A 61,488-nucleotide genomic window follows, 5' to 3' on the forward strand; every position below is an offset into this window, starting at 1 on the left:
GTCTCCCAAGCAGCAACATACAGGTTGGATGAAACAACCCTGAGGTCATCTCTAATTCTACCCATAGAATAAAGAATTAGGAGGCAAAACAACATTCCAGAAACAAAATCTAACCACACAAGAGGTCTGTACCTCAAGAGAAATAGTAATGGCAAAGGTATTTGTGAGTGAACAAACACTTTAAGCATATGATAACAGAGAGGGGAAATATAAGACACATAGAGGGAAAAACCTTACCTGAAGCCATGTAATCAATGACACCAGGAAGTGCTAGAGAGTGAGGGGGGCAGATCAGGAGTCTGGAGCCCTATGTCCTTGGAAAACAAACTTCATCACCAAGGGAGGGCTGCTCTAGTCAGTCAGTTGGGTCTGCAATGGATGTCAGTGAATCTCCATCTCCTTAGAAGGAAATGGGACTGAAATGGAAAAAGGACATTCTCTTAGAGGAGCAAAGTTTCAAAAAAATAAAGACTTGTGTGGTCAGAACTCCTCCAGAATCTCTCCCATCCTGTGAAAATGGGAGTTGACCGAGGTGCTTGGGGCACTTCCCTTATACAGGCAGGAGATACCAGGTGCCTTCCATAAGGGCTGTGGAAAGGTTTTGAAGAAATGCATTAAGATTGGTTAAAATGGAAAGAAAATGGGCTCTGAAAGGAGGAACATACACACACAAAACCTAGGAGTTAGCCTCATGCTAAAGCCCTGGCAGAATCTTCAGGGGATGAGAAAAAGCTGTCCAGAAACAACAGTTGTAGCACAGAGAGATCATATATATTTTCTCCAAAAGGAAGGCTATGTGCCAGTGAACTGGACCAGGAGAAGAGAGGCTCTTGCTGGGATTCAGAAAAGAACCTCTTACCTGTGGATGAAACCCCTCATTTGGCCAGGATGAACATCTCACGCGAGATATTTTATTCTCTCACTCCTCCATGCTACCCATTGTTCTATTCCTCTGCTGGGACTAAGGAAAGTTGCTTCTATATTCACAAATCCTTGGAGACCCCTCCTCTGCCACATCTCTGTCCCCAGTCTCTGGCAATTAAATTCCCAGGGAAAGGAGCCTCCTGCAAAGTTCTCTGCTCATCTCAGCTATACCAACAAACAAACTCTTTCCCAGGAGAAGGAAGAGAAGAGGGGTGCTTGGGTGGCTCAGTCATTAAGCATTTGTCTTTGGCTCAGGTCATGATCCCAGGGTCCTGGGATTAAGCCCCGAATCAGGCTCCCTGCTCAGCAGGAAGCCTGCTTTCCTCTCCCACTCCCCCTGCTTGTGTTCCCTCTCTCACTGTCTCTCTGTCAAATAAATAAATAAAATCTTTTTTAAAAAAATAAGGAGGAGAAGAAAATGAGGATTTCTATGGGTCAACCTGGGAAGAATTGGCTCTCTCTCTATTCCAAAAGGAAATGGGAAATATTGGCTTTTGTTCTGTGTTGTGGCCCACCTTGAGAATGTCCACTAAATACTGTACGTAAACAAAGGGCATCTTTCAGTGACTTCCAGACCATCACCCCTCTGTACCTTTCTGCCTCCTCCTAGGACCTTGGCCTAATAAGGAGGCAACCATCCAAGATCACACTGACCCTTTTGATCTCAGAGCTCAACTCCACTGAAATTCAAAGCAGTCTCTAAGAGGTTAAGGATTGAACAAACTACTATGACCAAGAGTTCATCTGTCTCTGGCACTTACCACCTCCTCCCATTCTCCTGTCAGCTCCCACCCACTTCACTTTCTCTCATATTAGAAATTCACACAAACAAAGGTAGCATAGCACAGACACTTGACCTTGAAGTCAGACAGAGCTGGGTGGGAATCTTATGTAGATGTGGCCTTGGGCAAGGGACTAATCTGAACCCCAGTTTCCTCATGTGTAAAATGAGAATGAGGATGTTCATTACAAATATATGTTGTGAGAATTAAATGGAATAAAATGTCTAAAGTGATCTCCCTGTTATAGGTTCTAAGAATTGTAGTTACTAGTGTCACTGCCCTCCCATCTCTCTAAAGCTAGAAAGCAGAGATTAAAAATACAGACATCACAAAAATAGATAGAACTCATAAACAAATAACTAAATCCTAAAGATTAATTGATTGATTTATTAACTATAGAAATAAATAAATCGGGGCACCTGGGTGGCTCAGTCTGCCTTCAGCTCAGGTCATGATCCCAGGGTCCTGGGATTGAGCCACTCATCGGGCTCCCTGCTTGGCAGAAAGCCTGCTTCTCCCTCTCCCACTCCCCCTGCTTGCATTCCCTTTCTTGCTGTGTCTCTCTCTGTCAAATAAATAAATAAAATATTTTTAAAAAGAAAGAAATCAATAAGATGAATCCTAAGAAGGGAAATACTTGATTTATAGGGTTACCACATAATACTCAAAATGTTCAGGACTGTATGAAAAATTACAAAGCATGAAAAGGAATAAAAAAGTATAAAAAAAATGTCAACTTAATGATAGGTCAATTCAGATTATCAGGTATAAGGCACAGAACGAAAAAAAGAAGTATAAGGAACAGAACCTAAGATCTCTGTGGGACACCATCAAACATAGCAACATAGGTATTTGAAAATTTAAGAAAGAGTGAAGAAAAGGTGCAATAGGATATTAAAGAAATAATTGTTGAAAGCTGTTCAAACTTGAAAAAAAGATATGAATCAATTCATTGAAGAAGTTCAGTGAACTCCAAGATGCAAAAAGATCCATACAGAGACCATTTTATTCAAATTGTTGGAATCCAAGGACAAAGAGAGTCTTGAAAGCTGCAAGAGAGAAACAAATCATCAGGTACATGGGAACAATAAGATTAACATCAGATTTATCATCAGAAACTATGGAGACCAGAAAAGAGTAGGCTGACCATTATAAACCACTGAAAGAAAAAAAAAACTATCAACTAAGATTTCTCTATCATGATAAACTATCCTTCACAGTGAAGAAAACGTTTTGCTATTCTGAACCAAACAAATACAGAGTTAGTTCATTGTAGAAATTCTCTACAAGAAATGCTAACAGGAGTCATTCAGGCTGAAATGAAAGGATACTAGACAGTAACTTGAAGCCCTATGAAGAAATAAAGAGAAAACTCTGGTAAAGTAACAAGTAAATATAAAAGCCATTAATATTGGACTATAGGTTTGTAACTTTTTTTCCTAAAGATTTTATTAATTTATTTGACACAGAAAGAGATAGCAAGAATAGGAACACAAGCAGAGGGAGTGGCAGAGGGAAAAGCAGGCTTCCCGCCAAGCAGGGAGCCTGATGCAGGGCTCGATCCCAGGACCCTGGGAACATGACCTGAGCCGAAGTCACAAGCTTAACAGCTGAGCCACCCAGGAGCCCCAGTTTGTAACTTTTTATTTATGTGTTATAAAATTTATACTTTGGAGGAGGAGCAAGATGGTGGAGGAGTAGGAGACCTAATTTCTTCTGGTCCCAAGAATTCAGTTAGATAGGGATCAAACCATTCTGAACACCTACGAACTCAACAGGAGATCAAAGAAAAGAATAGCAGCAACTCTCTGAACAGAAAAGCGACGACTTTCTGGAAGGTAGGATGTGCGGAGAAGTGAATCTGAGGAGATATTCGGGAGGATAGACGATGGGGAGGGGCCTCCGTCAGCCGCTTCTGGCAAGTGATAGAGCCGCGGAGCACAAAATCGGAACTTTTAGAGTCAGCTCCGCTGAGGGACGTCGCTCCAGTGGCTAAGCGGGGGGGGGGGGGGGGGGGTGGAACCCTCGGGGGACAGTGTGGTCTCAGGACCCTCGGGGTCACAGAAAGACCGGGGGTGCCTGAGTACGGCAGAGCTCCCAGGTATCAGAGCAGGGAAGCCAGCTGCAGAGACGGAGCCCAGGCGCGGGCTTTCAGCTCCGGGTTGTCATAAACCGTGATCCGCAGCACAGTTGGGCCACTGCTCCTCCAGCAGGGACCCAACAAGCGGCAGATCCGGGGAGACTCCCCTTCCTCCCACAGGAGGAGCAGCGCGGGAGCGCACCGCAGGGATCTGCTGGGTTTGGAGACTCCACACTGGGTCGGGTGCCAGAGATAGAAACGTGCGGTCACAGGCCGGGTGAGCACGGAGTGTGCCCAGAGACTGGGGAGACGGGAGTGACTGACTGCTTTTCTCTGGGGGCGCACTGAGAAGCGGGGCCCTGAGTTCTCGGCTCCTCCGGGGCGGAGACTGGGAGGCCGCCATTTTCACTCTCCGCCTCCAAAGCTGTACGGAAAGCTTGCAGGGAACAAAAGCTCCCGAGAACAAACCCGAGCAGATTACTTAGCCTGGACCAGGAAAGGGCGGGGCAATTCCGCCTCCGGCAAAGACATTTGGGAACCACGGCAACAGGCCCCTCCCCCAGAAGATCAGCGAGAACAGCCAGCCAAGACCAAGTTTACCGATCAGTGAGAACGGCAGAACTCCAGCACTAGGAGAATATAGCACATAGAATTCATGGCTTTTTTCCCCATGATTCTTTAGTCTTTCAAAGTTAATTTTTTTCATTTTCTTTTTCTACTTTTTTTTGAATTTTTCTTTTTCCCTTTTCAACCAACATCTTATCAATCCCTTTTTAAAAAATCTTTTTTATTTTTCATTTTTAGAGTCACATTCTCTCTCTTCACTGTAGTTAACCTTATTTTTAGTGTATATATATATAACTTGTTCTCTCTTTAAAATTTTGGGATACAGTTTCTTCTTAACAGACCAAAATATACCCTAAATCTCTAGTGTATGGCTTTGTTCTAGTCTCCTGCCTGATCACATTCTCTCCCTTTTTTCTTTAAATTTCTCTTCTTTCTTTTTTCAACCAAGTTCTTATCAATTCTTTTTATAAAATCTTTTATAATTTTCATCTTTACAGCCATATTCCATCCCTTCATTCTATTTACCCTTATTTTTGTACCTATATAAGCTTTTCTTCGTTTAAAATTTTGGGAGGCAGTTTCTTATAACAGACCAAAATATGCCCAAAATCTAGTGTGTGGCACTGATCTATTCACCAGCCTGATGAGGTTTGATCATATTCTTTTTTTTCTTTTTATCTTTTTTTTTTTTTTTTCTTTCTTTCCCTTTCTTTTCCCCGAGTTTCAGGTCTCTTCTGATTTGTTTAGTGTATATTTTTCTGGGGCCATGGCTACCCTGTTAGCATTTTGTTCTCTCATTCATCTATTCTCCTCTGGACAAAATGACAAGATGGAAAAAATCACCTCAAAAAAAAAGAACAAGAGGCAGTACCGACTGCTAGGGACCTAATCAATACAGACATTAGTAAGTTGTCAGAACTAGAGTTCAGAATGACGATTATAAAGATACTACCTGGGTTTGAAAAAAGCATGGAAGATATTAGATAAATCCTTTCTAGAGAAATAAAAGAACTAAAATCTAACCAAGTTGAAATCAAAAAGACTATTAAGGAGGTGCAATAAGAAATGGAGGCTCTAACTGCTAGGATAAATAAGGCAGATGAGAGAATTAGTGATATAGAAGACCAAATGATGGAGAATAAAGAAGCTGAGAAAAGGAGAGATAAAGCACTACTGGATCATGAGGGCAGAATTCAAGAGATAAGTGATACCATAAGATGAAACAATATTAGAATAATTGGGATCCCAGAAGAAGAAGAAAGAGACAGAGGGGCAGAAGGTATATTGGAGCAAATTATAGCAGAGAACTTCCCTAATTTGGGGAAGGAAACAGGCATCAAAATCCAAGAGGCACAGAGAGCCCCCTCAAAATCAATAAAAGTAGGTCAACACCCTGACATCTAATAGTAAAACGTATGAGTCTCAGAGACAAAGAGAAGATCCTGAAAGAAGCTCAGGACAAGAGATCTGTAACCTACAAGGGTAGAAACATCAGATTGGCAACAAACCTATCCACAGAGACCTGGCAGGCCAGAAAGGACTGGCAGGATATATTCAAAGCACTAAATGAGAAAAATATGCAGCCAAGAATACTATATCCAGCAAGGCTGTCATTGAAAATAGAAGGAGAGATAAAAAGCTTCCAGGACAAACAAAAACTAAAGGAATTTGCAAACACAAAACCAGCCTTACACGAAGTATTGAAAGGGGTCCTCTAAGCAAAGAGAGAGCCCGAAAGTAACATAGACCAGAAAGGAACACAGACAATATATAATAACAGTTACCTTACAGGCAGTAAAATGGCACTAAATTTATATCTCTCAATAGTTACCCTGAATGTAAATGGGCTAAATGTCCCATTCAAAAGACACAGGCTATCAGATTGGATTAAAAAACAAGACCCATCGATATGCTGTCTGCAAGACATTCATTTTAGACCCAAAGACAACTCCAGATTGAATGTGAGGGGGTGAAAAATATTTACCACGCTAATGGACACCAAAAGAAAGCTGGGATGGCAATCCTTATATCAGACAAATTAGATTTTAAAGCAAAGACTAAGAGAAGAGGAAGGACACTATATCCTACTTAAAGGGTCTATCCAACAAGAAGATCTAACAATTGTAAATATCTATGCCCCTAACATGGGAGCAGCGAATTATATTAATCAATTAATAACAAAATCAAAGAAACATATCAACAATACAGTGATAGTAGGGGACTTTAACAACCCCCTCACTGAAATGGACAGATCATCTAAGCAAAAGACCAACAAGGAAATAAAGACTTTAAATGACACACTGGACCAAATGGACTTTACAGATATATTCAGAACATTCCATCCCAAAGCAACAGAATACACATTCTTCTCTACTGCCCTCTTTGACAAAGCAGGAAAGAATGTCCAATGGAAAAAAGACAGTCTCTTCAACAAATGGTGCTGGGAAAATTGGGCAGCCACATGCAGAAGAAGGAAACTGGACCATTTCCTTACACCACACACAAGAATAGACTCAAAATAGTTGAAAAATCTAAATGTGAGACAGGAGTCCATCAAAATCCTAAAGGAGAACACAGGCAGCAACCTTTTCGACCTCAGCCACAGCAACTTCTTCCTAGAAACATCACCAAAGGCAAGGGAAGCAAGGGCAAAAATGAACTATTGGGACTTCATCAAGATAAAAAGCTTCTGCACAGCAAAAGAAACAGTCAACAAAACGAAAGACAACCGACAGAATGGGAGAAGGTATTTACAAATGACATATCAGATAAAGGGCTAGTATCTAAAATCTATAAAGAACTTATCAAACTCAACAGTCAAAGAACAAATAATCCAATCAAGATATGGGCAGAAGACATGAACAGACATTTTTCCAAAGAAGACATCCAAATGGCCAACAGACACATGAAAAAGTGCTCAGCATCGCTCGGCATCGGGGAAATCCAAATCAAAACCTCAAGGAGATACCACCTCACCCCAGTCAGAATGGCTAAAATTAACAAGTCAGGAAACGACAGATATTGGTGAGGATATGGAGAAAGGGGAACCCTCCTACACTGTTGGTGGGAATGCAGCCACTCTGGAAAACAGTATGGAGGTTCCTCAAAAAGTTGAAAATAGAGCTACCATATGACCCAGCAATTGCACTACTGGGTATTTACCCCAAAGTTAAAAATGTAGGGATCCAAAGGGGTACGTGCACCCCAATGTTTACAGCAGCAACGTCCACAATAGACAAACTATGGAAAGAGTCAAGATGTCCATCAACAGATGAATGGATAAAGAACAAGTGGTATATATATACAATGGAATATTATGCAGCCATCAAAAAAAACCCCAGAATCTTGCCATTTGCAATGACGTGGATGGAACTAGAGGGTATTATGCTAAGCGAAATAAGTCAATCAGAGAAAGACATGTAACATATGATCTCACTGATATGAGGAATTCTTAATCTCAGGAAACAAACTTAGGGTTGCTGGAGTGGTGTGTGGTGGGAGGGATGGGGTGGCTTGGTGATAGATATTGGGGAAGGTATATGCTATGGTGAGCGCTGTGAATTGTGTAAGACTGTTGAATCACAGACCTGTACCTCTGAAACAAATAATACATTATATGTTAAAAAAAGAAGAAGAAGAAGATAGTAGGAATGGAAAAATGAAGGGGGGAAATTGGAGGGGGAGATCAACCATGAGAGACTATGGACTCTGAGAAACAAATTGAGGGTTCTAGAGGGGAGGGGGGTGGAGGGATGGGTTAGCCTCGTGATGGGTATTAAAGACGGCACATATTGAATGGAACACTGGGTGTATATGCAAACAATGAATCATGGAACACTACATCAAAAACTAATGATGTAATGTGTGGTGATTAACATAACATAATAAAATAAAATTTTAAAAAAAGAAAGATTTATACTTTTTTTAAAAGGTTTTATTTATTTATTTGACAGAGAGAGAGAGAGAGACAACGAGAGAGGGAACAGAAGCAGGGGGAGTGGAAGCAGGAGAAGCAGGCTCCCCAAGGAGTAGTGAGCCCAATGTGGGGCTTGATCCCAGGACCCAGGAATCATGACCTGGGCCAAAGGCAGATGCTTAACAACTGAGCCATGCAGGCGCCCCTATGTGTTATAAGATTTAAAAGATACATGCATTAAACAATAATTACAAACCTATGTTAATTGGTATACAATGTAGAAAGATGTTTATTTTTTAAATTTAATTTAATTTTATTATGTTATGTTAGTCACCATAGAATACATCATTAGTTTTTGATGTAGTGATCCACGATTCATTGTTTTCATATAACACCCAGTGCTCCATGCAGTACATGCCCTCCTTCATACCAATTACCAGGCTAATCCATCCCCTCACCCCCTCCCCCCTAAAACCCTTAGTTTGTTTCTCGGTGTCCATAGTCTCTCATGGTTCGTATCCCCCTCCGATTTAACCCCCTTTATTTTTCCTTTCCTTCTCCTAATGTCCTCCATGCTATTCCTTATGTTCCACAAATAAGTGAAACCATACGATAATTGACTTTCTCTACTTGACTTCTTTCACTTAGGGTAATCTCCTCCAGTCCCATCCCTGTTTATGTAAAAGTTGGGTATTCATCCTTTCTGATGGCTGAGTAATATCCCATTGTATATATGGACCACATCTTCTTTATCTATTCATCTGTTGAAGGGCAACTCAGCTCTTTCCACAGTTCAGCTATTGCAGACATTGTTGCTAAGAACACTGGGGTGTATATGGCCCTTCTTTTCACTACATCTGTGTCTTTGGGGTAAATACCCAGTAGTGCAATTGCTGAGTCATAGGGTAGCTCTATTTTTAATTTTTTGAGGCACCTCCACACTCTTTTCCAAATTGGCTGTACCGACTTGCATTCCCACCAATAAGAGGGTTCCACTTTCTCTACAACCACTCCTACATTTGTTGTTTCCTGGCTTGTCAATTTTTGCCATTCTATCTGGTGTAAGGTGATATCTCAATGTGGTTTTTATTAAAATTTCCCTGATGGCTAATGATGATGAACATTTTTTCATGTGTCTGTTAGCCATTTGTATGTCTTCTTTGGAGAAGTGTCTGTTCATGTCTTCTGCCCACTTTTTGACTTGATTCTTTGTTTTTTGGGTGTTGAGTTTGAGAAGTTCTTTATAGATCTTGGATACCAGCCCTTTATCTGTAGTGTCATTTGCAAATATCTTCTCCTATTCTGTGGGTTGACTCTTTGTTTTGTTGACTGTTTCTTTTGCTTTGCAGAAGTTTTTATCTTGATGAAGTCCCAAAAGTTCATTTTTGCTTTTGTTTCTCTCCCTTTGGAGATGTATCTTGAAAGAAGTTGCTGTGGCCGATGTCAAAGAGGTTACTGCCTATGTTCTCCTCTAGGATTTTGATGGATTCTTGTCTCACATTGAGGTCTTTCATCCACTTTGAGTTTATCTTTGTGAATGGTGTTAGAGAATGGTCGAGTTTCATTCTTCTGCATGTGGCTGTCCAATTTTCCCAGCATCATTTATTGAAGAGACTGTCTTTTTTCCATTGCATGTTTTTTACTATTACATGCCAGGGTGTTGGCCTGTTTTCCTTGATCTTGGGAGGGGTCCTCTCTGCCTCTAGGACATGAATGTTTGTTTCATTCCCCAGATTAGGGAAGTTTTCAGCTACAATTTGCTCAAATACATCTTCTAGTCCTCTCTCTCTCCACTCCCTCCGGGATTCCAATTATTCTGACATTGGAATGCTTCATGGTGTCCCTTATTTCTCTGATTCTATTTTCATGGATTCTGAGTTGTTTTTCCCTGGTCTCCTCTTTTCCCTTTTGATCTATTATATTGTCTTCCACGTCACATTCATTCTTCTGCCTCATTACCCTAGCTGTTAGATTATCTAGATTGGATTGGATCTCATTGATAGCATTTTTAAGTTCTGCCAGTTCCGCCTTCATTTCTGCCCTTAAAGACTCTATGTTGCCATTAATTGATTTCTGCATTCTAGCTATTGTCTTCACAATTGCTAGCCTGAATTCCATCTCCGACATCTTGGTTATATCTGCATCCATTTGTAAATCTGCAGCATAAGTCATAATCTCTGAGTCTTTTCTATTTTGGGGGTTCCTCCTTCTAGTCATTCTGTTGATCAGTGTTTGAGGGAATGTACAGAGTCCAAATTATTGACCAGAACCCAAGCAAGATGCACCTGTTTTCTTCGGACCTTAAGGTTGCTGGCCTCTTGTTTTCCCAGCCTGTCTTCTGGGGGAGGGGCCTGCCGCGCTGTTACTCAGGCAACCCTGTTTGGGCAGAGTTGCCCTGCCCCCCTGTGGTGGGGGATGGACTCAGTGGGAACCAGTGTTTGGGGACTTTTGTTCTCTGCTGTCTTTCCCTGGTGACTTTCCGCGTCTCTTCCAAGAGTCAGAGCAGAAGAGACTATTTCCAACCCTCTGCCTCAGAGCAGAGAGATCGCAGTCTGTTCTTCAGTGAGCTCTCCAGGCCACACTGTCTCCGTTTCTGTCTGTGCTGCTATAAACTACAGCGGCCTGGGTTGTGCGCCCCTCCGCAGCGCTCCCAGTCCTGCCTCCAGGTCGGGGCGTGTCTCTGCCCTTTGTGCTTCTAAAACCACCAGCACCTCCTAGTCTGCATGCGCGACCCCACCGCTCTGGGTTTCTGCCCCAGGGGTTGCCCTAAAGTCCTTTCCCCACCGCTAGGGGTCTGCGAGTCTGTGCCCAGTTCCCAGTGCACAAAGCTGTCACTCACCAGCGGTGTAGGATCCCCACGGACAGGCTCCCTTCCGCTGCCCTTTATCCTCCAATATCTGCCCCCAGAATCAGGGCTCCCCACTTCGTACCTCAAAACCAACCACCTGCAATATTATGTTTGTAGAGATCCAGATCTTCTTACATCTCAGGCTGGTTTCGTGGGTGCTCAGAGTGGTCTGGTAGATATCCAGCTCAATTCCGGAGACCAATTGAAATAGGGTCCCTTACTCCTCCACCATCTTTCCTTCTCCTCTGGATGGCATAGACATTTTAACAACATTTATTCTTCTAACCCATGAGCATGGACTGTCTTTCCATCTCTTTGTGTCTTCCTCAATTTCTTTCATTAAGTGTTCTGTAGTTTCTAGAGTACAGATCCTTTACCTCTTTGGTTAGGTTTATTCCTAGGTATCTTGTGGTTTTTTTGGTGCAATTATAAATGGGATCGATTCCTTAATTTCTCTTTCTTCAGTCACATTGTTAGTGTATAGAAATGCAACTGATTTCTGTGCATTGATTTTGTATCCTGCCACTTTGGTGAATTGCTGTATGAGTTCTGGTAATTTTGGGGTGGAATCTTTTGGGTTTTCCATGTAAAGTATCCATGTCATCTGCGAAGAGTGAGAGTTGGACTTCTTCTTTGCCAATTTAAATGTCTTTTATTTCTTTTTGTTGACTGATTGCTGAGGCTAGGACTTCTACTGTTACGTTGAACAATAATGGCAAGAGTGGGCATCCCTGTCATGTCCTGACCTTATGGGAAAAGCTCTCAGTTTTTCCACATTGACAGTGACATTCACTGTCCACACGCTGATTGGAGCCCAATCTTATGACCCTGAGATCATGACCTGAGCGAAAATCAAGAATTGGACATTTAACCAACTGAGCCACCAAGGTGCCTCAATAGACTTTTTTAGAGAAGATTTAGGTTTACAGAAAATTGAGCAGAAAGTATAGAGTGCTCCTATATACCACTTCTCTCAAACCCTCCTGCCACCCATCACAGTTTCCCATATGATTAGCATCTTGTATTTGTGTGGTACATCTGTTACAACTGACAAACACATATTGATACTATGTTATTAACCAAAGTCCATAGTTTACATTGAGGTTCATCCTTGGTGGTGCATATTCTATGTGTTTTGCCAAATGAATAATATGTATCCACCATCACCTTATTGTACAGAATAGTATCACTGTCATAAAAATCTCCCTGTTCCAGCTACTCTTCCCTCCCTATCTCCCTCCAGAACCCTTTCACTAATGATCTTTTTACTGAGTTGTTATGTTTCTTCCAGGATGTCATATAGTTGGAATCATACAGCCTTTTAGACTGGCTTCTTTCACTTAGTAATATGCATCTAAGGTGTTTTCATCTTTTTATGGCTTAATAGATCATTTCTTTTATTGCTGTAAATAAGTTTACATTTTATAAATGTACCACAGTCTGTTTATGTGCTAACCTTTGGAAGGACATCTTGTTGCTTCCAGTTTTTGGTAATCATGAATAAAGCTGCTATAAATATCCATATTCAGGTTTTAATGTGGATGTAAGTTTTCAAATCATTTAGGTAAATGCCTAGAAGTGTGATTTCCTGATCGTATGTTAAGACCGGATCATATATGACTGTTCCATGGTCATAGGATTGTTTGGCTGTGTAAGAAATTGCCAAACCGTCTTTCAAGATGACTATATCATTTTGCATTTCCAACCAGCAATGAATGAAAGGTCCTGTTGTCCCATATCCTTGTTAATCTTTGTGTTCATCAGTGTTTTGGATTTTAGCCATTCTAATAAGTGTGTAGTGATATTGCACTGTTTCAATTTGCAGTTCTCAAATGGAATATGATGTTTAGCATATTTTTTTCTTTTTAAAAATATTTTATTTTTTTATCTTGACAATTCTCTTTTTTATTATTATGTTCAATTAACCAACATATAGTACATCATTACTTTTTGATGTGTTCAATGATTCATTAGTTGTGTATAACACCCAGTTCTCATCACATCATGTGCCCTCCTTAATGCTCATCACCTAGTTACCCCAACCCTCCACCCACCTCCCCCTCCACAACCCTCAGTTTATTTCCCAGAGTCAAGAGTCTCTAAAGGTTTGTCTCCCTTTCTGATTTCTTCCCATTTAGTTTTCCTTCCTTTCCCCTATGATTCTCTGTGCTATTTCTTATATTCCACATATAAGTGAAACCATATGATAATTGTCTTTCTCTGATTGACTTATTTCACTTAGCATAATACCCTCCAGTTCCATCCACATCAATGTAAATGATAGGTATTCATTCTTTCTGATGGCTGAGTAATATTCCTTTATGTATATGAACCACATTTTCTTTATATGCTTATTTCCCATCTGTACATCTTTGGTGAGGTGCCTGTCCAGATCTTTGCCCATTTTATTTTGGATTTTTTTTAATTGTCAAGTCTTAAGAGTTCTTTGTATACTTTGGATATAAGTCCTTATCATGTATATATTCTTTTTTTTTTATTCAAATGCAATTAACATACAGTGTTATATTAGTTTCAAGTGTACAATATAGTGATTCAACAATTCTATACATTACTCAGTACTCATCATAGTAAGTATACTCTTAATGCCTTTCACCTATCTCACCCCCCCACCCCACCACACACACACCTTCTTTCTGGCAACCAATGGTTTATTCTCTATATTTAAGAGTCTGTTTTTCAATTTTTTTATTTAAATTCAGTTTAATTAACATACTGTATTATTAGTTTCAGAGGTAGAATTCAGTGACCCATCAGTTGTATATAACACCCAGTGCTCATTACTTCAAGTGCCCTCCTTATTGCCCATCACCCAAATACCCCACCCCACCCCCACTTTCCCTCCAGCAACCCTCAGTTTGCTTCCTATAGTTAAGAGTTAAGAGTCTGGTTTTTTGTTTGTCTCTTATTTTGTTTGTTTTGTTTTGTTTCTTAAATTCCACATATGAGTGAAATCATATGGTATTTCTTTCTCTAACTTACTTTGCTTCGCATTATATCCTCTAGATCTATCCATGATGTTGCAAATGGCAAGATTTAATTTTTTTTATGACTAATATTTTATATAAATAGCTTCCATTTATATTTTATATAAATAAATATATATAGCTTCCATATCTTGGCTACTGTAAATAATGCTGCAATAAACATAGGGGTGCAAATATCTTAATTTACTAGTTTTTTGTTTTCTTTGGGATAATATCAAGTAGTGGAATTATTGGATCATATGGTAATTTTGATTTGTTTATCACAGTGGCTACACGAGCTTACATTCCCACCAACAGTGCACAAGGTTTTCTTTTTCTTCATATCCTCACCAACTCTTGTTATTTCTTGTCTTTTTCATTCTGGCCATTCTGACAGGTGTAAGTTGATACCTGATTGTGGTTTTAATTTGCATTTCCCTAATGATTAGTGATATTGAGCATGTTTTCATGTGTCTTGGCCATCCTGTATGTCTTCTTTTGAAAAATGTTTATTCAGGTCCCCTGCCATTTTTTTCAAGTTTTTATTTAAATTCCAGTTAGTTAACATACAGTGTAACATTAGTTTCAAGTGTAAAATCCAGTGATTCATCAGTTACATACATCACCCAGTGTGCATCACAAGTGCCCTCCTTAATGCCCATCACCCAATTACCCCATCCCTCCACCCACCTCCTCTCTAGCAACCCTCAGTTTGTTCCCTATAGTTAAGAGTCTCTTACAGTGGGGCACCTGGGTGGCATAGTCATTTAAGCATCTAATTCTTGGTTTTGGCTCAGGTTGTGATCTCAGGGTCCTGAAATCGAGCCCCGTGTAAGGCTCCATGCTCAGCATGGAGTCTGCTTGGGTTCTCTCTCTCCCTCTCCCTCTGCTCCTCCACGCCCCCCCTCCCCACAGGTGCTCTCTCTCTAAAAAAAAAAAAAAAAAAAAAAAAAGAGTCTCTATGGTTTGCCTCTCTTTCTGTTTTTATCTTATTTTTCTTTCCATTCCCCTATGTTCATCTGTTTTTCTTAAATTCCACATATAAGTGAAATCATATGGTATTTGTCTTTCTCTGACTGACTTATTTCATTTAGCATAATACACTCTAGTTCCAGCTATGTCATTGCAAATGGCAAGACTTCATTCTTTTTGATGGCTGAGTAATATTCCATTGTACATCTGAGTAATATTCCATACCACATCTTCTTTATCCATTCATCTATTGATGGACATCTGGGCTCTTTCCATAGTTTAGCAATTGTGGACATTGCTGCTATAAACATTGGGGTGCATGTGTGTATGGAATTTTTTTTAATCCCTTCATTGATCCTATGTGTTTTGATTGGAGAATTTAGTTCATTTTCATTCAAAGTAATAATTTATACATATGTACTTATTGCCATTTTGTTAATTGTTTTCTGGTTGTTTTGTGATTCTTTTCTGTTCCTTTCTTCTTACTCTCTTCCTTTGTGGTTTGGTGATTTTCTTTAGTGTCATGCTTAAATTCCTTTATTATCTTTTGTGTACTATTATAGGTTTTTGCTTTATGGATACCATGAGGCTAACATATACTAGAGTGTGTGTGTAGGTACACAGTCTCTTTTAAGTTGCTAGCAACTAAATTTGAATGCATTCTAAAACTATATTTTTACTCCCCATTTTTATGTTTTTGATATCACTTGTACATCTTTTTTTGTATCATTTAACTGATGATTAATGTAGTTGTAGCTATTTTTACTACTTTTGTTTTTTAACCTCTACACTAACTTTGTGATTAATCCACTACCTTTACTATATATTTACCTCTACCGATGAGATTTACATTTTCATATTTTCTTTTTTTTAATTTTATTTTTTTATTTTTAAAGATTTTATTTATTTGACAGAGAGAGATTTTAGCCATTCTAATAGGTGTGTAGTGATATTGCACTGTTTCAATTTGCAGTTAAACTATTTTTGAAAAAACTTTTTTTAACCTCTAAGAGTCAGATGATTATATTTGGAATACTTTTCGTATCAGTCAGTTTTTAGATGTTAGAAACTAGCCTGAGAGGAGGCTTAATTCTGGAAAATGTATCTTTTACAATAGTTTTGATGTAAAAAGCATTTTTAAAAACAAATTTTGGCTCATGTGTGAACACATACTGATAAGCTGAGGTTTTCTACTTCTGATGTGGCTGCAGTCTTTAAGAGGAAAGGCAAGCATTGTTGTCCTTTGAAACAACATCTCCTGGATCTCATGTTGCTGTGTGTGCATGAATGAGTCTGCTTTTATTTTTTTTTTTTAATTTTTTTTTTTTTTTTTTAAAGATTTTATTTATTTATTTGACAGACAGAATAGCGAGAGCAGGAACACAAGCAGGGGGAGTGGGAGAGGGAGAAGCAGGCTTCCTGCCGAGCAGGGAGCCCGATATGGGACTCGATCCCAGGACCCTGGGATCATGACCTGAGCCGAAGGCAGACGCTTAACGACTGAGCCACCCAGGCGCCCGAGTCTGCTTTTATGCTTGTATTCTTTTGTGTTGAATATCTATTTTGAATTTGCATAATTATGCTTTGATTCCTCATAATTTCTTATTGTATAGAATTGATTTGCATTGAGCATAAACCGTAAACTAAAAAGTGTGAAATATTTCACTTAGTATAATCTCCTCCAGTCCCATCCATGTTGATGTGAAAGTTGGTTATTCATCCTTTCTGACGGCTGAGTAATATTCCATTGTATATATGAACCACATCTTTATCCATTCATCTGCTGAAGGGTGTAAGTCAAGCAGAGAAAGTCAATTATCATATCGTTTCACTAATTTGTGGAACATAAGGAATAGCATGGAGGACATTAGGAGAAAGAAGGGAAAAATGAAGCGGGGGGGGGGAATCAGAGGGGGAGACAAACCATGAGAGACTATGGACTCTGAGAAACAGAGGGTTTTAGAGGGGAGAGGGGTGGGGGGATGGGTTAGCCCAGAGATGGGTATTAAGGAGGGCATGTATTGCATGGAGCACTGGGTGTTATACACAAACAATGAATCATGGATCACTACATCAAAAACTAAAGATGTACTGTATGGTGACTAACATAACATAATAAAATAAATTTAAAAAATAAAAGTGTGAAATAAGTATGTGGCTAAAAGAGGAGCTCATTTGTTTTGGGGGGCAGAGGATGGGAAAGACACTGGGTGAGGTGAGGGGGTCACCAAGGCCTTGGGAGTGGAATGGTGAGAGGCAATTCCCTGTCCTCCATTGACAGGAGGGTGGGGGTATTTGCCACTCCCCTAAGCCAACCCTAAAAGAATTATATATAATTTGGGGGGATGCCACCCAAAATCTTATTTGATATGATTGTTGGCATCTTGTTTGATATGATTGTTGATCTGCCCAGAGAAAGAGAAACTAAAGGGTGTGGTCCTTGGAGATAGCCTGCCTAACTCCCATTTAACACAGCACACACACACAAGGTTTGAGTTTCCTCTGTCAAAAGAGTATCTGGAAAGCTATCTAAATTGAACTATTTTGCTGCACCATCCTTCCCAAGCATGTAGTCTGACAAGTGAGGGGACCCAACATCACAGGAGCATTGGAGTGTTCTTGCATGAACAAATAAAGCAGAGGTTACGGGTTCAGCTAAAGCTGGGGGAACTGAGGAATGCGGAGGACCCAGGGGAGGTTGTGGCTGCACTGTTTCCTTCATCTCTCCTTGCCTCAGCATTGAGAGAACAGCAAAAGTCTGTCAGAGACAGGAAGTGGAGGTCTCTAGGGGCAGAACAGCCCCCTCCCTAGAGCAGGCACACAGCCTGCCAGATGCCAGAATTGGGTATGAGACCAGAGTTTGCGAACTGGACAGATCATTTAATAATTAAAGTTATACAAACACTTTGGACTGTATTATTGAAGAACAAGAAAGAAGGGCTCTATGGAGGCAATCAAAGGCAGGGATTTAAAAACTATGAAAGACATGAAAACATGTCATGTCACTACCTTGTAGTGTTAAGATTATTCAATCAGATGGTTTTGATCTTCAATTATATATTTTTAAAATATTTTCTTGTGATTGTTTCCCACTGGCATGAGGCAGAAGGAAAAAACAGTGGCTTACTTTTTTAATTACAAAAGCAATAACACACACTCCCTGGAAAAATTTATCATGCCACAGTACCCATAGTATAAATAGACTATATGTTATCTGTTCTCCTAATAGCAAGTAGGTGGTATTCCATCCCTGCTTTCAATGTTTGCAATGAATATCCTCATATTTTCAGGTGCTGGTGTGAATATTTCTGTAGATCAGATTCCTGTATTTGGAACTGTTGGGTCAGAGGATGCTCACATTTAGAAATTGGTAGAAATTAGCAAAATTGACCTCAAAATGTGCCAATTTATAATCCCACCAAAGATGTGTGGAAATGCTCAGTCTATGGGAATATTTGTCTCCCCCTGTAAGATTCCCATGGGGCCAATGATAACTTGACTCCTACCCACTGTTGAAGTTAAGGTCCTCTCTCAGCTCTTCCTGCCCCTGTGAATTAGCCAGACCTGGGCTGCTTCAAGCAAGGGCAGCCTCAGTTCACAGTTGTATTTTGTACACTGGATTGGGATCCACACACAAGTGCTGTGTTCACCATTTCCCAGGTTGAGGAATAGCTCCATGGAAAATGTAAACAGTGGGGAGAATTGAACATACCATGTCTTATTTTTTTAGAAATTTTCAAGAGAGTAATGGGGTTTGACCAGAAGGAGGCTTGGGTTTCTACTCTGAATATTCTGGCCTCTTGGGTGGCCTCCAGCTTAGCCTTTATGGTTCACAAAACATGTAGCTGACTGTCTAAGATCCCTGGGCTTCCCCATTATTTAAAATGCACCAGTAGAGCTATCAGTTATTTAAAAATAATTTAACTTGCATTTTGCATCAGCTATATGTTTGTTTTTCTTATTTAATGTATAAAAACAATCAAAAGAATAGATAATCACTGTATACAGTCAAGGAACATATTTTTAATGCTATCATATAACATTTGTGAGTAGGACCCCAAAATATTTGCACACTAATGCAAATGATTATAGAAAACCAACCCATTCTGAATATCATACATGGTATGTTAACAAGGCTATTATTTTTTTAAAAGTTTTTATTTTAATTCCAGTTGTTAATATAGTGTTATATTAGTTTCAGGTGTACAATATAGTGATTCAACAATTCATACATCACCAGGTACTCATCACAAGTGCCCTCCTTAATCCCCATAATCTATTTCACCCATCCCATCAACCCTCTCCCCTCTGGTAACCATCAATTTGTTCTCTGTAATTAAGGTCTCTCTCTTGGTTTGTCTCTCTTTATTCCCCCTTTGTTCATTTGTTTCTTAAATTCCATATATGAGTGAAATCATATGGTATTTGTCTTCTCTGACTTATTTCACTTAGCATTTTAAAAAATTTTTATTTTACTATTTTTTAAAAGATTTTATTTGACAGAGAGAGACACAGTGAGAGAGGGAACACAAGCAGGGGGAGTGGGAGAAGGAGAAGCAGGCTTCCCACTGAGCAGGGAGCCCGATGCGGGGTTCGATCCCAGGACCCTGGGATCATGACCTGAGCCAAAGGCAGATGCTTAACGACTGAGCCACCTAGACACCCCTGTTTTTTTTTATTTTTTCAAAGTTTTTATTTAAAGTCCAGTTAGTTAACATACAGGGTAATATTAGTTTCAGGTGTACAATAAGTGATTCAGTACTTCCATACGACAGCGGTGCCCATCACTGCAAGTGCCCTCCTTAATCCCCATCACATGTTTAACCCATTCCCCCTCTCCCACTCTGGTAACCACCAGTTTGTTCTCTATAATTAAGAGTGTTTCTTGGTTTGTCTTTTTTCCCTTTGCTCATTTGTTTTGTTTCTTAAATTACTCATATGAATGAAATCGTATGTTATCTGTCTTTCTCTGACTGACTTACTTCCCTTTGCTTTATACTCTCCAGCTCCATCCATGTCATTGCAAATGGCAAGATTTCATTTTTTATGGCCGAGTAATATTCCATTGCACATATATACCACCTCTTCTTTATCCATTCATCAACTGATGGACATTTGGATTGCTTCCATATCTTGGCTGTTGTAAATAACGTTGCAGTAAACATGGGGGTGCATGTGTCCCTTTGAATTAGTGTTCTTGTATCTTTGGGTAAATACCCAGTAGTGCCATCGCTGGATCATAAGGTAGTTCTATTTTTAAGTTTTTGAGGAACCTCCATACTGTTCTCCAGAGTGGCTGCACCTGTTTGCATTTCCCCCAACAGTGTAAGAGGGTTCCCCTTTCTCCACATCTTCACCAACACCTGTTGTTTCCTGTTGTTCATTTTAGCCATTCTGACAGGTGTGAGGTGATAGCTCCCTGTAGTTTTGATTTGCATTTCCCTGATGCCGAGCGATGTTGAGCATTTTTTCATGTGTCTGTTGGCCATCTGTATGTCTCCTTCAGAAAAATGTCTCTTCATGTCTTCTGCCCATTTTTTAACTGGATTATTTGTTTTTTGGGGTGTTGAGTTTTATAAGTTCTTTCTAGATTTTGGATACTAACCCTTTATCAGATATGTCATTTGCAAATATCTTCTCCCATTCAGTAGATTGCCTTTTTAGTTTTGTTGATTATTTCCTTCACTGTGCAGAAGCTTCTTATCAGGATGAAGTCCCAATAGTTTATTTTTGCTTTTGTTTCCCTTGCCTCCAGAGACATGTCCAGTAAGAAGTTGCTGTGGCCAATGTCAAAGAAGTTACTGCCTGTGTTCTCCTGTAGGATTTTGATGGACTCCTGTCTCAAATTTAGGTCTTTCATCCATTTTGAGTTTATTTCTGTGTGTGGTTTAAGAAAATGGTCCAGTTTCATTCTTTTCATGTTGTTGTCCAGGTTTCCCAATACAATGTTTTGAATAGACTGTCTTTTTTCTATCGGATATTCTTTCCTGCTTTGTGGAAGATTAATTGACCACATAGGTGTGGGTCCACAGCTGGTGACTGAACTTAATCTCCAGCCTCTCTTCACTCTCTGAGTTTAGGGGTGGATGGTGGGGGTGGGGCGGGGGGCTAAATTTCAACCTTTTAATCACATACTTGGTTCCCCTGAAAACCAGCTCCACCCTTAGGGGGCTTTCTAGAAGTCATTTCACTAACATAAATGAGGTGTGGTTGAAAGGGGCTTGTTATGAATATCAAAAGACACCCTGATAGCTCTTACCACTTAGGAAATTCTAAGGGTTTTAGTTCTGTGCCAGAATCTAGGTGGAAGACCATATACTTCTCATTAATCATAATATCACACCTATCTTGTATTTTCCCTGACTCAGCCTTGGAGTCCATCACTTCTCGAAGGAGCCTTGGTTCCTTTTAGCAGAAAATAGTACTAAAAACTAAGTTCTGGATGCTAGCTGCGCTCATTGGTACTGGAGTGTTATTGTTCCTGTCAAAACTGACAGAGCCAGGAACCATGCGTGTGCACACACAAATCTATCTGTCTCCCTACTTATCATGTGTGTGCATGTGCTCCATCTATCTGTACATTGTAAAAACTGTGAGTTCACAGAGCTACTCTTTCATTTTCTTCTTTCCTCTTTCTGTAGTTCTGTATTTCATCTCTGACTGAAAAACCTCTCAGCACACAGAGGGAATTTTCTTATTTGCCCAATCCCTTGTTAATCAATTCTTGTCATTATTCATCCTTGTCATGGTTCATTTTAAAGTTCAAACTGTCCCATAACTGGTCAGTGGAGCATCTTCACCCTGGTTCCTATGGCCCCATCAGTTTCTGAGCACATTTGAACACAAGATGTTCCAGATTCACCTGTACTTTCTCTGATCCAACCCTGGAATCAGCCATTTCTCCAAGTTCATTTCAGTGGGAAATGACATTTTAAAACTGGGATCTAAGCCCTAAGTGAACTCACTACTTTGAGGTATCATTGCTTCTAGACATTTTAGAGCTAGAATACATATATAGAAAGTATTTTAAAAATACAAGTTAACTGATACTTCTTATCCAATCCAGTAAGGTTTCCCACCATTGTTCCCCCATTCCAGTTTCTTTCTGGTCTCCCACAGTACACACTGTGGCTCCCAACAACATGAATTTATTGTTCCTCCTTTGCTTAGTCCTATCACACACACAAACAAGCTTTGGAATTCCCTCTTTTCATTAAAGAAAATCATATATGTATATATATATTCATGCATATATATGCATACATCTATAGGTAAAGGTTCCTCTTTTTGTTTGCTTCTGCTGTGCTGAGGCTTTAGCCTTTGCTGACATTTTGGTGATGTTTCCTCCACTCTAGAGGAAATGTGAGAGCAAATCCCAGCCAGGTGTCCAGGAAGCTGCCAAGGACCCAGGCAGGAAAGAGAATGCCTCACCACAGGCCCAGGGTGGGATCCGAGGGCTCATAGGGCTGTAACCAGGTATCAGTCTCATCTTCTTCAAGGAGGCATGTCCTTCTAACAGGCAATGGGCAGATGGTGAGGGGATCTGGGTGTTCACCACCGTCGTGAGCTCTGGGCCTGAAATACGCACAGAGCGTCCCTGAGAAGGTGTGGGTGAAGGTGAAGATGTGGGAGCCGTCTGATGCATTGAAGAAGGACAGTTTTCCTGCCTCCCAATCCAGGAAGATGCCCACACGCCGTGGCGGCACACGCAGGGTGAGCGCAACGCGGTGTGGGTCCAGGATGAAGTACTCACAGCGGTTCCACAGCCCCATCACCCAGTAGCCATTGGCTGGGCTTAGGTGCCCCGGCCCCATGCGAGGCACTGAGGCCAAACACACACCCAGGAACCAGCGGCTGCGCCTGCCCACGTGCACTTCCCAGTAGTGGCGGCCAGCAGAGAAGCGCTGACAGCTCAGCACACACGTCTGCTCAGAGAACCGCTGGGGGTCCTGCACCACAGGGCCAGGCACTGCTGTGCAGGAGGACACGCTCTTGCCATCCTCAGAGACTTCCAGGCTGTGGTGCGCCGAGGCCGGATCGAGGGTTACATCCACTGTGCGGAGGCACAGGGTTAGTGCCTGGAAGGGCGGTTCTGGGCCCTGCCTGTCCCCTTCCCCAACAGGTAAACTTCTAGTGCTCCTGGCGGTCACTCCCACCCCTGACACCACCCCTGTGTACTGAAGCAGCTTGCAAGGCACTCCTGAGCACTTGAAAGCCATTAGAAGAATCATTTCTTTCCTGAACTGGAAGTTTCCTAACTGCCATTCTAGGTGCTATGGAGAGCAGAGATAGAAAACAAGGCAGATTTGTGGGGATAGAGGGGGGCTCATTTCCCCCAATTCCCGGTCAAGGGGAAGGGGCTCCAGGCTGGTTCAATTCCTCACTGATGCCACCACCCTGTGTGACCTTGAGACCATCATGTGAGCTCTGAGCCTCAGTTTTATAGCAATGCTAGCATTTTAAAACTGAAAGGGACCTCTGAGATGATCCAGTCCCGTGCCCTGCACTCTAACACCCACCCCTCAAAGCACACCCATTTGATAGATGGGAACCCCAAGGATCTCTTCTGTCAAATGAGAGGTTCCTACAAACTGGCCCTAGCAGTCTTCCTGCTAGATGGAAACAAATCTAGTAAAACCCAGAAAGTAATGTGCTTTTAGGAGGAGGTGTGTGCACACAAAAAAGTGCATGTGTGAGTGTAATCAGATGTGTGCATGCAGGCGTATGTGTCATGTTGTGTATGTGCAAAATTAGGCTTATGTGCTTGTGTGTGTAGGCTCCATACTTGGATCCTGGACAGATCCTTCCTCCAATCTCAGATCTGTCTACATTCCTTCTGTTTAAGATCCAACCAACCCCAGTCACAAGTCACAATCCCTTGACTTCAGTTACCTGCATATTGTTGGGCTGCTCTCCACTCTGAAACCAAACAGAAAGGAAAAAGAGACCCAAAGATCTGAGTCAGTAACTCTGCAACCTTGAGGGAGGCTCAAAATGCAATGAGGGATGCTACAAACCCAATGATCCCATTCCCACCATGACAGCGAGTTGGGAGTCCAGACTGGTCTGGGTTCACAATGGCATTTCTCTGGGAATTTAGGATTAGGTTAAGTGGCTGGTGTCAGTGCTGGGTTTTATCAAATCTGCATGCAATCTAACCTTGTACTGAAAAAGGCAGGAGAACAAAGCATGTGGGCAAAGAGAACCAATACAGGTGGCCGGGATGCCCTGAAGACTGCACAATAAGTTTTTAAATCTCTGACCAGCAGGCTCAGTCTGAGGAAGCCTGGCTGAGCATGGCTCCTGTCCTAAAATGTCATTTAGATATCCTGTTTTGCCTCCTTTCTTAACATGAACTGTTCTGAGTGGATTTCTCTTTTATCTTAATCTGCTTTACAACAGAGAGATCAACAAGTCACAAAATAGCAAAAGTAATAGAAATTTTCAGAGCTCCATAAATTTATAGCAGGGCCTTTAAGTCCTGAGTTTACATCAGAATAACTAGTAGTTATTCTTGCATAGAATAACTCAATTCTATAAAGATGTTGATTCTTTCTAAATGTATCTATAAATTCAAAGCAATCCATGCAAAATTGCTTTTGGATTTTTTAAAGGAATTTTATAAATGTATCCTAAAATTTAAAATGGGCCTAAAAAGGTCCATTCACTTCTAAAAGGAAGCAGAAATGGAGGAAAACTTGTACTTTTGGGTACTATAAAAGCCACAACAGTGAAAACAATGAAGTAATAGGTGGTCAACAGATAGATCCATCTACACATGAGAACCAGATATGAACTAAAGGCAATACCCACATCAATGGGGAAATCATGCACGGTGTAGTAGATGGCACTGGGAAAACTGACTCACTATATGAAGAAAAATAGCTGTATTCTCACCTAGCACCAAATACAATGGCAAATTTCAGATGGATTAAAGATATACATAGAACACATGTGAAGTGAATCGAAGAAAGTGGAAGAGAGTATCTTTACGACCTAAGTGTGAGGAAGGTTTTCTTCAACAAAACTTCAAAAACACATGCCATACGGTACAAATTTGATAAATATATATCTGCATAAGGATATTAATCCCTCACTGGTATTAAACACTGTGAATTCCTTCTTCTAGTCTGCCACCTGCTATTAGCTATGTCCTTGGTTTCCCACTGAAAAGAAACCATTAATTTTGATAAAATCTAATTCATCAAATTTTTACCTAATGACTTGTGTTTTTAAAACTTTGTTGATGTATATATATGTGTATATATATGTCATATATGTCTATATGTAACAATATATTGTCATTACGTACATATATGTGTCATGTCCCCTTGAATCGATAAAAGAAAGATAGCAACCTCATACTAAAAACAGCCAAAAGGGGCACCTGAGTAGCTCAGTCGGTTAAGCTTCTGCTTTTGATCTCAGCTCAGATCTTGATCTCAGGGTCATGAGTTTGAGCCCCACATTGGGCTCCACACCTGGCATGGATTCTACTTAAAACAACGGCTAAAGGACATGAACTGGCAATATTCAAAACAGGAAGCCCCAAAAGTCAACTAGCATATGAAGAGATGCCCAAACTTAGTATTCAGGGAGAACAGACTGAAAGAACAAGGAGCGATCACTCATCCCCATCGACTGGCTGACTCAGAAAGTGCCTTATGTGGGATGTGGGCTCCTGGGAGTCTCCACGCACTGCCAATGGCAGGATGATGACACTGCCTTCGGGGGATCCCTCTATCCCACTTAGTGACATATCCCCCACGGGCCAGCAATTCCCTTTGTGGGTATACATCCCAGAGAAATCTCCACATAAAGCCAGAAGGTGACATATTTGAAGCTATTCATTCAGTGTTGTGTGTGGTGGTGTGGGGTCAGAGGTGGGCTGGACGTCTATTTGAAGAATGTGGCTGGCTAAAATGGAGTACCCTGCGGCAAGGAGAGACGGACCAGATAGGGTGGCAGGGATGGACACTAAAACAGTGATGAGTGAGAAAAGCAAGGAACAGCACAAGAATGTAAACATCATTTACAGAAACGAAAATGCTTGTGCACAAAGCCGAAAATTCACCTTTTGCAAAAATACATACAAAATAAAGCTACACATCAGACTGTTTGCTTTATGTGGGGAATGGAGGAAGGGACAGGGAAAAATATTTACACATAGAGTAACATGCCCACTCTAGACCCACAAGTCAGTCTTTGAGGGTGGGTGCCAGGATCTAGGTGATTCTGATGTGCAACCAGAATTGGCATCAATGGTTTATAATATGTTTACACCTCAGAACAATAGAAAAGTAAACAGAAAAGTAAAACTTGAATATAACCTCTACTAAGTGACATACATTAATACATGCCATATGCCTATGAAAGAAACCAGAATGAAGTATGGTTGCTGAGTCAGAGTGAGTGACTGGGATGTTGAGATGAAAGTGGACAGTGGGAGGGAGACGAGCTTCACTCACCAGCCTGGCCTTCAGCCCTTCTCCAGTCTGAAGCAGCCATGGAAAAACAGAATTAGAACACCACGTCAGTGCTGCTTCCCTGCTCCCACATTGCATTTTGTACCCACCCCTGCCTTTCTCCCCTTTTTCCTGCCACCCATATGGCTAGAAGGGTTGGGAAACGAGAAGAACATACATGGAAAATCAGATGCTAAAACGTGCACAAGAAGAAATAATCTGAAGAAGGGTCACTTACCGAGCTCTGTCTGAAGCTTCTCTGTAAGCAAAACACACAGAGAAAACATCAGTCTCTGGGTGAGGGGAACCACCTTCCCAAGGCAGTTGGGTCACTGGGAGGAGGTTCCTTAGTCTTAAACCACTGCTCACCCCAATCCCATCTTAGTCTCTGTACCACCCATCTGCATGATTCTTATGCCTCATCCTATTCTTTGCTCTAAGGCAGAAATCTGCACAGGGCTAGAAAAGGAAAACAGGTCCCGGTACTGAGGGGCCTCTTCCCAGGGCTCATGTCTAGTTTGAAAGGCTACTTTTCATTTGCCCCAAAATCAGAAACTTTTCCTGGGGAGGAGGTCCTTCATAAATCCAGGCACTGAGCACAGCTGGTGTAAACCTCGGGGTCACTTGCTGTGTACATTATTTTAAGGACTGGGAGGACATCACACTCAATTATTTCCCCTGGCCAGATATTAAGACTTTGATATTTTGCCACCAGGAATGCATTCCTTTGACTTCTCCACTTTGTCTTTTTTTAAACTTTTTTTTATTTTTAAAAATATTTTATTTATTTTTTGAGAGAGAGAGAGATAGCGAGAGATAGAGCACGAGCAGGGGAGAGAGGGAGAAGCAGGCTCCCCGCTGAGCAAGGAGCCCAATGCAGGACTCAATCCCAGGACCCTGGGATCATGACCTGAGCCCAAGGCAGATGCTTAACCAACCAAGCCACCCAGGCGCCCCTCTTATGTCTTGTTTTAAAAGTAAATCATTCTGGCTAGAGGCTCGGGAAGATAGTGGAGTAGGAGGACCCTGAGCTCACCCCTTCCCATGTTTTCAACTAGATATCATCCACATCCAAGACTCGCAGAGAGATCTGAAGACTGGCAGAAAAAATTCCACAACTAAATATAGAGACAAAACTGCATTTGAAAGGTTAGGATGGTCAGATAGGTGGAGAGAGCAGAGAAATGGGCCCCCACACCAGGGAGCTCACACAGGGAAGGCTGATTCCCGTAACACTTGGCTTTAAAAACCAGAGGGGCTGAATTCTGTGAGTTTATAAAACCAGTGGGACTTGAAGCCTTGTGCTTTAAAGGTCAGCTGACTTAGCACTGGATGAGCCCAGAGGGCAAGTGATAACTGAGTCACTGCCTTTAAGGAGACAGCAGCCCGCACAGAGAGGTAACATAAAAATGGCAGTCTACACAACACTGGGGGCAAATGGGAGACAGATCTGTTCATAATGATTTTGCAGCTTGTTAGGGGACTTCAAAAATGAGGGAGCTGGTAGGCATTGTTTTCCTCTCCTGAACCCCTAGCTACCTGTGGGAGGTGGGGCTGCACAGACACTTGCTACCTAACCCATTAGCAGTGTGCCCTTCCCACAAGTTCTCCTGAGGACTAGCCCACACTAAGTCTGCTAGCTTTGACCACAGGCTCAGGGGAAATATTGTTAAAGCCACACCACTCCCAGCTGTGCACCCCCAACCACCATCGTGCACTGGCCCCAGCTGTGCCCAGCCATCCTCACGCTCCGCACCCAGCCTCATGGCCCCAGGAGCTCCAGCAAACAACCACCAGCCACTGCAGCACTTTAGGGGGTCCAACATAGGACCAGTGGCCCAGTGCAAATTTTCCTAGCACAGCGGCCCCACTCCTAAGTTCCCCAGCAGGCACACCCCATCAGAGCTGGACTGCCTGGGTTCTACTAACATCACAGAGAGCAAGCACAGCCCACAACAGCCCACAACAGGCAGAGGGTCACTGCAAATGACTACACTAAAAGGAAAAGTGACTCAGACACAACAGCAGAGTGTAAGCAACACACATAAGATACCCTCTTGACATTCATAACATGCAGAAACACACACAGAGAGGCAGACAAAATGAGGAGACAGAGAAATTTATCACAAATGAAAGAACAGGACAAGGCCAAGGCAGAGATCTAAGTAAAACAGATATAAGTAACATGCCTGACAGAAAATTTAAAGCAATGATTCTAAGGAACTCACTGGACTTGGGAAAAGACTGGAAGACGTGACTGAGACCCTTAACAGAGAGATAAGGAAAAACATAGCAGAAATAAAGGGCACAATAAACGAAATGAAAACACATTTCATGGAAAGAACAGCAGGCTGGAAGAAGCAGAAGAATGAATTAGTGACCTAGAAGAAAGAATAACAGAAAGCCAACAAGCTGAACAAAAGAGAGAAAAAAGTATTTTGCAAAATGAGAACAGACTTAGGGAACTCAGGGACTGCATCAAACGTAGTAACATTCGTATTACAGGAGTCCCAGAATAAGAAGAGAGAGAAAAGGGGGGCAGAAAATTTATTTAAAGAAATTATAGCTGAAAACTTCCCTAATCTGGGGAAGGGAATAGATATCCAGTCCAGGAGGAACAGAGAACTCCCATCAAAATCAGTAAGAGCAGACCCAACCAAGACATACAGTAATTAAATTCACAAAATATAATTATAAAGAAAAAATGTTCAAAGCAGCAAGACAAAAGAAGTCAGTAACTTAGAAGGGAAAATCAGTAAGACTATCAAGACATATTTCAACAGAAACTTTGCAAGCCAGAAGAGAGCAGCATGATATATTCAAAATGCTGAGTGGAAAAGATCTGCAGCCAAGAATACCCTATCCAACAAGACTATCATTCAGAATAGAAGGAGAGATAAAGACCTACCCAGACAAACAAAAATTAAAGGACTTCATAACCACTAAACAAGCTCTGCAAGAATTATTAAAATAGACTCTTGAAGATGTAGTATATATATATATATATATATATATATATATATATATATATATATAATGGAATATTACTCAGGCATAAAAAAATGAAATCTTGCCATTTACAAGATATAGATGGACATAGATGGAGCTAGAAAGTATTATGCGAAGCAAAGTAAGTCAGCCAGAGAAAGATGAATACCATATGATTTCACTCATTTGTGGAATTTAAGAAAGAAAGCAAAGGACCAAAAAAAGAGAGGGAGAGGCAAACCAAGAAACAGGTCATAACTACAGAGAAAAAACTATGGCTACCAGAGGGGAGGTGGGTTGGAGATGGGTTAAATAGATGATTGGGATTAAGGAGTGCATTTGTGATGAGCACTGGGAGGTGTATGGAAGTGCTGAATCACTATATTGTCCACCTGAAACTAATATTACAATGTATGTTAACTGACTGGAATTTCAATAAAAACAACAACAAAAAAGACATAGGGTGACAAAATGGATAAAAAAAGAAGACCCATCTATATGCTGCCTACAAGAGAACCATTTTTATGCGCCTGGGTGGCTCAGTCAGTTAAGCATCTGCCTTCAGCTCAGGTCATGATCCCAGGGTCCTGGGATCAAGCCCTGCACTGGGCTCCCTGCTCAGTGGGGAGCCTGCTTCTCCCCCCACCCCACCCACTCACTCATACTCTCTCTCACTCACTGTCTCTCAAATGAATAAATAAAATCTTTAAAAAAAAAGAGAGAGACCCATTTTAGGCCTAACACACCTGAGATTGAAAGTGAGAGGATACAGAAACATGTGTCATTCAAATGGATGTCAAAGACAGCCAGAGTAGCAATACTTATATTGGACAAAATACTTAAAAGAAAGACTGTAAAATTTGATTTAGAAGGACACTGTGTAATAATAAAGGGGACAATCCAACAAGGAGATATAACAATTGTAAATACTTATATACCCCAAATGGGAGCACCCAAATACATAAAACAGTTAATAACAAACATAAGGGAACTAATCAATAATAATCCAGTAATAGTAGGGGACTTTAACATCCTAATTACAGCAATGGACAGATCATCAAAAGAGATAATCAACAAGAAAACAATGCTTTGAATGACACAATGGAACAGATGGATTTAATAGGTATATTCAGAACATTTCATCCTAAAACAGCAGAATACACATTCTTTTCAAGTGCACAGGGAACCTCCTCCAGAATAGATCACATACTGGGTCACAAATCAGGCCTGAACAATTCAAGATCTAAGTCATACCATGCAACTTTTCTGACCACAATGCTATGAAATGAGAAGTCAACCAGAAGAAAAAGTCTGGAAAGACCACAAACACATGGAAATTAAAAAAAACAAACAAAACAAAAACCATGTTATTGAACAATGAATGGATCAACCAGAAGTCAAAGAAGAAATAAAAAAGTACATGGAAACAAATGAAAATGAAACCACAATGGTCCAAACCTTTTGGATGCAGCAAAAGCGGTCCTTAGAGGCAAATAATATAGCAATACAGGCCTACCTCAAGGAGCAAGAAAAAGCTCAAATAAACATCCCAACTTTGCACCTAGAGGAGCTAGAAAAAGAACAACAAACAAAACCTAAAACCAGCAGAGGGAAGGAAATAATTAAGATGAGAGTAGAGATAAATGATATAGAAACTACAAAAACAATAGAACAGATCAATGAAACCAGGAGCTGTTCTTTGAAAAAAATCAATAAAATTTATAGCCCTCTAGCTACGCTTATCAAGAAAAAAGAGGGGCGCCTGGGTGGCTCAGTTGGTTAAGCGACTGCCTTCGGCTCAGGTCACGATCCTGGAGTCCCGGGATTGAGTCCCACATCGGGCTCCCTGCTCAGCAGGGAGTCTGCTTCTCCCTCTGACCCTCCTCCCTCTCATGCTCTCTGTCTCTCATTCTCTCTCTCTCAAATAAATAAATAAAATCTTAAAATAAAAAAAAGAAAGAAAAAAGAGAAAGGACTCAAATAAATAAAATCACAAATAGGGGAGAAATAACAACCAACACCATAGAAATACAGTCATAAAAGAATGTTATGAAAAACTATAAACCAACAAATTGAACAATCTAGAAGAAATGGATAAATTCTTAGAAATATATAAAATACCAAAACTGAAAAGGCAAGAAGTGGAAAACTTGAGCAGACTAATAACAAGCAAAGAAATTGAATCAGTAATCAAAAAACTCCCAGCAGATCAAAATCACAATGAGATACCACCTCAACACCAGTCAGAATGGCTAAAATTAACAAGTCAGGAAATAACAGATATTGGTGAGGATGTGGAGAAAGGGGAACCCTCCTACACTGTTGGTGGGAATGCAAACTGGTGCAGCCACTCTGGAAAACAGTATGGAGGTTCCTCAAAAAGTTAAAAATAGAGCTACCCTATGACCCGGCAATTGCACTACTAGGTATTTACGGAAAGGATACAAACATAGTGATTCAAAGGGGCACCTGCACCCCAATGTTTATAGCAGCAATGTCCACAGTAGCCAAACTACGGAAACAGCTGAGATGTCCATCGACAGATGAGTGGATAAAGAAGGGGTGGTATGTATCTACAACGGAATCTTACTCAGCCATCAAAAAGAATGAAATCTTACCATTTGCAACGATGTGGATGGAACTAGAGGATATTATGCTAAGTGAAATAAGTCTGTCAGAGAAAGACAAAAACCATATGATTTCACTCATATGTGGAATTTAAGAAACAAAACAGATGAACATAGGGGAAGGGAGGGAAAAATAAAATAAGATGAAATCAGAGGGAGGCAAAACCATTAGTGACTCTTAACTATAGGAAACAAATTGAGGGTTGCTGGAGGGGAGGAAGGGGGGGTGATGGGCATTAAGAAAGGCACTTGATGGAATGAGCACTGGGTGTTATATGCAACTGATGAATAATTAAACTCTACCTCTGAAACTAATAATACACTATATGTTAATTAATTGATTTTAAATTAAAAAAAAAAAACTCCCAATGAACAAAAGTTCAGGACCAGATGGCTTCACAGGTCAATTCTACCAAACATTTAAAGACGAGTTAATACTACTTTTCTCCAACTATTTTAAAAAATAGAAAAGGTAATTCATTCTGTGAGGCCAGCATTACCCCAATACCAAAACCAGATAAAGATACCAAAAGAGAGACAGAGAGAGAGCTGTACATGCCAAAGCCCCTGATGAACATAGATGCAAAAAACCTCAACAAAATCCTAACAAACTGAATCCAACAATACATTAAAAAAATCATTCACCATGATCAAGTGGGACTTACTCCTGGGCTGCAAGGGTGGTTCAACATCTATAATCAATCAATGTGATACATCACATCAGTAAGAGAAAGAGTAAGAACCATATGATCATTTCAATAGATACAGAAAGACAAAGTACAACAGTGATTCATGACAAAAACCCTCAACTAAGTAGGTTTAGAGGGAACATACCTCAACATAATAACGGCCACCTATGAAAAACCCACAGCAGATATCATCCTTAATGGAGAAAAGGTGAGAACTTTTCCTCTATGGTCAGGAACAAGGCAGGGATGTCCACTCTCACCACTGTTATTTAACATAATACTAGATAGCCTAGCCTCAGCAAGCAGACAACAAAAAAGAAATAAAAGGAATCCAAATTGGCAAGGAAGAAGTCAAACTTTCACCATTCGCAGATGACGTGATACTTTATATAGAAAACCCAAAGGAGTCCACCAAAAAGCTGCTAAAACTGATACACAAATTCAGCAAAGTTACAGGATACAAAATCAAAGTACAGAAATCTGTTGTATTTCAATACACCAACAATAAAAAGGCAGAGAGAGAAATTAAGGAAACAATCCCACTTAAAATTGCACCCAAAACAATAAGATGCCTAGGAATAAATCTAACCAAAGAGGTGAAAGACCTGTTCTCTGAAAACTCTAATACACTGATGAAAAAAATTGAAGATGACACAAAGAAATGGAAAGATATTTCATGCTCATGGATTGGAAGAACAAATATTGTTAAAATATCTATATTACCCAAATCAATCTACACATTTAATGCAATCCCTATCAAAATACCAACAGCTTTTTTTCACAGAACTAGTACAAACAGTTCTAAAATTTGTACGGAACCACAAAAGACTCTGAATAGCCAAAACCATCTTGAAAAGGAAAAGCAAAGCCGGAGGCAGCAGAATTCTGGACTTTAAGGTATAATACAAATTGTAGTAATCAAAACAGTTTGGTACTGGCACAAAAATCAATGGAACAGAATAGAAAACCCAGAAATGAGCCCATAACTACACAGTCCATTAATCTTCGACAAAGCATATTCGAAAGAATATCCAATGGGAAAAAGACGGTCTTCTCAACAAATGGTGTTGGGGAAACTGGACAGCAATATGCAAAAGAATGAAACTGGACCACTTTCTTACACCATACACAAAAATAAATTCAAAATGGATGAGAGACCTAAATGTGTGTCAGGAAACGACAGAAATGCTTGAAGAAAACATGGGCAGTAACTTCTTTGACATAGACCTTAGCAACTTCTTCTAGATAGGTTTCCTGAGTCGAAGTAAATAAAAGCAAAATCAAACTTTTGGGACTTCATCAAATTAAAAGCATCTGCACAGCATAGGAGACAATCAACAAAACTAAAAGGCAACCTACTGAATGAGAAAAGATATTTGCAAATGACATATCTGATAAAGGGTTACTATCCAAAATCTAGAAAGAACGTATAAAACTCAACACCCAAAAAACAAATAATCCAATTAAAAAATGGGCAGAAAGCAAAAAAAGCCCACATTTTTCCAAAGAAGACATACAGATGGCCAACAGACACGTGAAAAGATGCTCATCATCACTTATCATCAGGGAAATGGAAAACAAATCTACAATAAGATTCATCTCCCACCTGTCAGAATGGCTAAAATGAACAATACAAGAAAAAACAGGTGAGGATGTGGAGAAAAAGAAACCCTCTTGCATTGTGGGTGGGAATGCAAACCGGTGCAGCCACTCCTGAAAATAGTATGGAGGTTCCTCAAAACGTTAAAAATAGAACTACCTTATGATCCAGCAATTGCACTACTGGGTATTTACCCAAAGGATACAAGAACACTAATTGAAGGGGATACATACACCCCAATATTTATACCAGTATTATTTACAATAGCCAAAATATGGAAGCAGCCCAAGTGTACATCGATTGATGAATGGATAAACAAGATGTGGTATATATATACATATATATATATATATATATACACACACACACACACATATATATAAATATAAAATGGAATATTACTAAGCCATAAAAAATGAAATCTTGCCATTTGCAACGTCATGGATGGAACTAGAGACTAGAGAGTATAATGCTAAGGGAAATAAGTCAGAGAAAGACAAATACCATCTGATTTCACTCATGTGGAATTTAAGAAACAAAAAAAACAAAGGGGAAAAATATATAGAGAGAGAAAGACAAATCAAGAAACAGACTTAATTACAGAAGGTCACCAGAGGGGAGGTGGGTGGGGGATGGGTTAAATAGGGGATGGGGATTAAGGAGTGCACTTGTCTGTGTGTGAGCACAGGGTGATGAATGAAGGTGTGGAATCGCCATTTTGTACATGTAAAACTAATATTACACTGTATGTTAACTAACTGGAATTAAAATAAAAACTTAAAAAAAAGAATCCCTCACGGGAAAGGCAACACTGTACACTAATTTAATCTATGGTGTTAAGTACTTTTTATAGTTGGCCTTCCGCAGGACTAGGTGGACTACAGGACAAGCTTCTCTAACCTCCTGATTTCATCTGGAGTTTTACTGGGGCACACAAGGTGGTTCTTGAGGTCTTCCCCGCCCCACCCGCCCCCATGGTAGCTTTTTCCTCCATGCCCCCCTTCCCTTGGCTTTACTCTCCCCTCCTGCGTACACACACAGCCCACAGGTTCACGGTCTTGAGTCCCCTGGGGAGAAAAGCAAACCTGACAAATTAGTCACATTTTGGTGCAAATTAAAGTTGCCTTCCTTCCCAGTGGCATTCGCATTAAAAAGAGAAAGAAATCCTGGGAAGGTGAACCAGTGGAGTAAACGTTTAATGGTGGAATCGTAACCGAATCGTATAAGTTGCAGGAAAGGGGCAGGCCGGGTTTGTCGGGGGTCTGCAGTCAGACCCCCTCGGCAGGCGCACCGTGAATCGTGCGCGAGTGGCGCGGTGGGAGGTGCAGAGGCTGGATTCAGACCTAGATTGCTGCCACCCCCCGCTCGCCCCGGAGAGCCCAAAGCTACTGAACACCCTGCGCAGTGCACGCCCGGGTCACCCCGCCGGGCCGCAGCCAGCACCGTGGGCGTGGCGCCCACAACTTACCGCGCTCCGCTGTGAGTCTCTCTGGAGAAAAGAAAAAACACGAAGAAAAGAGGAAAAATCTCAGGTGATGAGCACTGAGGCGTCACGTGCCTGAAGCGCACAGACTCGGCCCGCTGCGTCCTGGGCACCCGGACCCGCTGCGTCCTGGGCACCGGGACCCGCTGCGCGCGTTGGCGGAGTGCGCTCCGCGGCGGGGAAGTGGCTGCGCAAACCTGCGGCCGCTCTGCGCCTCCGTCCTGCTCCCGGGCGCCCGGGGTCCGAGGTACTCGCCTCCCCCCACCCCCAGCAAACTCCCCCGCCCCCCACCACTTTGTGCTACTGAGGGAGGCGGGCAGAGTGCGCCTCTTGCCTCTTTCCCCGCTTACCTCTGTCCTTCTCAGCCCGCTTCCTCAGCTTTTCTGAAGGATGGAAGGAAGGGGCGCAGAGGTGAGGGTGCGCGCTCGCCGTTCCCGTGCGCGCCCCCCCGCCCCCGCCAGCCTGCCCCCTACCTTGGCACCTCCGTTGCTTCTGCAGGAAGTACAGCGCCAGCGACACGAGGACAGCCAGGAGCAGAGGCAGCCCCACCAGGGTCCCGAGGAAAGCCCTCTTCCAAGGGGAACTTCCGGGTAAAAAGGCGTCTGGAAAACACCTCACAGGGAGTTGTCTCGCTTTAGGCGCCACTAAACGCCTAAGGGACAAGCCTATTCTGGACCCAGCGTGCCGGACATCCTTCCAGGCTGGCAGGCGTTAAACCTCGCGGGCAGCACCAGGGCAATCTGTAAAATGGGCACGAGAGCGGCCGCGCGCGCCCTCCGCAGGGAGGACCCTGGGGAGCAGGGCCGGGCTCTGAACTTGCCCAGCAGCAACCGGGAAACGCAAACTGAAGGATCTGGAAGGGAGGGGCTGATGGACCCCCCCACACACCCCCAGCTTTTGAACTTACGTGCCCATGGCCCTGCCCGCCCGACCCCGCCCTAAACTTTTCCCCACAATTGTCCTATTTCCGAAGAACACAAAAATCGAAGGCATTGGTATCCGAAAACCAGTGAATTTTTGCTCTCTACCCCCACGCTCAAACCCACAAGTCATTTTCCGCTTCTTGCAAACACTTCCGTTTACTTCTCATCACAGCTTTGGAAGAATTGGCCCGCTGGGGAGGCTTTGCGCGAGGGCAGCGTGTGGCCCGGGCGCCCTCCGACAGGGGCCAGTCGGCAAAGAGATCCGCGCAAGACGGAAAGTAACTCTTTAGAAACTCCTGTGGCAATTTAACGTAATAATTTGGTGTCTGCTGAAGATTATTATTTTTAAAAGTGGTGGCTTTATCTCAGTGGTCTTTTTAAAAATATATTTTTCTCTTTTGTATTGTAGTAAAATACATAACATAAAATTTACCATCTTAACCATTTTTAAAGGTACAATTCAGTGGCATTAAGTTACTTTCGCATTGTTGTGGATCATCATCACCATCCATATCCAGAACTCTTTTGGTCTTCCCAAACTGAAATTCTACCCATTGAACACTAACTCCCCATTTCCTGCTCCCCACCCACCTCAGCCTCCAGCAACTGGAAACTTCTATTCCCCTTTGCATCTTTATGAATTTGACTACTCTAGGTACCTCCCTATAAGTGAATTTCAAACAATATTTGTCTTTTGGTGTCTGGCTAATTTCACTTAGCATTATGTGGTTCATTTTCCCTTTTTCAGTTTAATTTTTCTAGTAGTGCATTTTTATTGTCTTGTACCAAAATATTGGGCCACAAGGGATTGGTCCTTCACTACGGATGGTTTGCCAAGCTCTGACCTACAGGTTAAGAGCAAGAGCTCCAGGTTCAGTGCCTCCCTGACATGCTACCCTCGACCTTGTCCCTTTGTTCAAGCTTCTCCTGCCTCCTTCCTACTCCCCTAGTGGCCACATGCGGCCCCATTCCCAGTGCACGAACTTTGCACTCGCTGTCCCCTCTACCTGAATGTGCTCCTCACAGATATCCACGTGAACCACATCCTTTGAAAAGGATAAATGCAAATCAAAAAAGAAATAATTGGATTTGGAAAGAGACTCCCTCTTTTTCCCTTTTCTTAGAACATTTCCTTCATAAAACTAAAAAAAAATCCTTTCTCTATCCCTTTGAGATATATGTAAATGTTTTCGAAAGCTAAATAAGCTCTTGCTAGCTTTACAACCCAGGAATGTTTTTCTTGAGTTCAGAGACGTTTCTTTGAAATGTAAACATCAAGGAGAGAGTGTCCCTATGTCCTATCTCATGGGGGTTTCAGGTGCCTGGCTCCAAGTTGTGACTATGTGCTTGTCATAGAGATTTAAGACGTTTTATTTTTCCTTGGATAACACAATTAGCTAACCCAAATGACCACCCCAATGACACAGTAAATTTTCAGTGAAGTATGTGTGGCGCATGGTGTTGTTGAGTCCTCTTACCCAATGACAAGTTATCATTTAGAAGGGTCAGATTTCTTTTTGTTATTATACAGTTGACCCTTGAACAACACAGATTTAAACTGTGTGGGTCCATATAGATGTATTTTTTTTAATATAATTCCAGTTAGTTAACATATAGTGTAATATCAGTCTCAGGTGTACAATATAGTGATTCAATTCTTCCATGCATCACCCAGATGCTCCTCAATCCCCATCACCTCTTTAACCCATCTCCCGGATCGACCTCCCCTCTGGTAACCATCAGTTTGTTCTCTATAGTTAAGAGATTGTTTCTTGGTTTCTCTCTCTCCCTCTCTCTTATTTTTTCCCTTTGCTCGTTTGTGTTGTTTCTTAAATTCCACATATGAGTGAAATCATATGGTATTTGTCTTTCTCGGACTTAGCATAATACTTTTGCTTACATTTGCCTAGCATAATATCTCTAGCTCCACCCATCGTGTTGTAAATGGCAAGATTTCATTTTTTTATGGCTGATAATATTCCATTGTGTGTGTGTGTGTATGTATATACCATTTCTTTATCCACTCATCAGTCGATGGATATTTGGGCTGCTTCCATACTCTGGCTATTGCAAATAATGCTGCTATAAACATCAGGTGCTGGTACCCCTTCAAATTAGTGTTCTTATATTCTTTGGGTGAATACCTAGTAGAACACTTATAAGATAATAAGGTATTTCTATTTTTAACTTTTTCAGGAACCTCCCTACTGTTTTCCAGAGTGGCTGCACCAGTTTGCATTCCCACCAACAGTGCAAGAGGGTTCCCCTTTCTCCGCATCCTCGACAACACCTGTTGTTACAATCTTGTTTTGTTGATTTTAAGCCATTCTGACAGGTGGGAGGTGATATCTCATTGTAGTTTTGATTTGCATTTCTCTGATGACCAGTGATGTTGAGTATCTTTTCTATTTTGTTTGTAGTTTCCATATCATTTATTTTTGCTCTAGTCTTTAGTATTTCCTTCCTTTGGCTGGTTTTCGGCTTTGTTTGTTCTTTCTTTAGCTCCTTTAGGTGCAAGGTGAAATCATTACCTTTGAGCTTTCTCTTTCTTCTTGGAGTAGGCCTGTCTTGCTATGTACTTCCCTCTTAGATCCACTTTCGCTGCATCCCAGAGGTTTTAGACTGTTGTGTTTTCATTTTCCTTTGTTTCCATGTACTTTTTAAGTTCTTCTTTGATTTCCTGGTTGACCCATTCATTGTCTAGTAGCATGTTATTTGATCTCCATATGTTTGTGTTCTTTCCAGATTTTGTCTTGTTGACGTCAAGTTTCACGGCATTGTGGTCAGAAAAGATACGTGGTGCGATTTCAATCTTCTTGAACTTGTTGAGGTTTTTTGTGTGCTAATATGTGATCTATTCTGGAGAATGTTCTGTGTGTACTTAAAAAGAATATGTATTCTTCTCTTTTAGGATGGAATGTTCTGAATACATCTGTTAAGTCCATCTGGTCCAGTGTGTCATTCAAAACCCTTATTTCCTTGTTGATTTTCTGTTTAGGTGATCTGTCCATTGATATAAGTGGGGTGTTAATGTCCCCTACTATTATTGTATCAATGAGTTCTTTTATGTTTATTACTAACCATTCATCTATTTGTGTGCTCCTATGTTGGGTACATAAATACGTACAATGGTTATATCTTCTTGTTGGATAGACCCCTTTATTATTAAATAGTGTCCTTTGTCTCCTTTTACGGTCTTTGTTTTAAAGCCTACTTTTTCCAACGTAAATATCATTGCTCCAATTTTCTTTTGACATCCATTTGCATGATAGATGTTTCTCCATCCCCTCACTTTCAATGTGCAGGTGTCTTTAGGTCTAAAATGGATCTCTTGTAGGCAGCATAGAGATGGGTCTTGTTTTTTATCCATTCTGTCATCCTATGTCTTTTGATTGGAACGTTTGGTCCATTTACATTCAAAGTAATGTTTTCATTTCATTTTTTGTGCCCTCTGCTATGTTTTTCCTTATCTCTGTGTTAAGTGTCTCAGTCATGTCCTCCAGTCTTTTCTCAAGTCCAGTTAGTATCCTTATGGTCATTGCTTTAAATTCTCTAACATACATGATACTTACATCTGTTTCACTTAGATCTCTACCCTGGCCTTATCTCATTCTCTCATTTGTGATAAATTTCTCTGTCTCCTCATTTTATCTGCCTCTCTGTGTCTATTTCTGTGGGTTAAGAACATTTTCTGCTTTTGAAAGTAGTGACTTTATGAAGAGTAGGTCCTGGAGTGCCTTGCAAGATAGTGTCCCTGTTTACCAGGAACAGGCGCTTCAGCAAATCATCCTATGTTTTTTACTTACGTCTTGCTGTTGTGTCTGAGTCACTTTTCTTTTCAGTGCAGTTGTCTACCCTCACTCTCTTCCTGTGGTGGCTGTATTCGCTCTCTGGGATGTTAGTGGGACACAGGCCTGCTCGCTCGGAGGGGGTGTGCCCACTGGGGAACTTGGGAGTGTGGGGGTCGTATTAGCAATATTTGATTGGGCCACTAGTCCAATGCCAGATCTCCTAAAGGTCTGTGGTGGCCGGGGGCTCTTGCCAGGCCGGTGGGGGTACAAGGCTGGTCTCAGTGCTCGATGCTGACATGCGGCCGGGCTTGGCATGTGAGGGTGGCTGGTGGTGCATGGCTGGGCATCGCGCTGCGGCTGGGCGGGGGGCGTGCTGTCGCAGCCTTGCACCTGTTGTCTGGGCAGCGTGCATGTGCAGCTTTAACAAAATTTGCCCTGAACTCTGGGTTGAGACTCTGAGTGTCTGCAGCCCCACCTCCCATAGGTGGCTCCGTGTTTATGCTGGGGTCGGGGGAGGAAAATGGCAGCTGCCAGCTCCCTTATTTTTAGAGAAGTCCCCCAACACTCTCTGAAATCAGGATGAACAGATCTGACTCCCGTTTACCCCAGCTCTGTATAAATTGCCTTTTTTATATTGCCTCTCTGTGCAGGCTGCTATCTCTCTAAAGGCAGTGACCCGGCGGTCACTCACCCTCCCAGCTCACCCAGTGCTGACTCAGCTGACTTTTAAAGCTCCAGGCTCCAAATCCCACTTTTTTTTTTACAAACTCACAGAATGCACCCTGTGTACTTTTTAATGACAAACGTTAAAGGAAATAGTCTTCCCTGGGTGAACTCCCTGGTGTGAGGGCCCATTTTTCTGCCTTCTCTGTGCACACAGCCTCCCTCTGCCTTTTTGACCTTCCTAACCTTTCAGCTACAGCTTCTCTATATTGAGTTGTAGAGTTTGTTCTGCCAATCTTCGGATTGCTCTCTGGTTTATTGACCTGGATGTGGATGATATCTAGTTGTGAATGTGAGACAGGATGAGCTCAGGGTCCTCCTACTCCACCATTTTCCCAAGATCCTCTCCTCCTTATGGTTTTTTTAAAAAATAACATTTTCTTTTCTCTAGTTTACCTGATTGTAAGAATACAGCATATAATACATACATAAAATCTGTGTTAAGCTTCTATTTCTGTTAGCAGTCAACAGTATATTATTAGTAGTTAAGTTTTTGGGAGTCAAAAGTTATACATGGATTTTCAAATGCTCAGGGCAGAGGGGGGTCAGCACCCTTAACCCCCTGAATTGTTCAAGGGCTAACTGTAATATACCTATTGATTTGTACCAATGTGAAGAATGACCCATAGGTTAGATTTATCCTCAAGACTTAAAATAGTCACGAACATCAGATCCTTCAGTTTGTGCCTCATGATGAGACTTTGGTCCTAGATAACGGCCTCACCCTTCAACTCATTGCCTAACTATCTTCTTCCCTAACCTACCACTTTTAAATCCACATGCACACCTCACCACACCTTAGCACCCTTCCCTGCTTTGTTTTTCTGTACAGCACCTTACATCTTTTAATCTTACAATATAATTCACTCTTTTGCTTGTGTTTCCCCCACAGGAATGTCAACCCGAGGGCAAGGGTTTGGGGCACATTACTTATAAATATCGTTTGAGGGATGAAACTAGGAACACATGGGCTCTCATGATGACCTCTAATGAGTAGTTTCTGGGTTTTAGGGCAGAGCCTTTGGTGTATAATATTGATTCCCTGGGGCCTCCCCAGCATACTGTTTGGGTGAGTGGTAAGCTGTTGTACTCTCAGTAGGTTCCTGATATCCAAAGTGCTGACTTTTCAGGTGTCTAGGTCAGTCCACCCCAGAGACAAGCAGGCCCCAGTACCATTGTGCCCTTTTAGATGGCCTTTGGAACAATGCACATGAAGGACATGGTGGGTAAGAAGATGAGAGTTAGTCAGCATCTACTAACCTGCTATCTGGATGGTGAACTCTTTCTTCTGGAGCAGGAGGGAGTTCTGGATGGAGCAAGACACATTGCTGTGGGAACCCCCTTGGACAACCACGGATGTTTCCAGATTGAACAGGCCCCGGGCATCCTGGACAATGGCTTCCATCTCTGGAGGCAGGCACTGTCCTTTATGATCTTTCCACTGAGCCTGGGGTTTGGGGTACCAGCCACTGGAGCTGCACCTCAGCTGAACGCCTCCCTTCTTGAAGCCCTCAAGGGAGATGTGAGGGTCTGAGCCCAGCCCTGGGAGAGGCAGGAAAAGTGGGAAAGATCAGGCTCCCTCGCAGAAGTTGTACCTGAAGTTCATGCCACCATGCAATGTCTGCAGTCATTATAAGGTATCACAAACTGTGACTGCTCTTAACCCATATGTGGGCTCACAACCCCCAACTGTGGGCTATAAATGACAGTCTAAATTGGTGGTGGCAGGTGGGACATGGGGACAGTAGAACCCATGAGGGACATTTGGAAATATTGTGGGGGGCCATTTGGCCAGAAGGACTACTGGCATTTAGTCATATTATGCAAAAGACAGTCCCCTGAAGTAAAGAAAAATCCCACCCCACATTTCCGTAGATTGTCCTCTGTCTCTCTTGAATCCCACCAGAGGTCAGAGTGTGTCACATGCACTCCTTCATGTCTCCATCCTGTGGAGCTAACTTCATATTTTGAATATGCAAAACATTGATATGTTTAAAGAGCAATACATCAGGAAAGTCCCAGACCTTTCTCCATCCTTTCCATCCACTGCTCCCTCCTCTCCCTTAGGTAACCAATTTCATTAGTTCATTAGTTCCTAGTGCATCCTTCCTGTGTTTCTTTCGTGCAACGTTTCTTTTTTCTTACACCAAAGTTTACATACTGTAGAACCTCTTTGCACCTTGCTTTTTTCTCTTACCAACATCCTAGAAATCACTCCACATCAGTTCCTAGAGCACCTCCGCATTTTTTCAGGTGCATAGCGTGGATCACTCCGTTGTGTGATGGACCATACTCAACACCTTTGCTTAGATATTTAGGTATTCCACTGTTGTACAATTACAAATGATGCTACAAAGATTAAACTTATATGGATGCCCTTTTCATATTGGAGCTGTGGGAGGCTTATATTCAGGGTAAACTAGAGGTGGAGTTGCAGTTCAAATGGTAGATGTATAGGCAGTCCTGTTAGCTATCGCCAAATTCCCATGCACTGGAGCTTTGCTTTGCTTTCCATCACCAGGGTACAAAGCAGAAAGTCTGCTTCCCCACAGCTCCACCGTGGGTGTATGATCAAACTGTTGAGTTTTTGCCAATCTCAGAGGTAAAAAAAGTTGCATCTCAGTGTAACTTTAATTTGCCTTTCTTTCGTGATGGGTAAGGGTGATCATCTTTTTATATGTTCAAGGGCCATTTGTATATCTTTTTTGTGAACATTTATTTTGTTCATTTTGTAATGAATCTTCCTTTTTGATGGATTTTTAAAATTAGGTATGTTTCCCCCTTTCTGCATTTCCCTGTCTGCTCTTGAGCAAAGCGGCTCTGTCCAGACGGACCCCTCACTCTGTCTCTTGGGCCGGGGCACGTACCTGCTACCTCCAGCTCCCAGACCGCTTCCCTGGAGAAGTTGCTGGAGAGGAAACGGCACCCGTACAGGCCCTCGTCGGCAGGAATGACACCGCGGAGCTGCAAGTTCACGCTGCCGTCCACGATATAATCCTTGATGAGTTTGGTCCTGTTCCGGAACTGCGCCATTTGCCGGGTCTGGAGCTCTCGGCGCCCCTCGTACAGGTGCACCACATCGGAGGTCTGACTCCGGAACCAGCGGATCTCCATGTCCTCGGCATCCAGGTACGGCAACAGGTGGCACGAGAACTCCACCTCTTCTCCCACGAGTGCCAGGATGGGCTCCCCAGGGCCCACCACCCTGACCTCCTCTAGGACGAGAAGCCAGAATGACAGCCGAAATCAGCTCTCATCCAAGGTGAGCTTTTATCCCATTCCTTTGCAGCTCAGGAATCTACATACAGTAAACCATTCAAATGACAAAAAGACATTTGGCAAGACAGTTGGCTTGGCTTCTTGAACAAGTAATTGTCATGAAGACGCCAGGTTAAAACATACACAAAGGATATTACAACCAGATACAATGTGTGGTGCTGGACTAGTAATTGGTTTGAACCAACCAGCTGCAAATGTTGTTTTGGGGACAGTTATGTAAATATGGCCAAGACATTAAATGAAAGGGAATCCTTGACCAAAAAAAAAAGCAAGTTTCAAAACAATACGTGCACTATTCTCTTATTTGATTACAAAATGACATGTTTGCATAAAAACATGTGCAGAAAAGAAAGGTCCAAAATGAGATATACCAAATGGTTGATGGTGGTAATTTCTGCATGATGGGAATAGATATATTCTTGTTTTTTCCTTGCCTGATTTTCTAATTTTTTATAATGCACATGTACAGTTTATTTTAATAACAAAGGGTATTAACGTAATCTATGGGTCTCCTCGCTTCATGGGTTTTTCTATCTAAAGGCCAAATCTTGTCTTCAAGATTTTTATTTATTAGAATTTTTTTTATTTGATCATCCTCTTAAATGGTGCCTCCACGTGGCTCCTCTACTCCCTGTTTTCTGCAAGTCCCGTGGGAGTTGCTATTCCTGTTGCAGTCCCTTTGCATGTGCTGTTTCCTGCCACTCAGGATGTTGCCCTCACTCTTCTGACTTCACCTTTTCTTTCTTTCTTTCTTTCTTTTTTTTAAGATTTTTTTATTTATTTGAGAGAGAGAGCCCGTGCGCAAGAGCAGCAGCTGGGAGGGGCAGAGGGAGAGGGAGAAGCAGGACCCCCCCCCCCCGCCACACCCCTGCTGAGCAGAGAGCCAACGTGGGACTCGATCCCAGGACTCTGGGATCACCACCCGAGCCGAAGGCAGACGTTCAACCAACTGAGCCACCAGGTGCCCCCTGGCTTTGCCTTTTCTTGTACCTCCTTTTCTTCCTTTCAAGCTCAGCTAAAACCCATTCCCAAAGCTCCCCCTTCATGGATCCCTCCCATCCTTCACTTAACTCATAGAACATGGCGGTGTTTTTTTTTTGTTCACTCTATTTGAGACATCTTGTTGCCCACTGGGTATAACCCCAACACCCTCCCTTCCAGCTTCCCTTTCCAGGATATCTCAAGCTGTCTCTTCCCCCACACTTCGTCCCTGGCCCTCTTCCTGGGAGCATGGCCTGCCTCAGTTTACCCTCCATCTGTCATCTTCCTGGAAATTATGTCTCCTTCAGGGGTCTACTCAAACAGTACCTCCTCTCTAGGGTTCTTCTTGGCTTTCTGGAAGACAAATTTCTCTCTTAGCTGTGCTCACAGATCTTTGGATATATTTCTCTTGCAGCCATACAGCTGAACAGCTTTTATGTCACGTCTGTCCCCCTCCCTTGACCTTCTTGAGGACCTGGGATGAGCCTGGTCATTTTGGTATCCCTGGTTTCCAGCTCAGGGAATCAGAGAATTGCATTTGCATAATTAGTTTATACTTGCTTTTGGCTGCTTCTTTCATGAGAGATGTTGAGCCTGAGGTCCTTCCTGCCCTTCAGAAGCTATAGCTTCTATGTGGGAGGGCAGCACCTGACATGGCCTGGCAGGCTGTAGATCTCAGGCCTAGGAGCACCAGGTAGGAGGGTGGGCAGAAGCTGAGGTGCTCATGGCCTGGCTGGCTGGGCTGCAGGTTTGACAACTACCTGAGTTCAGCTCTCCGGGCTGGAGGAGAAGAAGGAGAAGGGTGAGGAAGAAGACACTGCTGGGCAAAGGAACTCGCTGGGAGAAGTCCGGGAAGACTGGGAAATCCACCATTTCTTCTCAGCTGTGGGGGCCACCTGGAGAGGAACAAAGAGATGCTGGAATGGATGCAGGAGAGCTAGAACGCAGCCCAGCAGGCCTGATGTCTCTTGCTGCTTCAACTTTTTTTTTTTTATACTAGTTCTTACCACTCCCAGGGCCTGGCTTCTTTTAAACCATAGCTGGATGTGAGCACTGCTTCTGATTGTACCAGGTGTCACCACTGACCTGGCTCAGACTCATGGAGCTGCAAGGGGACAAGGCCAAAGAGTCCCAGAGGAAGCAGCTTCTTGGCTTTGCATTGTTTAGAGCCAGGAATAGAGCCACCCATTGTGTGGGGATTCAGCTAGGATTCAATGACTTTCCCTGAACAAAGGGAAATCTATAAGGACTCGGAGATATTGTCGTTCTCCCTGCCCCACTTCCCTTTGGCCTGGAACATGAGGTCCACAAACAGAGGAACAAACACAGAGTTCTGATCTTTCAGAAGTGGGATGCATGACTGGCAGCAGCCGGCCAGCTCCCACCGCAGCTGAGACACCTTGTTCCAGGCCTGAAACCTCAGGCGGAGCCTTCAAGAGGTCAGCTGGTGACTGTCCCTATCGCTGCAAGACTGTGTCTTCCAGGCCACATTAACAGAGTAGTCCCATCTAGCCACATCCCCCATTAGTGGTCCACTCTACCCAGCCCTGGCCCAGGCAAGGGCTATCCCCTTTCAGTCCTGAGACCCCCTTGGGACCTGTGGTGACATCTCACAGTCTGATAGCCAGTGAACATGGGCAACCCATACATCTTGGGGTACATTCAAGCCTCTCCACATTTCTCCTCTGTTTAGTGGTGGGACTTTAGGCAGATTCTATAACTGACTGACCCTCGATTTCTTTGCCTGAACGATGGAAGAAACCAGTGCCAACTTGGGGGATCATTAAGTCTTCCATGGGAGGGCTAAGTGCTCTTTAGTATATAAAAGCCCGAACCACCTGCCCCTGCCTCCACCTGCCAGACATCTTGCTCTCCATCTTTTAGAGCCTGCACGCTCTCCTTTCACCCCATCGTAGGAAGGCAGATTTTTTCAGCCCCCAGTCTCCCCTTCTCCCCTCTTCTGCCACCCCACCCCTTTGCTTCATTCTCCTTCTCCTGAAAACATGTTCTTGGTGTCCTGTGGCTGCAAGCTCTACCCACACAGCAAACGCATCATGAGGGTGTAGACGAAAGACTTTAGAAGTTGCTGGGCCATGTAGCAGAGGAATGGTCAGAGGAGGTATGCAGGTGAGTTAACAGTGTGTGTGGGCGGAAATCCCTGAGCTAGAAGAACCCGGCCAATGGGAATACAAGGACCCAGCCAGTGGGAAGGAGTGGGCAATGGCCGGTGAAGCCAGTGGGCCAGGGCTGGGGCTCTCCCCTCCTGGAGCTCACATGCAGGTAGGCAGGCAGAGGAGCAAGTTGGAATAGCTCCATTAATGCTTCAAAAGGGACCCCTCAGCAGGAGAAGGTCAGAGGACCCCCTGGAGGGGGCTCGGCCACTTTCATGGCCAAAGCTATTGGAATTACTAGTCACACAATAGTCAGCTTAAACACAGGCTCTGGGCCAAGGTCGAGGCTCTGGCCAGACAGTCCAGCCTCTTGCCCTATTGGCTGATGACAGGAAACTGGCAGCAAAGGAGCTCCAGAGCAGGGAGTCCACCCTGGACTCCCTCTCCCTGTTTCCTTTTGCTTTTTCTCTCCATCTCCCTGTTTCCTTCTCTTCTCTTTTGTGTCTCAGTATTTTCTTCTGGACTCTGAGGATAGAGCCCCGTGAAGGCAAAAGCCATGACTGTGTATCAGCACCAGCTGGTACCTTCCAAAACCAGAGGGGCTCGGGGGGTACTTCTGGGTCCATTTAGATCAGTCAGATTTTGAGGAATTAGTCAAGACCTGTGTGGGTGGTGACTCGGGTTCTCCTACCGCACAGTGACAGAGCATTAGACGGGCTCACAGCTGGGGGCCCCACTTTCCCTGAGCTGGGAGGCTGCCACCTCCTGGAGGGCAGTCCGTGTGTTCCAGACCCTGGAATTACTAGTGGGACCGCAGTTTTGTAGTGCGAAACACCCATGTGAATCCCATCACTGAGGCTGCAGGGGAAGGAGGTCGTTAACATCGAAACACACACAGGCATGCATGTGCTTATGCCCACAGTAATAAAAACTGATACGACTTGAGCACTTACTATCTACCAAGCACTTACATATACCAGAAGTATTTATTATTATTATTATCACTGATAGGTCTGAATCACAGACCACAGGAAACTGAGGCACAGGGAGGCTAGGCAACTTGCCCGCACGTACAGTTAGGAGGTGGTGGAGTGGGGTCTCTCCTAAGCTCTGCACCAGTGTGGATAGAGATTCCTCACCAGCTTTGTCCTGTGTCAGGGCTGGAGCACCCTCTGTTTTCCTATCTCCCAGAGCGTGACTCCAGTTAGGGACCACCTGACCCCAGACCGCAGCACTCACCCTGACAGCATCTCCCATGCTCTGAAGAAGCAGACTGAGTCCCCAGGTCTCAGCCACAAGACCAAGCAAGCAAGCACGAGCAACCAACCCACAAATGAATAAAAATCCCAAACTCCAGCTGCTGATAAAACAACTCAAAACTGGAGTCTTCCTCAGACCTTACCAACAGCATCTTCTTGGACCGGAGGTACATGCCCTGTGGTCCTTTTGCTCCCAATGCACAGGCATTGAAAAGCCTTTAACTTGGAGGGAGACTGACGATTTCCTGAAGGGACTTCAGAGGGGCTGAACGCCCCTTTATGCCCTAAAAGGCCCCCCTCCTGCCCATCTACTGCCTGAAGTCCGCCCTTTCTGACCTCACTCTCCAGCTTAAAGGCTCCGATCCTCACTGAAGTGCAAGTACCTGTGAGGGGAAACATTTTCAGATCTCAGCTATTCACACCACAGTGTAAATGGATTGCAGACTATTTCTCGTGAGGAGGTTTTACTGGGAACAGGGTCTGGACACACTGGAGACTGGGAGAAGGTGGAGGACCCAGGGAGGAGAAGGACAGCCAGAAAGAGGGTTTCAGGCTGGAGCTAGTCTTTGCAGGTGGGGCACATTCCCTATACTCTCCTGGGAGCCTCTGGGATGTCCCCTGAAGACACACAGAAGAGTAAGGGTCGCACACACGGATGATGAAGAAAAGCCTCCACCCTCCACCCAGGGCAAGCCTGTTTCTTTGCATTCTCTCCCTGGCCTCACTCCAACCCCATCCCAATCTTCTCTTTCCGCATCTCCAATTCCTGAACAACACCTGATGTTTTCTTAATTTGCAGTCCCTCAGCTCTTGAGTGTCTCTATAAAGATTATTTTTTGCTTTTGCCACTTCTGTGAGCTTGGGCTGTGTAACAGCAGTGTGTTGTCCTTTTCCCATTCCTGCATCCTAAGCTGTCACCTTGAGAGGTAGAGCACTCTCCTACCCTCTCCCCCTCCAGTATCTGCTGCACTGTTTTGCCCTCCATAAGCTATCAAGTAATGCTCACTGGTTTACTCTGGTTTGATTTCAATTGGCCCACAAGATGATTTCCACCCCAGTCTCCAAGGTGGATGAACCGCCCCAAGAAGAGACCTCAGGGAGGTTGGAGAGGGAATGGGGGAGGTCAGAATCCTACCTCCTCAGGTGAAACTACCTGAATGAATATCTCCCCTTAGCCATACTTGAAACAACCCATTCTGCAGCCAGGTTCAGCCTATAAGGTGGTGCCAACCCATCTTGTCCTCTCTCCAAAGCCATCATTTTCTGCTTCCCATTTCTGAAAGTTGGAGGTTTAGACAAGTGTTGAGAAGGAGCCACGTACCTGGCAGGTAGCAGCAAGGGGTCTGAAGTGGCAGATGATTCCTGGTGAGCTCAGCTCCCTGCAAAAGGCATGGCTGTAGTAAAATGTCTTGGTCCCAGATACTAAGGTCCCCTGGACATGAGCTGGCAGCTGAGTTCAGGGGGCCAACTCATCTGTGACAGAATTACCTACCCACCTTCTACCTTAAGACACACATTGCGTGCTCTGCCCTTTGTTATAAAAACCAAGATAGACAGAACAAAACGAGGAAGTCTCTGTCACATCCTGTCTCTGTTAGAAAAATCATGAATTGAATTTCCATGGACAATATCCCCCTAAGGTATTAGAAGGAGGGGAAAGGTAGCTGGAAGCTTTGCACAGACTTAATTGCAGAGACTCGGAGCAGGGAGAAAATGCTCCAGTTGGCTGCCTGGGATCTTTGGGACCCCCGGGAGACAGGATGGCCATCCCCAGCTGGCCCCTCTCTCCTCAGTGTCACAGTGAAGGATGCAGAGACTAGGCTGGACTATGTACAAAGGGCTGGTGCTCAACTGTTACCAGCTATGCCCTTCTCTGCACGGCAAGGGAAGTAAAGAAGATAGCCTGGGAGCATTGCCGTAAGTAAAGCCTGCAAGAGCTATTCACATACCACTTGGAAGTAGGGTGGGGCAATGTACTGGGATTTCTCTGTGGAGCTCAACAAAGAGGAAGTAAGCATTACCTCACACCACCCCATTGCCATGGCCATGGTGCAGGGACCTGGTTGAGCCCCACACTGACATCTTTCCTAGGGGACAGGTCAGAGCTGGGGCACAGTGTAGCTCATTCACATGCAGGACACCCTCAGGGACTCCCAGAATTGCCTAATTTTGGGGGATGGGCTTGTGCAGGAGCTAGGGCTTAGAGTAAGTAGGTGGAGGAGAGGACAGTGAGCTGAAGGTGACACTCCATGTTCAGGCAGGCTGGTGCATGCATCACAGGATTATGCATGCATAAAGATATCCTAGGATGGCAAAGGGGCTGTGTGGTGAGCTCAGGTGGTGGGTGGTGCAGGTACCTGGAGATGGAGAAACAGAGGAGAGCTTGGGAACATATTAAGCATAAAATGAACACTGAACAAGATCAGGAGCAGGAAAATGATGAGGGCGAGGGGAACAGACATTCTGAGTGGAAGGAGGTGGTTAGCATGTGTAGGGTAGGAAAAGGTTATGGGCTTGTCTTGATAGTTTATGAAACTCACCAGTGGAAGGGAAAGCTGGACAAATGTATGCTAAGTGAAATAAGTCAGACAGAGAAAGACAAATACCATATGATTTCATTCATGTGGAATTTAAGAAACAAAACAAGCAAAGGGGAAAAATGAGAAAGAGAGAGTCAAAGCAAGAAACAGACCCTTAACTATAGAGCACAAACTGATGGTTACCAGAGGGGACATGGGTGGGGGGTTGGGTTATATGGGGATTAAGGAGGGCACTTGTGATGAGCACAGGATGATATATGGAACTGTTGAATCACTATATTCTACACCTGAAACTGATATTACACTGTATATTAAAGAACTGGAATTAAAATAAAAACTTAAAGTAAAAAAAAAAAAATAGATGGGATCAAATTGCAAAGGACTTTTCACGTCACACAGTTGTTCTATGGACAGCCAGGAGCCATTTGGAAGTTGAAAGAACCTGAAGTGATTCAGTCCAGAGAAGAAAAATGGTGACCATCTTGATGGACTATTTGGAAACATTTATCTTGACCTTTTCATTGTCCTTCCCCTGGGGTCCGCCACATTGCCTGGGGAGAAGAGAGACTGTCCCATGAGAAATGCCAAAGCCACAGGTGACAGCCACGTCTGTGGCTCTGGACACAGTCCTGCTGGGATGTGGGAGGGAGACCCCACCTCCTACTCTGCCTACACAGCGTCTCTGGTGGCGACAGGACCCTGTGCGCCATCCCACCAACTGCATATGGTTACCTCCATTTCAGAGTCCTCAGGAAACACACAAAGGCCTGTATCCAAAAAGAGAATGACCCCTGGACTCCTGGAGGGCTGTCAGTGAGAAGGGAAGGCCTTCCACCTGCCCTTGGACAGTGGAGAACCCACCCTGCTCAAGCCTCTCCATTGAGTCATTCAGACCAGTTCTCCTTGGTGTCCACCAGCCCTCCCCAGGGGGTTTTCTGAGGGGACTTGGGGGTGAGGGAGTGAGAGAACCCCCTCTGCAGCACAAGGGTCATCCTCAAACACAGCACGGGGCACCAGAGGACATGGAGCGAAGAGTCATGCTGAACTCAAAAGTGGATGAGCCAATCCTTCTCTGCCCAGGAAAGTGCAAAAAAAAAAAAAAAAAAGTGGCAGTAAGAGGGGCTTAGGATGAACTTGTGAGTGCAGAGGCAGGCTTGGGAAGGTTGGGGAGCCGTGTCCTCTCCCGAGTTGGAAAAAACCTCCTCGTCAGGGTCCATGCGGGCCTGTGTGTCACCTCTGTCCTCTCCTCTCGGTCCTCATCCTAACTTTCCGAGCCTTCTCTCTTGTTACCCCCACCCTGATCCTCCCCAGTCAGCACCTGCAGCCGCCATCTCTTTCATACGGCATTCTACCCACTTCTTCTCTCTGCCAACCCATACTCTTTCCCCAAGATCCTGCTCAAAACTCCTTCTTCCAGTGTCTTCATGGGTGCACTCCACCTCTCTCGGTGTACAAACCTCTTCAAGTTGCCCCTAGAGTCTGAACGTGTGTAAACGTGTCACACTTGGCAAATGTCTTTATGTGACTGTGTTTTCAACTCCAGTTCTGGCTCCCGGAATTGAGGGATCAAGTCTCCCTGGCCCTTGGCATATTCTCATACACCAGCAAATTACCCCTTACAAAGGACGCTAGTCAGTTGCATGGACTGGCATACAAAAGAAGAGACAGTTATCAACAGAGATGGATTTTCCTCTGTTCTCCTCAGGGGCAGAAAGAATGGATTTGAACATTTTTTCATGTGTCTGTTAACCATTTGTATGTCTTCTTTGGAGAAGTGTCTGTTCATGTCTTCTGCCTATGCTAAGTGAAATAAGTCAAGCAGAGAAAGACAATTATCATATGGTTTCACTCATATGTGGAACATAAGGAATAGCTCGGAGGACCATAGGGGAAGGAAGGGAAGACTGAATGGGAAGAAATCAGAGAGGGAGACAAACCATGAGAGACTCTGGACTCTGGGAAACAAACTGAGGGTTACAGAGGGAAGGGGGGTGGGGGGGCGGGGTAACAGGGTGATGGGTATTGAGGAGGGCATGTGTTGTGATGAGCAGCACTGGGTGTTATACGCAGCTAATGAATCACTGAACACTACATCAAAAACTAATGATGTCCTATATGGTGGCCAACTGAACATAAAAAAAAAAAAAAATCCTTTCTGGAGTTCCAAAAAGGGAAGAACAGATTTTCTAATTTCTCATCACCCGCTCCCCCCACCCCACTCAGCCCAAAGCATGGCCCCCCTGATCCTCCCTCATTACATAACTTCCTATGTTGTTCTCCAAAAAGCTCAGGCTGAAAGTCCTGTGCCTGCCAGCCAGCACACACTCACCGTTGTACTTTTGTCGCACAAACGGAAAAGCACACACACGCACTGAGAGTGGGAGAAGTGCACCGCTCCCTGAGCTGCGGGCTCACATGTTTAGCTGGGTCCCAGGGGAGGGGGTGCTGTGGAGCATCGAGGACTGCTCGTACTGCGCAACCAGCCAGGTCTCCAAGGGCGATGGGCATTTCTGGGATGACTTGGAGAGTGCTGCCCAAAGGCATCAGCACTGGGCACTCCCGGCTCAGAAGACTTCCCCTGCAGTAAAGAGTTAACCAACACCTTCTCATAATCTGCAGAATGGCGTAGAATGAGAACTGGAAGTAAAGAAGCCACCCGCTGAATGCAGGCCCCGTGAGAACCGTGTGCACACGAGCCCTTTCCCTCTGGAGGAGGGAAGCGCATGAACTCTGGTTAGTGTACCTTGATTGTGCTTTTTCACAGAGCCAGCTCAAACTTACAGTTGGACAGAGATTGAATTATATAAAGAGATTGTAATAAAAAAAAAAGAAGAAGATTGGGCTGTTCTCAAAGATGGTGCTTCCCACCCATGGGCACCAAACCTGTGCTTCCTACCCCAGCCCCAAGTGGGGGCCGCTGTGTCATCGACCTTAATGCTGACCCATTCCTGTGTTCCTAGAATAAATTCTATGTAGTCAGGGTGCAGTATTTTTACAAAATTCTTCTCTGTATTCTAATATTTAATATCAGCTTCTTCTGTATTCATTAGTGAGGTAGGATATAATTTCCCTTCATTTATCTCTCTCACCAGCCCCACCCCCAGTGTTATTCTCATTCAGTTTGGAATAAAGATTGTGTGGCGGGGGCTTCTGGCGGGCTCAGTTGGTAGAGCATGAGACTCTTGACCTCAGGGTCGTGAGTTGGAGCCCTATGTTGGATGTGGAGACTACTTAAAAAAAAAAAAATCTTAAAAAAAAAAAAAAGATTGTGCAGCTAACTTAGAACTAAGGAAACTTTCCATCTTCTCTGCTAAGAACTTTTTTTATGTGCCACAGAACTGTTGTTTTGCTAGAATTAACTCAGAACCATCTGGACAAGAGCTTTCGGGACAATAGATGCATAACTATTGTAAAAATATATACTGATAGTGTCTGTTCAGTACATGAATAGACCAGAATAAACAAATCAATTTGGGTCTTTTATATTTTCCTGGAAAATTATTGATTTCACCTGTATTTTCATATTTATTGGTTTAAACTCTGTGTGATAATCTCATGATGTTTAAACCTCTGTATCTGTTGTTTCTGATATTAATGTGTTCCTTCTTTTTTCTCTCCGACTTCTTTCATTCTTTTGAAGTCTTGCTAAAAAGTTTATTTTACTGATGTTTTGAAAGAAAATGCTATTGTTTTCACTGAGCCTATCTCCCTATTTCTTTGATAGCTGTTTTTGTCTTTTAGATTTTTTTCTTGTTTTACTTTGGGAGGGATCGTTTTATTATCCTTTTTCTGACAATTTGATTGACATGCCTGTGACCTCATTTATTTTGTAACTCTTGCTTTCTAATAGATGCATGTAAGACTAGTCATTATTCTCTGTGTATTCCCTAGTCCACATCCCATATATAGTTTATTCATAGTTGTTTATTATCGAGTAGTCTGTAATTTTAGTTTTGTTTTCTTCTTTTCTTTTGCAGATTTTATTTATTTGAAAGAGAGAGAGAGGAGAGGAAGGGAGAGGGACAAGTAGACTCCCTGCTGAGTGGGAAGCCCGATGCAGGGCTCCATCCCAGAACCCTGACATCATGACCTGAGCTGAAATTAAAAAGTCCGCTTCACCGACTGAGCCACCCAGATGCCCCGTTTTCCTGTTTAATGCAAGAATTATTTAGAAGAATACTTTTGATTGCCCACCCCTTTGTTTATAAACTTTCTCTGTGATCTTGTTTTAGATATTACTCTAAATAAGTTACCATATACAATGTATGTAGAACAGTGTCAGGCATATAATTAATAAGTGTTTGCTATTTTCATCATTATTATTTTTTATATTAACACACAATGTATTATTTGTTTCAGAGTATGATCTATTATAAGAAACATAAGATTTTTTTCTGCCACAAGATAAAGTCTCCATTTTCTATTTATTTATTTATTTATTTGACAGAGAGAGACACAGCGAGAGAGGGAACACAAGCAGGGGGAGTGGGAGAGGGAGAAGCAGGCTTCCCGCCGAGCAGGGAGTCCGATTCGGGACTCAATCCCAGGACCCTGGGATCATGACCTGAGCCAAAGGCAGACGCTTAATGACTGAGCCACCCAGGTACCCCAAAGTCTCCATCTTTTAATAGGAGAACTTACGTTGTCATATTTATTATGGTTATTGATTTTCTTGGACTTATTCTCCTCTTATTTTATGTTCCTATGAAACATGCTTTCTTCTTGTGTATTTTCTTTCCTGACTAGGTGGGTCATAGAGTTCTTTCTTCCTGACCCCTCTAGTGGTTTGAAAGTTCTATAACCTATTTTTATCTATAATTACCCTTAAAAATTTATACATTTATATAGATTTTTTCTCAATGTCTAGAAGTGCTGGTCACTTCTGAATGAGACAAAATATTGAGCTTGCCTTTCTCTCTCTTCCCTTCCTTTCTGCTCTTCCTCCCAGGTTTGGTTGAAACCATCTGAAAATTTTGTTTCAGATGCTCTTACATACTATTGTCTTTCCATTTTAGGAATTATTTTCTAGGATTACATTAAAAATCACAGGTGCATTAGCAGCAGTCATAAGAACAATCACCACTTTGGGAAATTTTGTTGCTTATCTCTCTTTCTTGAGTTACATATCTCGTCTGTCTTTCCTTGGGTTTATATTGCTTGAAAAATCCTCCAGTATTTTATTTCAATAAATTTCTTTTGGAAATATGATTTCTCTGATTCTCTTCATTTCTGAAGATTTTCTTTTACTTTCTTAATTGGAAGATGATTGTTTAAAAATGTAGGTGTGACCATGGGAGGAAAGAGGATCATAACAGAGTCAAGTGGGAAGAGGAGTGGGAAGGTGCAGGATGGGATAAAAGAGATGATCCTGATCCCTCAGAGCAGAGAGTCAACCGACAGGAAGTTGTGATGTAAAAACACATAGTGTAGACATGTGAAAGGTAAGTGAAACGGAGTGACTTACGTCAAGGTGTTTTTAAAGAGAGCCAAGAGGCCACTAGAGGTCACTAAGGATCTGGGCTTTCTGCACATTCTCACCAGATGAAACCATAAAATTTGAACTGGGCTAAACTGCAAATATTCCAAGGACTCTGCCCAAACACCTGCAACTTGCTACAATAAGAGACTGTGCTTAGTGATAGCCTTAGCAACCAATTATATTCAGCCAAGCTTAGTTTTCTGCTGCCAACACCAACCAAAAGTCTTTGGAAACAACCCATAGAAACATTTCATTTTGTCTTTTGAAAACCCTTGACTTTTGTTTGCTAGGAGGACACAATTTGTATTGCTCCCCACATCTGTGCTTCCCAAACTGTAATTCTAAGACCTCAAATAAATGCTTTTGTTTGATTTCAGCTCTTCCTTTTTTCTCATTCAACCAACATAAGGAAGTAACTACAGAAAAATCAAAATCAAAAGCCACAGAGCTCTCCCTCTGGGCAAAAAGATTGGGAGGAATAGAGGAAAGGAGAGAAAGAGGTTAGGCGACTGTTGCTTTTTATTACAGTGCTTTTGTCCAGTTTCACTCTTCAAACATGAGCCTGTATTACTTTCATTAGAATAAGTCTTTTTAAATACAAAGAAAAATACAAAGGAGCTTCTTAGTTCCATCCAGATCTGGGCTGTGAGGTCAGATTTTATATGTGAGTGACTTAGCTAATCGCCCCAGCTGCATAACTTTGAAGGCTTTGTCTTCACTCCTGATTTACTGATTGGAAATCTGTTGGTGGATCTGACTCCTGATCCAGGGCTCTGAAAAATAGGTCTGTTGAAGCCAGTAAGGGCAGATTTTTGGACTCTTCAGATTCTGAGTATATTCTAGAAGCTGAATTAGAATCCCAGGCAAACAGAGGCTGGGTTAGAGTCCCAGACTTCCCTGTTCATAAGACAGAAAGCCTGTGTTAAAGGCAAGCTTCTTTGTTTGCTAGATACCATTAAGAATATGGCAGCTTTTCAGTCAACTGAAATCCCTCCTTTCCAAACCCTTACTAACTATATGCTTCATCACTATGGTGTTCATTCTGTTTACTTCCTTTCCCGGAGGCATTACATTACTGTGGGTAATTTGCCATTTCAAGGGCTTCTTTGGGAAACTTAATATCTCCCCAAACCATCTCACCTAAGATGTATCCTTTCCCGTCACCTTCATGCCCCCATCCTTTTACCACCTCCAATCTTCCCTTCAGCTCCCTTAGATCTTTTGATAAGTCACCCTTCATACCCCTACCTCCTGCATTCTTCTGCTCACCCCTGTGAGCCCCTTCCCATTCTAGCCCCTCAACTCCTTGTAGTCACTCAAACTCCGTGATCCCCCATCAGGGGTCTCAAGGACCCAGGGACCCCAAAAGCAGCCACTTGACATTGAAAAAAAAAAAACTAATTGGAGGCAGACTGGCTATTTTACCCACTCATATGGGCTTTGGAGACACCCAAATGTCCAATGTCTTCTCAGTCCTCAGCCCAGATTTAGTCCACAGCTTCTGTAAGATTAGATATCGGGACAAAGGCAATCTTAAAAGTCGCCTCCCACAAATACAGTGAAGAGTTTTAGCTCCCATATTGAGCCTGTAACCATAACTTCCTCCATCTGGCAGAAACACAATTCTGATAAAAATATAAAGAAGGGCAGAGAGAGGATCAAGGCTTATACACACTAGTGAGTTTTGTATTCTGTGTTTATGCCCGACTCATGGTTAAATTTTTAGAATGAAAACCATAAAATCTCTACTTGTGTCTGTCTGTATGTATAGTATGTGTATGTGATATTTTCCCACCTCCAGATGGTGTTATCAAATTAATTTATAAAATCCCTTAAGGAAACTCTATTCTAATTGGTTTAGATAAAAATAAGTGCTTATATAAATTAAATGTTCCTAAAATTCCTGGGAATACAGAAATATTTTTCAAATTCACTTGATTTGAGTAAATTTTTGATAAATAAGATTGTTTTGATATTGTAGGTTTCATTAAAAAACAGCCATGTCTTCCTAATTGTTAGTATTAAATAAAATACGGGCATACATTCTTATTCTACTTGAACTTACTAATCAAATAAGTGAATATTATATTTGTTAGATGTGTAAGACTATAAAAATTATAAATTTGATCTTAATCAAATCAAGTCATTCTTTTTTTTTAAAGATTTTATTTACTTATTTTAGATAGAGACAATGAGAGAGAGAGAGAGAGAGAGAGAGCATGAGAGGGGGAGGGTCAGAGGGAGAAGCAGACTCCCCGCTGAGCAGGGAGCCCGATGCGGGACTCGATCCTGAGATTCCAGGATCATGACCTGAGCTGATCATGACTGAGCCGAAGGCAGTCGCCCAACCAACTGAGTCACCCAGGCACCCAATCAAATAAAGTCATTCTAACAAACTTTATTTCAACAATAATTGTTTTATATGTCCGCTTAAAAGAAGTTTCCAAAATCTTTTTTTATTATTATTGAAATATAATTGACAAACAATGTTATATTAGTTTCAGGTGTACAACACAGTGACTCGACAATTCTAGACACTGCACTTAGCATAATAACTTCTAGGTCTATCCATGTTGTCACAAGTGGCAAGATTGCATTCTTTTTTTATGGCTGAGTAATATTCCTCTGTGTGTGTGTGTGTGTGTGTGTGTGTGTGTGCGAGACATCTTCTTTATTCATCTATTGATGGACATTTAGGTTGCTGCCATATCTTGGCTGTTGTAAATAATGCTGTGATGAACATAGGGGTACATATATCTTTTTGAATTAGTGTTTTCATTTTCTTTGGGTAAATACCCAGTGGTGGAATTATTGAATCATATATAGTTCTATTTTTAATTTTGGGAGGAACTTCTACACTGTTTTCCACAGTAGCTGCACCAATTTATATTCCCACCAACAGTGCACAAGGGTTCCCTCTCCACATCCTCACCAACACTTGCTATTTCTTGTCTAGCCATCCTGACTCATGTAAGGTAATATTACATTGTGATTATGATTTATATTTCCCTGATTAGGGATGTTGAGCATCTTTTCATGTGTCTGTTGACCATCTGTACCTCTTCTTTGGAAAAATGTCTATTCAGGTCTTCTGCCCATTTTATAATCAGGTTATTTGTCTGTTTGTTTTTTGGTGTGGAGTTGGATAAGTTCTTTATTTGTTTTGGGCATCACCCCTCATCAGATATAGGCCTTGCAAATATTTTCTTCCATTCAGTAGGTTACTTTTGTGTTTTGCTGATAGTTTCCTTCACTGTACAAAAGCTTTTTATTTTGATGTAGTCCCAATAGGCTGTTTTTGCATATGTTTCCCTTGCTTGAAGAAACATATCTAGAAAAGTATTGCTAAGGTTGATGTCCCAGAAATTACTGCCTATGTTTTCTTTTAGGAGTTTTATGGTTTCAGGTCTCATATTTAGGTCTTTAATCCGTTTTTGAGTTTATTTTTGTGAATCATGTAAGAAAGTGACCCAGTTTTTTAAAAAAGAAAAGAGAGTGGTTTTATCCTTTTGTATATAGCTGTCCAGTTTTCCCAACACACACAGGAAAAGATGCTCAACATCACTCCTCATCAGGGAGATGCAAATCAAAACTTGAAGAGACTGTTGTATATTCTTGCCTCCTTTATTGTAGATTAATTGGCCATATAAGCATGGATTTACTTTTGGGATCTCAATTCTGTTCTATTGGTCTATACAACTATTTTATGCCAGTACCATAATGCTTTGATTACTATAGCTTTGTCATATATCTTGAAATCTGAGATTGTGATCATCTCTAGTTTTGTTCTTCTTTCTCAAGATTTCTCAGGCTATGTCTCAATAAACATGTGGGCACTGAAATTTAAAATACAATACCACTTACAACTGCTCAAGAAAAGAGAAACACTGTGCTATAAATCTCCCCAAACATGTATAGGACTTATCTTCTACATACAATGCACATAACTGAATTGTCATTGGCATTCTTGAAGTACCAATATTATACTGATGGAGAACGTTTTGGTGTTTGCCAGTTGTCAGGGATGTGAGGGTCAGGGAAGGGGGTGGTTGTAGCTATAAAAGGACAACAGGAGGAATCCCTGTGATCATAGAACTCTCCTGTGCTTTTTATCAATGTTAAAGAGCCAGTTATGATACTGTACTACGGCTCTGCAAGATGTTACCATTGGGTTGATATTGCTGTATTATTTTTTACAACTACATGTGAATCCCCAAATATCTCAAAATAAAAAGATTGTTTAATACAAATTTTAAAAATACATACACATGTAAATACTCATGTTCCCACCTTTAGTTCTGTCATCACCTTGAGGGTCTTGAGAAAGCCCGGGGATCGCAGCAACATGCTGTTTCAGAAACTAGTCTCCGTGCACTTCACGGATACGGGACGGGAGCCTTGACCTTAGCTGCCAGTTTATTCTCATATCTCATATCTCATATCTTTTTTCACGATGTTGTGATGGATTGCACTTGGG

The 61,488-nt window shown here is 42.5% G+C and overlaps 1 protein-coding gene across 3 annotated transcripts; it reads right to left on the reverse strand.

Moving 5' to 3' along the window:
* Positions 1-19,076: 19,076 nt before the first annotated feature.
* BTNL9 (butyrophilin like 9) lies at positions 19,077-51,845 on the reverse strand. 3 transcript variants are annotated; one of them, XM_078067669.1, is made up of 12 exons: positions 50,489-51,845; positions 50,314-50,371; positions 46,384-46,518; positions 44,230-44,577; positions 42,623-42,904; positions 36,399-36,527; positions 36,276-36,308; positions 35,911-35,931; positions 26,777-26,797; positions 26,542-26,568; positions 23,966-23,992; positions 19,077-23,126 (listed from the first exon to the last, which is right to left on the reverse strand). In XM_078067669.1, exons 3-12 carry the CDS (start codon positions 46,493-46,495, stop codon positions 22,501-22,503), a joined length of 1,626 nt encoding a protein of 541 aa, XP_077923795.1. In that variant the 5' UTR covers positions 46,496-46,518; positions 50,314-50,371; positions 50,489-51,845; the 3' UTR covers positions 19,077-22,500. The 3 variants fall into 3 exon arrangements, with proteins under 3 accessions (XP_077923795.1, XP_077923797.1, XP_077923798.1); XM_078067671.1 differs by lacking the exons at positions 50,314-50,371; positions 50,489-51,845 and adding an exon at positions 46,630-46,768; XM_078067672.1 differs by lacking the exons at positions 50,314-50,371; positions 50,489-51,845 and having other exon boundaries at positions 44,230-44,660; positions 46,384-46,445.
* Positions 51,846-61,488: the final 9,643 nt, after the last annotated feature.

The sequence above is a fragment of the Halichoerus grypus genome, chromosome 2 (assembly GCF_964656455.1).
Source record: "Halichoerus grypus chromosome 2, mHalGry1.hap1.1, whole genome shotgun sequence".
NCBI lineage: Eukaryota > Metazoa > Chordata > Mammalia > Carnivora > Phocidae > Halichoerus > Halichoerus grypus.

What these genes read in the sequence shown, in the direction of transcription:
- BTNL9 (XM_078067669.1), bottom strand. Translation starts at nt 46,495, where the DNA reads ATGGTGGATTTCCCAGTCTTCCCGGACTTCTCCCAGCGAGTTCCTTTG. An exon ending in GAGACTCACAGCGGAGCGCG is followed by an intron (nt 26,798 to 35,910) that starts GTAAGTTGTGGG and finishes TTTTGCTTACAG; the next exon opens with AGAAGCTTCAGACAGAGCTC. An exon ending in AAGGGCTGAAGGCCAGGCTG is followed by an intron (nt 23,993 to 26,541) that starts GTGAGTGAAGCT and finishes GTTTGGTTTCAG; the next exon opens with AGTGGAGAGCAGCCCAACAA.